The following is a 60,948-nucleotide window of genomic DNA, read 5'->3' as shown; positions in this document are numbered from 1 at the left end:
ATTGATTAAAATTCCGCGTACAGGCTAGCTTATAGGCACAGTATTACATGCTGTAGAAAGCAATCGTGAGTTAGTGGTGGACAAATTTGCTGCTTATCGAGTAGAATTACATGGACATGTTATATAGTCGTCATCATGGTTTTGATGCTAATGAGCTTCACCTCACTGTAAACTGTGGATGTTAAGGAGATTTGTCTCATCAAGTGTTGCTGTGAGGTTGAGGTGACCAGCACTTAGTGCACACCTGTAGAGAGAGTCTGTGTGGAAAGTGTCCTGATACTGAGTCAGATCGTCTGTAAGTTGGTGGACACAGGACACCATGGATTTGGATTATGACCAACTGCGGGATATTCGTCAACGATTTTTCTCCTGTTACCAGGTGTGTAATGGTAGATAATGAGGAGGGTTTGGAATGTTAATCATCAGGATCATGATGTATTACAAAGTTTATTTACCAGACTGATGCATGTTACCACCTGTTTGATACTTAAAATGTAGAATTCTCTATATAGGGGTAATCGCATGTGTACAGGGATGTTGGTAGTCAAGGTGGGATTTTGCAGCATATATAAATCGTATGAATACATTGCAAAGTAACCTGTATAAACTTAAACCTGAATAACCAAAATCTGTATAAAACAGAGCATTACCTAAGTATGCTATTTCTAGACAACCATGAAATTTGGTCTTCAGAAGATTTGAACCTAGGTCTTTTGTTGTAACAGTGTTTATTTAGAGTTGAACTGCTATTGAAAATAAGCAGTTCCTCCATTCTGTGGAATACATACATGCTGCGAAATTTGTAAACAAAATTTCGTCTGTGTTGGACTCGGGTGACAAGGGATTTGAGTGTAGAACTTAATGACATGGTATTCTATGTCCTGTTAATATCATAATTACAGGTTATATGGTGTTACCTACATCCTGTTAATATCACGATTGTAGGTTTATATGGTGTTACAGGACTGCCTTCATACAAACTGATGTCCTGTAGATGTTCTAAAATATGTCATTTGATTTTAGTTTAGTTACCTATAGTCTTGTCTTACATCACACTCATTTTTATTTATAAAGAATGTTCTATATAGTTTTGATAGACATAAGTATTGCCTTATCCCCACAGTATTGCCATGAATTGATGTGTACGTGTTGTGGTGGTCCTGTCACTATTATACCAGGTATTTAAAACAATTCAGTACAGGGGAAGCTGATATTACTAATTCATCATCCCAGGGAGAGCCTAATTGATATAATTCATCAGTAAATTGGGGAGAAATCAATAATCTTTAAATAGTTTAACAGACCATTGGTTTAAATTGTACAATATTACTTAATTTATGGTTGATATGGAAACTCACGCTGACATTATCTTTTGAACTTTTCTTCATCAATGCATGGTAGCTGGATAACCTGATTGATGGAAATCAAAATAAAAAATGATCATTGTAGCGAGACTATAGGTTTAACCACTCAATGGTCAGGTAGCTTAATTTATTAAAACATTTGTAAAGGTAAACAATTATTGCAATTTCCTCTTCTGTTTCATTTGACACCTTCCTTTCTGTACAGATGTAAGAGCTGGGTCTCATGTTTTTATGGTGTTGAAGTCCTAGAATAAGTCAATTCCTGGTTATCAGCTAACTTTGTTTCTGTTTCTGCCTTATATGTGAAACCCTGAAGTTGTACACCAACAAAAGGTTCTATAAGGTTTAATGTGAATAATTCATACTACCATACCCACAAAAGGTTCTAAAATATTGAATATGAATAATGGAATAATGCATGGTTGGAAGTCTTCACTGATGGAACAACAAATGCATGAATTTTTAAAAACTATCAACTATTCCATATAGCTCTGCTGGTTAGATGTTTGTCTAGTCATCCCTAACCAGTACCTCAGCTGGTCAGAGCTTTTGTCTGGTTGTCTGTTACCTGTAGCTCAGCTGGTCAGAGCTTTTGTCTGGTTGTCTGTTACCTTTAGCTCAGCTGATCACAGCTTTTGTCTGGTCATCTGTTACTGTAGCTCAGCTGGTCAGAGCTTTGTCTGGTCATCTGTTACCTGTAGCTCAGCTGGTCAGAGCTTTTGTCTGGTCATCTGTTACCTGCAGCTCAGCTGGTCAGAGCTTTGTCTGGTCATCTGTTACCTGTAGCTCAGCTGGTCAGAGCTTTTGTCTGGTCATCTGTTACCTGTAGCTCAGCTGGTCAGAGCTTTGTCTGGTCATCTGTTACCTATAGCTCAGCTGGTTTGAGCATAGTCTGGTCATCTGTTACCTGTACCTCAGCTGGTTTGAGCATTGTCTGGTCATCTGTTACCTGTACCTCAGCTGGTTTGAGCATTGTCTGGTCATCTGTTACCTGTACCTCAGCTAGTTTGAGCATTGATTTGTCGTCCCTAACCTGTTCCTCAGCTGGTTTGAGCTTTGTCTGGTTGTCCCTAACCTGTACCTCAGCTGGTTTGAGCATTGTCTGGTTGTCTGTTACCTGTAGTTCAGCTGGTCAGAGCTTTTGTCTGGTTGTCTGTTACCTGTACCTCAGCTGGTCAGAGCTTTTGTCTGGTCATCTGTTACCTGTAGCTCAGCTGGTCAGAGCTTTGTCTGGTCATCTGTTACCTATAGCTCAGCTGGTTTGAGCATAGTCTGGTCATCTGTTACCTGTACCTCAGCTGGTTTGAGCATTGTCTGGTCATCTGTTACCTGTACCTCAGCTGGTTTGAGCATTGTCTGGTCATCTGTTACCTGTACCTCAGCTAGTTTGAGCATTGTCTTGTCGTCCCTAACCTGTTCCTCAGCTGGTTTGAGCTTTGTCTGGTTGTCCCTAACCTGTACCTCAGCTGGTTTGAGCATTGTCTGGTTGTCTGTTACCTGTAGCTCAGCTGGTCAGAGCTTTTGTCTGGTTGTCTGTTACCTGTACCTCAGCTGGTCAGAGCTTTTGTCTGGTCATCTGTTACTGTGCCTCAGCTTGTCAGAGCTTTTGTCTGGTTATCTGTTACTGTACCTCAGCTTGTCAGAGCTTTTGTCTGGTTGTCTGTTACCTGTAGCTTAGCTCGTTAGAGCTTTTGTCCGGTCATCTGTTACCTGTAGCTCAGCTGGTCAGAGCTTTGTCTGGTTGTCACTAACCTGTAGCTCAGCTGGTTTGAGCATGGTTGTCCCTAATCTGTGGATACTTGTAATACATGTATCTAGATTTACAGGTGGTCCGAAATTTAAAATCCAATAAAGTCTCCTCCTTTTTCATATCTTGTTGTATAATGGTTTCACAATTGATATAAAAATTCCTACTGAAAGCATTATTAGTTATTTGATACCTTAAACAAATCGTCCCCTTTAATTTCACCATTTGTGAGCTCAGAGATTTATTGATAAATTATGTAAAGACTGTGTAGCCAAGTCTTGTCAGTGTGAAAACATAACACTTTTAAGATCAAATTAAAATTTTTGATATTGTTCCTGTTAAGTCTGGCCAGATAAAAGTAAGAAGATTGATGAGAAATAAACATACAAAAAATATCCAATTAATTCAGAGAGATGGTTTAAGTGACACAAGAAGAGGCTATGCAGCAGTGTCCAGATTTAGTATTCCATGGCTATCAGTCTTCTGTCATTTTCTGTCATTTTCGATGTCAATTTTCTCTGATGTTTCTTGATGTCCGTATTCTCTGATGTCATCCCTATTTTTATCACCTTGTAGTAAGGTGTAATATTTTGTCATTCACTGTTGATTCACAATCAGAAGAACTTAAGCCCTTACTTATATAATGTATAGATAGAAAGTCTTTTAACTGCATGTTGTTGACAATGGATGTTTTATGAGAAACTCTTGAAACTGAATTACAAAGACAAGAACCAATGTTTTATAATTTACTAGTCATATATCTAGGTACTCCAAATCTCAGTTCTGTTGTTATAAAGTCTTAGATCCAATCCTACAGCATCAGCACTTTCAATGCCTTGTTAACTTGAAGACTTTGTAAAATTTATTTCTGTGATTTATTACATAATATTTTTCAAATTAAAAAACTGAAGAAGCAGGTAGTGGAATATATTGTCCTCACACAAAGATGGAAATTGAAACGATATTTCATCTTGATAAAATTTTATTATTCCTTGGTACATGGTGTTTTATTTAATGTTAAGCTGTGAGTACTGTGATATAATGTTGAGTGTTTGTGGAGAGAGATAAGGTTGCCAGGGAATCATGGTCAGATATCATTAGTCTGTTCTTCCCACCTTGTATTCATATAAATTTTATTGTTTTACAATATTTATTGTTTATTTATTTGAAATATTTCACAGGGTTGGGTAAGGAATGGGAAATAAGATCAACACATAGGCAGCCATGTTAAAATGATAGCCAAAATATACCCTAATTATTTCACACTGTTGTCACTATCACTTGAATGTGTGCCATAGTGTTTGACATTACACTTGATATATGAAAACCTGTACATACAGCACATTATTTTTCTTGTTAGAGTCTATAGTCTCTGACTTGGATGATCTGTGTAACAGGTATTACCTTGGTAAATTAATTGATAATCCTTATCAAGTGGGGTGGGGGTTGGTTGGTTGCCGACAGTGGGGGAGAGAGGAAGGGGGGGGTGGGGGGGGGGAGCAGGCAATGTTTATTGGTGAACAGTATTCATTTATAATTCAAAATATAGTTCAATTTTGAGGATGTTTCATGTTATGTGAGTATTTCATGGTCAGAAATCAATGTGCCTGTGTTTGTGTTTCACTTAGGACTTGTCATGTTTATGACCCATAGGTAATTTAATACTGAAAGCCATCTTATATCAATCCAGCTGTATTGATAACAGACCAGTTTAGGTGTTTTGTGATGGAGATGAAAAGAAACAGGGATGTTTTTGTATTAATTTTTATCAGAGAAAAGGATATCAGTCACCCTTTTAATTTATGGGTTTAAAGGTCCTGAGTAAGTTAGGTTCGATGATTATTACAGTAGAAATAGTCCTATTGTTGTGTGACGTTTACTTGTCCTAGCCTGTCTGACATGTCAGAGGCACAGTGTATGGAAACTGGTGCAAGATTGAGAGGGTTGGGGTTAGGGTTAGGTGGATAAGGAAAATGTAAGGGTAAGTTTTGAAATAAGAAATGAGATTCAGAGGGCAGGGGTTAGGGATGGAGTAAGGTGGGGGGGAGGTAAGGGTTGATATTGAAATAAGAAATACGATTGAGAGGGCAGGGGTTATTGGTGGAGTAAGCTAGGGGGAGGTAATGGTTGATTTTGAAATAAGAAATGAGATTGAGAGGGCAGGGGTTAGCAGTAGAGTAAGATGGGGGGGAGGTAATGGTTGATATTGAAATAAGAAATGAGATTCAGAGGTTTAGGGTTTGGCTGGGGTGGGATGGGGAGAGGTAAGGGATAGTTTCAAAATTAGAAATGAAATTGAACATATAGGGGTTATGGTGAGGTGGTGTAGGGAAATCACTCTTATTATGGAATAAAAGAAAAAATACATAAATATATCAAGAAAGATGGCATTATTTTTGTGCTTAATTGTCCTTTTGAACATACCCATGTTAAAAAGATGTATTTTAATCCATTAAAAACAATAGAGGGTTGATATCTAAATTGCTTTACATTCCTGATAGGTAATTATATACATTTTAATTACTTTCTTATCTTTATACAAGCCTGTACATGACTGTGATCAGGCAAAGCTTTTTAGAGATACAGATTATAGTGAAGCCTCTAATCAGTGTTTGTATGGATTTTATCAATACTTAGAGTACTTCTTTTATTGAACACAACACAACACAATTTAACTGTTTAAAACAAAATGATAATAATTTGTATGACTCAATGTCTTTAAATCTCCAATCTTTCTCACTGTATTGGATTATCAGCATTGTTCTCACCACACATACAATATCTGTTTACTTTCATTAGTTCTTTGTTTACCCAATCTAACATACACAAATTGGTCACACTGTAATTTGAATGACTTTTTGACACACAAAGACTTCAGGTGATTTAAAAGTTAAGGTCATGTTTATAACAAATATTATCCTTTCAGTGTTATAATTGGAAATATTTTGAAATTACTTGATGTTTCAAGCATTTGTTGTACTGTGATTTTGATTTTTGGTGTGATTTGTTGAAATTGACCAGATTTGTTCAGATAGTCATTCTTTAAGGATATATGTTAACCATACAAAAGATGTTTAAGTATTCTTTTAAACAAAAAAATTCTTCCTGTGATGGACCTGTCTACATAAAGGCTACAATTAGTCAGAAACTCTACCTGGTATATCCCCTAAACTCTAAACTCTACCTGGTATATCCCCTAAACTCTACCTGGTATATCCCCTAAACTCTACCTGGTATATCCCCTAAACTCTACCTGGTATATCCCCTAAACTCTACCTGGTATATCCCCTAAACTCTACCTGGTATATCCCCCAAACTCTACCTGGTATATCCCCCAAACTCTACCTGGTATATCCCCCAAACTCTACCTGGTATATCCCCTAAACTCTACCTGGTATATCCCCCAAACTCTACCTGGTATATCCCCTAAACTCTACCTGGTATATCCCCTAAACTCTACCTGGTATATCCCCTAAACTCTACCTGGTATATCCCCTAAACTCTACCTGGTATATCCCCTAAACTCTACCTGGTATATCCCCTAAACTCTACCTGGTATATCCCCTAACTCTACCTGGTATATCCCCTAAACTCTACCTGGTATATCCCCTAAACTCTACCTGGTATATCCCCTAAACTCTACCTGGTATATCCCCTAAACTCTACCTGGTATATCCCCCTAACTCTACCTGGTATATCCCCTAAACTCTACCTGGTATATCCCCTAAACTCTACCTGGTATATCCCCTAACTCTACCTGGTATATCCCCTAAACTCTACCTGGTATATCCCCTAAACTCTACCTGGTATATCCCCCAAACTCTACCTGGTATATCCCCTAAACTCTACCTGGTATATCCCCTAAACTCTACCTGGTATATCCCCTAAACTCTACCTGGTATATCCCCTAAACTCTACCTGGTATATCCCCCAAACTCTACCTGGTATATCCCCTAACTCTACCTGGTATATCCCCCAAACTCTACCTGGTATATGTATATCCCCTAAACTCTACCTGGTATATCCTCTTAACTCTACCTGGTATATCCCCCAAACGCTACCTGGTATATGTATATCCCCTAAACTCTACCTGGTATATGTATATCCCCTTAACTCTACCTGGTATATCCCCTAAACTCTAAACTCTACCTAGTATATCCCATAAACTCAACCTAGTATATCCCTAACTCTACCTGGTCATAAGGTCCATTTGTTTAACCAATTCATCACCATGGGTGCTTAATTTCAGAAAATGATAACTGAGAACCTTTCATAATTAAGAAGATTCTATTCTAAATCACTTTGTGATTTTACAGGGATCTTGAGACGTAACAAATATGTTATTCAAGCTTTATAAGCCAATTTAATCTTTAAAACTGGCATGGAAACTGAGTCTGACCATGATTGTTTTTCTTACAGGATTTAGAGGAGGGCAAACAGCAGAATAAACAAGCCATGCATGATAAAATGGTGGCTGTAGCAAAAGCAAAGGATAATGTCCGCAATGAAATGCAAGCAGAGTTTGACAAAGCCAAGGACAAAATGACGCAGGTCAGTTAATATGTAAATTATCAAGGATGAAATGACACAGGTCAGTTCATATGTAAATTAACAAGGACAAAATGACGCAGGTCAGTTAATATGTAAATTATCAAGGATGAAATGACACAGGTCAGTTTATATGTAAATTATCAAGGACAAAATGTCACAGGTCAGTTAATATGTAAATTAACATAATCACCGTAGTCATTTATTACAGTTTATTTCAAATATCATTACGACCAAATTTCTACTTTTTTATCTTAAGGATTACCAACGTGAAATTGACAAACTCACAGAGATTGTCAGACAACAGGAAGAAGAGTTACGGAAATTGAAGACAGAGCGTATCCAATGGATACACCAGGACAGACAGAACTCTACGGTGTTAGACAAGTTGGAACGCACTGTTGTTAATGAAGTCAATGAAGAATGTCGCAGAACTTCCAATGTCCTCGGTGTAGGTCCACGCAAGGTCAACATAGCAAGGTAGGTCTCTGTTATTAACAGGAGTAAGTCATCGCACGGTCGACATATCAAGGTAGGTCTCTGTTATTAACAGGAGTAAGTCATCGCACGGTCAACATATCAAGGTAGGTCTCTGTTATTAACAGGAGTAAGTCATCGCACGGTCAACATATCAAGGTAGGTCAATGTTATTAACTGGTGTAGGTCCTTGCAAGGTCAACATATTAAGGTGATCAATGTTGTCACTAGATGTAGGTCAACTTAAGGTCCCATGCATGACGAAATCAGGTCAATGTTGTCACTGAATGTTGGTTGATGTAAGGCCAACTTATTAAGGTAGGTCCAATTGGATAATAGAGAAACATTATACAGGCAGTTCACTGAAGTTTGCGCTTGTCTTATATTCAATAGAAGATAGTCAAATAATAGTTTAATTTTATTCATTTATTTATAAAGAAATTATTTCGTAACCTGATAAAAGCTAAAGTTGTAAGTAACTTTTCTGTCCTTTTCAGTTTCCAAGGTGATAGTCAAATAAGAACACCAACAACGTCAGCCTTGGTAAGTAGTCGTATATTACATGGTATCAATGTTTACTACCGTAACAATTATACACTGTTAAGTATACATCAGTCACACATTGTAAAGCTAGAATTGCTCAAGTCAGCTTTCATTGATAACAATGGTGAATTATTTGCTTTTCATTTATCATTATTTATTCCCTTCTTTGGTGCTTAATTACCTCCCCTTATCATAGAGGAATTACCTCCCTTCCCTCGCATTTTAACTGATAAATAACTCCCTGATCCCTTTCCTGATTATGAATAATTTTCCATTTCTTATTTATTCTTCAGTATAACTGATACATTTATATTGTTTCTGTAGTCAGATGATATATTATATATATCAGACATGTTCTATTCCTCACTAAGAAGTGTCACCCTTTGAGATAAAATACTACATACTTTGATTTTATACTGCAAATACAAACTATTACAAACTTGAGCAAGTCTAGATCAGTCTTTGTATACATATCACATTCATCAATTGGCACCAATATATATTTCACATACTTAATTTTTGTAGTACTTAGGCATATATGTAGTTACTTGAAATATAGACCATATTGTTGTCTTGTCAATATTGATTTCTTATTCCTAACATGGTTAAAAACAGGAGAGACAAATACTATGGCAAATATAATTCTCAATTTCGAAATAGTCGGGGTTTGATATTTTAGCTTTAGTCTCATTGCTAAGGTGACAGAGAACACAACCCTCTGTGATTTTGGTGCTTAATATCAAAGCCTTAGTGTCGATGTCTAGGGAGTGGAGGGCACCATGTTCTGTGATTCTGGTGCCATGCATTGTAGCTTTAGCCCTGTTGTCTAGGTAACGGAGGGCACGACCGTCTGTGATCCTGGTGCTCTGTATTGTGGCCTAAGCCCGGTTGTCTAGGTAACGGAGGGACCCACCCTCTGTGATCCTGGTGCTCTGTATTGTGGCCTAAGCCCAGTTGTCTAGGTAATGGAGGGCACCACCCTCTGTTATCCTGGTGCCTTGTATTGTGGCCTAAGCCCAGTTGTCTAGGTACCGGAGGGCACCACCCTCTGTTATCCTGGTGCCTTGTATTGTGGCCTAAGCCCAGTTGTCTAGGTACCGGAGGGCACCACCCTCTGTGATTCTGGTGCCTTGTATTGTGGCCTAAGCCCCCTTGTCGTAGTAATGGAGGGCACCACCCTCTGTTATCCTGGTGCCTTGTATTGTGGCCTAAGCCCAGTTGTCTAGGTACCGGAGGGCACCACCCTCTGTGATTCTGGTGCCTTGTATTGTGGCCTAAGCCCCCTTGTCGTAGTAATGGAGGGCACCACCCTCTGTGATTCTGGTGCTTTATATCAAAGCATTAGTGTCATTGTCTGGGAAACAGAGGGCACCACCCTCTGTGATCCTGGTGCCTTGTATTGTGGCCTAAGCCCGGTTGTCTAGGTAACGGAGGGTACCACCCTCTGTGATCCTGGTGCCTTGTATTGTGGCCTAAGCCCGGTTGTCTAGGTAACGGAAGGAACCACCCTCTGTAATCCTGGTGCTTTATATCAAAGCATTAGTATCGTTGTCTAGGTAATGGAGGGACCCACCCTCTGTGATCCTGGTGCTTTATATCAAAGCATTAGTGTCATTGTCTGGGAAGCAGAGGGCACCACCTCTGTTATCCTGGTGCCTTGTATTGTGGCCTAAGCCCAGTTGTCTAGGTAACGGAGGGTACCACCCTCTGTGATTCTGGTGCTTTATATCAAAGCATTAGTGTCATTGTCTGGGAAACAGAGGGCACCACCCTCTGTTATCCTGGTGCCTTGTATTGTGGCCTAAGCCCAGTTGTCTAGGTACCGGAGGGCACCACCCTCTGTGATTCTGGTGCCTTGTATTGTGGCCTAAGCCCAGTTGTCTAGGTAACGGAGGGTACCACCCTCTGTGATTCTGGTGCTTTATATCAAAGCATTAGTGTCATTGTCTGGGAAACAGAGGGCACCACCCTCTGTTATCCTGGTGCCTTGTATTGTGGCCTAAGTCCCGTTGTCTAGGTAATGGAGGGCACCACCCTCTGTGATCCTGGTGCCTTGTATTGTGGCCTAAGTCCCGTTGTCTAGGTAACGGAGGGCACCACCCTCTGTGATCCTGGTGCCTTATGATACATTTTCTATACCAGGTCCAACAGGAAGGATGGTATAACAATGGATATACTGAGGTTTGTTTAATACTCACAGGGCCTTAAAACCACCACACAAAAAAACTTCATGTTTAAAGTTCAGTCTTCATAAACACTTACAGCAAGTATGTTTTCTTGTTCTTGATTAAATGGTTAAACTTACCTGGTACTGATTCTACCTTGAGTCAAAGCATCAAATTGATGTCGTCAAGGTTTAAGGTCCCTTTGAAATTCCAAGATAAAAGTTGTACCCAAAATAGAGGAAATAATTCAGATTATCAGAAAATACACATTTGCAAATAAATTTGTTCTTGTTAGATGATCAATGAAAATTGACATATCTAGGTTGATAATCAATAATTTTCTAGTGAGTTACTAATTCTGACTAGATACAGGATGAATTGACAAGTCCTGCTGGGCTGTATAATATAGTGTGGTGGTTTTATTGGTCCTGGTACCTGTCGCTGTATGTGTCGCTTCATCTGTAGTCTGAACCGCTGTATGTTAATAGTGCTCGGTACATCATCTATATTAATGTACTGTGTTCAGAATTTAATTTTTCTTTCATTTTATAGACAAAATTGAAGGAGCATGCTGAACATTCATGCCAAAACTGTATTGGAATGTTTTGTAGCAAAGCTGGAATTGATTTCAAAATGCATGACATTACACTAGAAAACATCCTTTTTCTTTTTATCATACAGATTTGATGTAATTTTCATTTATTGCTAAATTGCATGATTAATAGATGTGAATATTAAATAAATCAGAACAAAACTGTTTACTACAAATCAAGTTTTAAGAAGCAATGCTTTCACAGGCATTTACATCTAACAATAGTGTCTTTGAAAACAGGTAGAGGCTTAAGAACTGTCCAGGAGTTCTCAAAAAAAAAAAAAAAAAAAGAGACAAAAATTAAATTCCAATAGGTACTAGGATTTTAAGGTGTTGTTACTGTCTTCTGAAACATAAAACAGTTCAGTATTTGTATGTAGGTAAATCTTTTAAATTTTATTCTTTTTTTATAATAATTTCATGTCAGTTTGTGCTTTTATTCAATCTAGTTTATTAACATGACTAATATTAAAACAAGTACCTGTTATAATTTACAAACCATGGCAAATATTTTTTGAGAAATTAGGACCTAATATAGAACTGTAGTCTAATCCTTTTATTGTAGATAATGAGTAGTTATTCAATTACATTACTTTTTAAACTTCTGTTTCCTTATCTAACCATTCCAGTGATGATGTAGAAGCTTATCACTTTCAGATAAGGAATGAGTCTGGTTGCTAGAAGTATTTTTAATCAAATTTGATACTTGATATATTTTTAAGTGTGGAGGATAACATCTACATTCAAACATACAAAGACTCCCTGAATCATGTTAACGAATGTTTTACAAAAAAATTCAAAGCAAAAGTTTTACAAAACATTGACTTTAGTTGTAACAGACTTCATGTCTCTGTTTTGTTCCTGGAATAAGTTCATATTTGGTGAAAACACTCTTACCAATCCAAAGTCCTACCATAAATTTCTGTTCAAAGAAAAAATTTAATCTTAAATTTGTGAAGCAGAACGGTACTGAAAATTCTCTCCAAATGTCACATTTTACAGTGAGATATTTTAAAATTTTTAATTTAATTGCCTGATGTTGAAGATTTTATTAATAAAATCTTTCAGCATGAGAATAACAACTAATATTCTGATATTATAGCAATGTGCTTTGATATCTAGATGTCAGTCTTTCTGTTTGGTGATCTCATAACTTTGTATAATGATCTCGTTCATTTTTGTACTGATTTCAACAATTTTGTGTGAGTTATGTCATAATTTTGTGTGAATGATGTCATAATTTTGTGCGATTTGATGTCATGGCTTTGCGTGTTGTGTAACAGGCTAACTTGCGGGCATGTAATGAGGAACTGCGTAACCTTGTGCAAGAACTCAAACAAGAACTAAAACGTCAAAAGTCCTCCATTATGAGGACAGAGCGTGACAAGGTAGGACTGATCTGAGAAAAATAGTCTGTTGGGTTGGATAATTGATTAATTTCCAATTAATTGATTTTGATTTGATATACATTAGTACTGCTGTTTCTGCAAATTTAATTTCTCAGGAATCAATTATGTATTCATATGCTGAAATTTCCATTGGTTCATGTCAGTTTAGTTCTGTGTCAATTAAAGGAGAAACCTAAGATAAACTACAGCATGTAAAACATTAACTTTCTCTGCATGGATTGATACATATGGTTTGATAGCAATTTTATTGCATGATGATAATTGGTAGCATACTTATGTTATTTTTGGATAACATTATACTTTAATCTGCATGAAATAATATATTTTTCAACAATAATTTATTTTACCGAGTGCTTTGAATTACAGATTGTTTCAATAAATATGAATTTAACTTTCAGAGTTTTTAAACTTGACTTGTTGAATAATTTTCTGTGATACGACAATGACTGTAGGCCTGTACATTCAGGCAGGACCCATGGAAAAGCGAACAGGTTTAATTCCAATATATAACACTGATTATCTGGATGTATTACAGGAGGAAATGGTGCAGAAGATTAAAGAACAACTGGAAAAGGAGAAAAATATGGAACTGGAAAGACTGAAGGCAAAATTAGCAAAGGTATGTACTAGGATTTTGTCCTTGATCATCACTACAATATTTACATATATGATACAGGAAAGTGTAAAACAATGTAACAATCCTACAAGGCATTCAAATCTCATGATTGCAGTTGTTACCCAGCCAACAATATTTTTATATCTTGATGAACCTTGAAATGAAATGTTTACAGACATGAATAGAAAATAATTGTTGTTTTATGTGTAAATGAAATTTTATTTGTATTTTGTCTTTGAATTTGACTTCATTATCTACCATTCCTACAGGGATCTCAGAATGAACTTCGTGAAACGTTCATTCAGAACATGCCCAACAACGATTTGGCAGCAAGCATGTAAGAACTCTGACCAACAGGAACATTTGATGCTGTTCTGTGACTAATTATCTCCCCTGTTTCTGCTACAGCATGCTTTATTTAACCATTATTGACAAAATGTTATGGTAGAACTTGTCTTATCTGACACCTGATGCAGTTTTTAACACAGTTTGATCTGATTCATGTGAATTCATCAGTTATTTATTGTAAAAAAGTTGACAACAATTAAAAACACAACACCATTTTTAAAAGGATCATGACTTTCAGAACATTTTTCTACATACTTTCTTATTTATCACAGAAAAAAATACTGTCACGAGTTTGTGAATTAATTCATAATACAAAAATTGATAAAGATAAATACATAATCATAATATTTCTGAAGTTAAACAATTTAACCAGCTCTCAAAAACGTTTTTTCACCTGTAATGTTGAAGGTGTATCTACCGTAGACAGGTTCTACTTATAATGTACCTAGACACTGCAGGTCTTGTTAGAATGTTTCATAACCTGAATACATGGAAAGTTAGGACTTTATTCAGTAGATCTAGACTGACAGATGCTTGCTGCTAATTTTACTTATTTTTTTTACCTTTTTTACCAGACATAAACATATACTTTATACTTGTAAAAACATGTTATATTGGAATGGGTTTGGAGTGGGTTGTAAAGTTATGTATGTATTATACAAAACTGCATTATTCAAATTGGGGAACCTTGCTTGTTGCCTACATATAGAACCAACAAAATTTTAGTTGAGAAATTTGGAAGCTTCAATTTCAAATCAGGATATTTTGATGATTAGGTCTTTAAGTGTGAAGCTTGAAAAAATCCCTCGTAAAATGATATGATTTTGGGTCATACAGCAAAGCCCATAGGGGCATCTGATTAGAGGTAGAAAATGGCACACCTGGATACGATGATCATTGGGTTAGGGAAATGGACCCTCAGTCCATCGTACAGGTGTAAAGGCTGTTGTTTATGTCTGCTATAGTAAGACTAACACCTTGCTGATTGATATTAACCAGAGAAATTTGTTATGATTGTACAAAATCATCAATAAATCAACCTGTAAGTTTAGCCAATTAACAATGAATTAGATATCAATTATAGATCATGTACATTCAGTAAATTAAGTTAAAACATTCATCTACATAGTTGTAAAGAAGTTAGCTAAAGCTTGATGGTTTTTGAGAAAAGGAGCCCACTTTGTTAACTCGTAAAATGTATCTTATCTGAAATTTTACAATCATATGACTGTGAAAGCAATTTGTAGTTTACATATTCAACTTTTCTTATTGTGGTGGTATGCAAGATGATTAATTTACACAAATTTTACTATTTCTTGCATTAAAAGAAAGTAAATTTTGGAATAGGGAATAACAGTTGTCAAATAGATTTAATTGGTTTATTGGTATTAGAACATTCAGTTAAGGGTTTTGATATTTAAATAATTAAAGAAGTATTACAAAATAAGGTTGATTCATTGGTGATATTCTTGTTTTTTTTTAATGCCACTATTTTGCATCAGAGTGTTTGCTAATTACTAATTAATTAGGAGCATGCTTTGGAGAAGAACAGACTGAACAGGACTTACATGGAGAGAGACAGAAACCACCTCCATTCTCTACGTAAAAAGGATGAAGAACTAAGTTGTCTGAAGAAAAACTTTGATACATGGAAATCACAAACAGATGCCCTGTTTAACATACGGGAAGAAAATGAAAAGTTGGAAAATGAAATGTAAACACTAAGTGTTAAGTGTTTGGCACTGTGTGTGGTGTGTCATTTAATTTGGCACTGTTTGTGGTGTGTCATTCTGCACGTCCATTTTTCTCACCCAATACTAAAAACTAGTGTGATTTAAAATTATAAATTCATTTGAATTTTATTCATCTTATCACACTTCATCACATGATTCAAACCAAACATTTTGAAATTATGATATTGTTAATGTATTCTATAAGAGTAAGATGCTAGTTTGGCTACCACAGGTGTGGTTTTAGAAGTAAAAGTAGGGAGGAGGCTGGGGGCACAGTTATTGACACTATACAACTATATTAACTTAACAAAATGTTTAGTTCAGATAGATAAAAAGTGAGATGTTTTTGTCACAGTAGGTATTTTCTTATTCTTTGGTAATTTTGTTTATCTTGTCCCAACAGGCTACAAAGAGGTTTCAATCATTACTGATAAATATTTTAAAAACCTATAAAATCTTTAAAAGATGACATGGAATCATAAATGTGGTAGTTATGTTGTATTTCTGGTCCCTTGTTTCAATCCAAAGTCCTGATTTCCTGTTCTGTCTAGTTCTCTTTTCCTAAGTTTGTCTTCTCACACATTTAAATCTGTGTTTTTGTTGACAACTCTTGATATAATATTTTGTTTATAATTTGTATATAATTTGATGTTTTCGTGGTTATCTATTAGCATTAATAGGACCAATTTAAATGATAATTGTTTTGATTTGATAAAAAGATTTGTAAGTTTGATTTAAAAACCAATCACCAATCACAAACAAAATTACAGGTTTGAACGTGTGAACGCCTGCTGGTGATTAGACCTGTTAATGATCTTTGCTTCTCTATAAATCTGGTGGCTAGTGTGTGAGATAACTAAATGTTGAACTGTACAACATGGCTATCATTTCATTGTTGCTGTCGTACATAACCATACTTGTAAACAATATTCTTAAAACTGGTAAGATGTTCCACATTCTTTAAACATCGGCGTTTTTATTTCAGGTCATGTTTATAACTATTTATTTATTATAAAACTTGTCAATATCATTTCCTACCTATTGGAGATTTGTAGATAATCATATTGTTAAAAATCAATCTTAGAAAAAACCTGTCATGATGAAACAATGTTTTTTCCCCTCCTTTTGTTTTTTATATTCTGATAATTTCTTTTGTTAGAAACTTTTAGCCTAATGTAAATCTGAGCTGATAATTAAGTTATCAAGTTAAACTTCAGTTTATAATTGGTGGAGTTTCACAAGCTTCCAGATTTCTCTAAACTTTTGTTGGTTCTATTTGTAGGCAATACAGCAAGCCCCCAAAGGTTCCTCAATATGAGTTTAAACCCAGGAGTGATCTCCAACAGCAAGAAGTGGATCGACTGGAGCGGGAAATTAAACGATTAGCAATGGTATGTCAGAGTTACCTCCCTTCATCTAATTGGATGTTTAGATGTTGTGTTTTCATTGTTCTTCGTTCGTGTGGCATCATTTATTAGGCACAATATTATTGGTGTGAGCTTATTGTATGTATAGATTTTTTTTCCTTCGGGTGAAATCCTTTGATTTTTAGACAGGACATTAATAATGACAGTTTTAGTAACTCAATCACTGGGTTAGGCATGTCAGTAGCTGGTGCATGATTTCTTAGTCATAACATTTTCTTCATTATATACATATAAATATGCATGACGAGTTATCCAAATAATGACCTCTTTTGTGTACATCTTAATTTAAACCTTTTATTTATAAAGACTACAAATAAATAGTCACAATATACTGCCTAGCTATAGAGAACTTCCTTTTAGCTCAATTGATTTAGTCTAAGATTAGGAAACCAGAGGTCCTGGGTTCAAATCTAAGTGAAGACATGGAAATAAATAATGACCTCTGTTACGCTATCAATTATACAGTTAACGTGTTTATAGTTAACACCTATAGAATGGTGATTTAATCTTTATTGCTACCTATATAAAAAAACATATACAAATGTAAATTACTTTGGTGTGCCAATTTTGATTCTGTTAGATATCTGAATGGTAGGATAACTTATAGAAGCTTATATGTTTTTATATATATTGTATTATCTGTGTGGTATATACGACTGTATTTGTGTGGTGAATCTCTGCTTGTTGATAAAACGTTCACAAGTGTGTTAATACTGTCTACGTAATTAACAATGCTACTACGCTGTCCTATATGTCTTTAGTTAACAGTTTCTGCACTTATTCACAAAAGAGTTTAACAACTCTTATTAAAATAGTTGTATTTATTATGGAAAATATAGTGAATGATCGGCATATCCAGCAGTTCTGTGAAAGTTGTGAGCTGATGGTGAAAACTTCAAAAATGGTGATGGAATTTAAACACAAGAGAAAACCTTAAGTGGTGTTTATCAGCTTCGGTACTGATAACTCTTACATATAATTTATCATTTTTTTAGCTGGTTCCAACTTTAGCAGTTTTACCAAAAGCTTGAAGTGACTATTTTTAGGAAGCCATAAGACTATTGTTTAATTGTCTTATTATGTATCGTATTATATCTTATTTACAAGAATTTTTTTGTGGTTTTGTTCCAACCTCAAAAATAACTTTAAAAGATTAAAAAAAACCCAAAATAATGACATTTACTAAATTGTGTATCTTACCTGTGAAACACTTACAGACATTAGCACACTTATGGATTGTGTCCTTCAATCTGTCTGCATGACCTATATTAATGTGTACTTCTTTCTCTCTCTATCTCATTCTTCTGAGTGTAGCACCAAAAACGACTGTTGGGTCAGACGCCCTCTAATCGCCAGACTAATGACGATATTAACGCATCCAAAATGATACAACACCTGCAGATGCAGGTGGCACAGCTTAACGCAGAAAATAGTTCACTACGTGGAGAACGACTTGCATCCTATTCTGTACCTGATCTCAGCAACCCCTCATATTATCAGCCAGGGGTCCGAGTAAGTACTGGGTTGTGGACATTGCTCCTGATCATGACCATGTGTGATGTGCATTAATTTGTTGGTGCACTGATTTGTGTAAAGTGTGTCTGATTGATACATATGGGTGTAAGTCCAATGATATGATTTTTTCATAGATTTAGCATTCAAAATATTATTACATTAAAAGTGAGTGGAGTTTTAAGAAATTCTGAAGGCAGAGTTCAAGAAAGATTATTAAAAGATTTTTTTCTATAACTATAATCAGGAGATATATGGAGAGAGTTGAAAATATTTCTGACCTGTAGATTATTGGGAGATATAAATGGTCTGGATTACAACAGCTGGCCCTGCTTTATTTGTAATGTGTTACAATTGATAAGGTGTATAGTAACACCTTGAAAGTGATATTTTGGTGGTTGTTTTTCTGTTTGGTAATGTGGTATGTGCTATGTCCCTTCTTATCTGAGGGTATGTCAGGAGATTGTCTCCGCTTTGTTTTATCCATGTAAGTAAAATATTTCTAAATGTTTTATATACACATGATATATATATACATATACCATACTGAAGAAATAATAAACTAACTTCCAGAAGGAAACTTAAAAAAAATCATTACGACTTGTTAAAATTAACAATAAACTCACAACTATTCTAACTTTTAATGCCTATAAAGTATGTGTTTATTTACAAATATTATATCAACTATAGTAACATCTATTTGATTGTGAAATCATGTCTTCAGTGAATTTGATACAAATATCTTATGAATGATTTTGTTCCCCAACTTTAATTTCATTTCAAAAGAAGAGTACAGATGACCAGATTGTATCTTCTCTATTTAAATTTTTTTATTATTCTGTTGTTTTTGTCAAGCTCAAGTTGAGACTAGCAGCTTTAAGTATGGTGATTTCTGAAGTTATATAATGGTAGTTACTGATAGGTTTTTTCCCTAGCAAGCAATTACAGCATAACCTATATTTGACAGACAATGGGAAGGTCCCCTTCACCTACACCTCACCAAGAGCGTATGATCAACTTCCTGGCCCATCGCACTAAGGCAGCAGAGTTAGAGTCGGATATGGCTGCAGAACAGCAGGAGAGGAGTCGCAATATGATGTCGCAGAAGATGGGAGACATGACAAAACTACAGAACACACTAACAAACCAAGCAAAGGTCAGTTTATAGATTTCACTTACAAACCAAGAAAAGGTCAGCTTATAGATTTCACTTACAAACCAAGAAAAGGTCAGGTTATAGATTTCACTAACAAACCAAGCAAAGGTCAGGTTATAGATTTCACTTACAAACCAAGAAAAGGTCAGTTTATAGATTTCACTTACAAACCAAGAAAAGGTCAGGTTATAGATTTCACTTACGAACCAAGCAAAGGTCAGGTTATAGATTTCACTTACGAACCAAGAAAAGGTCAGTTTATAGATTTCACTAACAAACCAAGCAAAGGTCAGTTTATAGATTTCACTTAAAAACCAAGCAAAGGTCAGCTTATTTATTTCACTTTTAGACCAAACAAAGGTCAGTTTATAGATTTCACTTACAAACCAAGAAAAGGTCAGTAATTTATTTCACTTACAAACCAAGCAAAGGTCAGCTTATAGATTTCACTTACAAACCAAACAAAAGTAAGTTAAAATATTACAGTTAAAAACCAAGCATTGTCAGCTTATAAATTACACTTACTAAGCAGAAAATTTAACTTTCTTATGACACTAATACATGATCAGCTGATAATTTGATTGATTTAATAAGGTCATTGTTTGAATGAAGTTTTCACCAAACAAATTTTGAAATATTTCTGAATTTGTTTATTTCAGGACCTGATACAGCTCAGTAGAGCCTACTCCAACCTGAACACTAATTATCCAGTAGCAAGGTAGCAGTGGTCATTAACACTAGGACCTTTCAACTTTGTTGGATCTTCCCACTTCCATGGATCTTTTCTGTGAGAGACTTTATGTGATGTTGTGAATTGATAGATTGAATGAACTCAACTTGAAGTTTTAAAATGTTCATGCAATCTCTACAGTATGCCAGTTCTTGGCTCAGTGATATTTATGAGACACTAGGTTCAGTTTTCGTGATTCATGATTCAAATTGATTCTCTACAGTTTGAAACGCTCCAAAACTTTTCAGAATACCATTAACAAAGCATCTATATAGGATAGCTTCAGATCTACTAGCCAACTTGCATTACATACATTGCTGGTATCAACTCTGCCATTTATATCAATGACGCCTATCTATGATCAGTATTAATTATCACTGATGTCTAGACCTAAGGACAAACTGTTTTCATGTGATCGCAGCCTTTATTAATACATAACAACATAATGTCAGCTCTTAACAGAGAAGGGGTGAAAAATGGAACAGACTAGCCAAATATAGTTTCCTTGTAATGTCTTTTCAAATAACAAACTTTCAACACAGTATTTCAGTTTATGATAAAATGGCGTTACCAATATCTATATAAGGTTAATTGTTATCAGCAATTTATTACTGAACTTAAAAGCTCCATCAACCAATATCCTATAATTTCATTAATTGAAGGATTATTTCATATTGGACCAACATTTTTGAGGAAAACAATGGTTGGTACTAAAAGTTTTCATGTGTGAATGTGATTTAGGAGTTCAGGAACTGAGAGATGTGAAAGAAAAAGGGAAATTGTAAGAGCCTGCATTAATGTGAAAACCTGCAGGGGAGATAACTTTGGAAGAGCGTGCTACTGTAAATGTGATATTTCATTGTGTATTTAGTAGTATTTCCTTGTCTTATGATTCATAAATACCAGGTACATTTAATTGTTTTCAAATGTTCATATATTTCATTTTGGGAGATGATCTCCCTTTAGTAATATAGAAGCAGGTATACAACTAGTATTACTTATTTGTATCTATATATTTATAGTTGTATTGTACCATTACTCAGTATACACTATATATGTACATGCTGGAATAAGGATCTGACTAAAATTTATTATATTATCAATCTGTGTACATAGAAATTTAGTCATAAAATATATGAAGTGTGTGATAAAACCAATTTTACCAATGTGGATGCATTAAGTAATAATGAAACGGTTGTGTTTACAGGTCCTCTCTACATGTATAGGGCAGTTTCATTAAGTAATAATGAAATGGTTGTGTTTACAGGTCCTCTCTACATGTATAGGGCAGTTTCATGAAGTAATAATGAAATGGTTGTGTTTACAGGTCCTCTCTACATATATAGGACAGTTTCATGCTGTGATCTTTCTTGTCTGTGATAATTTCCTTACATAAATCTATGGAAAGGAAGCTTTGAGTAAAAGCAGATTCACTTTATTATAAAAGTAAATGAAAATAATGCCGTCCATCTCCGGTATTTCACAAGTAGTTAAGAAACTGTATATCAAAACATTTATTTGCTTATACATACAAACTATTTACTATGAGTAATTCTGAAACATTGTTCCAGTGATTCTTTAATATCAAAATAGTCATATTTTTATCAAGTTTCTACATTTAATGTATGTGTGCACTCTCCGTCCTCATATATTTTTTTATCTTATAAATATATATCTATTTCTACATTTTTTGTCCATAGTTTTTGTCATGTGATGTTAACTGTTTTCTGTGTTTTTCTCCTCTTATTAAGTATTTGTGCCAATTATAGCCACTTTTGGCAGGAATACTTCTTGTATCACCTACCTTAAAATTGTGACAATTGGTATCAATGAGTACAATTAATCTGAAGCTGCCATGTAAAGAGTTTTCATCTGAAGCTGCCAAGGAAAGTGTTTATATCAATGTGCATTTGACCCTCCATTTTGAAGAGGAAGGTTTACTATGGGATAGTGAGTAGCCTCCCCTAGGCCAAGATATTGCCTTTAGTTTTGGTGAAAGTGGTTGGCATCAATGTGAAATAAACACGTTTAAAGAGAAAAAAAATCTTCACAAAACTGATGTTGGAGGGAGAGTTAAAGCTGGGTACAAGTCTCAACAATCTGTATTTTTACTCTTGATTGCTGGCCTTGTTAGGTGTAAATTTTCAATAAATGTTTATACTAGTTTTACAGTGTTTCCGTTAGAGTTGTTTATTATAAGAATAGTCTATAAGGTGTAAGGTTAATTGTTGTGTAGTTATACTATCGTATCCAGACTAATCATTTCTATGTCTTTGGTTGGACGTGATTTCCTTGGTACTCTACCAAAAAGCTACTGAAATGAAGATTTTTTTCTTGTAAAATGATAGTTTTTCTTGTGAAGTACAAGTATTGGTTTTTAGATAAACATAGACATTCCAGTTCTTCAAGTGACATGTCTCAATGACACCAAAATACAGACTGTTATCTACCAGGATTGTGCCTTCCTGATTATAGTATACTGTGAAAATTTGAAAAATACGACAGATATGTAGAAATGTCACTTTAGTTAAGGATGTATAATTTCATTGTACATCCCTGCTTTAATTTAGGTAAAAGCATCTCTTTCTTTGTGAAATTAGCTTTAAAGTTTATATCAAAATGAAAAAGAAACATATTTCTATATTAATTAAACAAGGTATGTACACTGTAGGTAATGACTCTCAGGCTATTTACCTCTACAAATATTTCTATTTAAGGTTATTTGTGAAGTTGTGAATGCATGCAGGAGTGCGAGTGCATGGTGGTGAGCATTTTAAACAATCAAATATACAACTGTAAACCAAACTTTATAACAATGTCTAGATGTCTATTATTCTGGAAATATTTTATTTCATGGATAGAAAATATAATAAAATTTTTAAGCAATTTATATGAAATGTATCAAGTGTTTTTGTTATTGGGTAATACCGATTTCTAACAATTTATGTTACATGATTTCAATATACAAATTTAAAAATGACATTTGTATACATTTTCTAACACATGGATTATATTCTACAAAATTCATTTCTAGCTTGAGAAGCACTTTGTCTGTAACACATAGATGGGAGTGTATTTATAACATATCATGACTTGTTGTTAACATCCTACTGACAGAACCATGACAAAACAGATTGAATTGAATTTTTACCAACCCAGCTAGCTAGAAAATGCTGTAACATTATATAACCTGGCACAGGGAGCTTTTAAAATGCAACAATACACATATAATTACTGGAATATGAATTCAATCAAAAGGAGGTTACTTGTTTTAGGTTTTCCCAAAATGTCAATAGTCAGGACCAATTTAAAACCTCCAATTACAACCAGAAATATCTCTGAGTCGGCTATCACAGCACCATCATAATTTTAAAAGTTTTATGAAACATTTAAATATCACAGTATGTAAAAAAATCATCAATCCTGTTGGGCTAACTTTTTTTCTTGTGAAAGGTCTTGAATATGGCGTTTTAGTTATTAGGTCTTCTCAGCATGATTAATCCAGCCTGTCGGATAGCACTCTCAGTCCGTAGGGATTTACCAGCCTATTGTAATTATTCAGTTCACTATTGTAAGTATGAATCCTTAGATATGGTCATAGGGAACTGCCAGCCTTATGTTGTAATTATAGGCCTCCGGTTCATCGTAAGTCGAGTGACAGATCTGGGGTAGGTCCTGTGTAGTTAGGTCAGCTGAGAAATCACAAACACTCAGAGACCCGCGAAACCTGTGTAAAGAAAAGTTAGAAAAGAACATGCATCAGAATATGAAATGTGATGACAGCCAAAAATACACAGTCATATATCATAATTTTACATGTGACAACAGCCCAAAATAAAAAAAGTGATAAATAAGAATGTGTAAAAATTATGAGCATATATTGCATCCAGTGATGTGAATATCCAGATAAAGTCCTGATGAAACCAAGGTGTTTACCTTTTTACTTCAATAAAGGACCAAAATGATCAGGAAAGTTTATCATTACAGGTGTCTGGATGCCAGATAGAGACCAATTATAGTTTACATGATGCTTACCTTCTATGAGCTAAATGGTCATCCCCAAGCACTTTTGTTGTGGCAGGAACGTTTCCAGAAATGAGTCGCTGCTTGTAGAAGTGGCAATATTGGACTGGGTGTCTGTAGATAAATAAAAGGAAGACTAAATCCTCATACTCCTGTATAATATAGGTCATCAATCTGTCACTTCTCACGATCACTATATGTTCAATGTGACTCTAACCACAGACCTTTGAACCCTGGACAGACACTATTAGAAACTAAGTTATATTGTAACATTTCTGTAATCAACATCAGACCATCAACAACTCTCCATAATTTTACACTTTGCTAGTTAAAGCCAGACCAATGCTTCACAAAATACAATACTAACTAAAATTTATTCAGAGATGCAAACCATGGCATTATTTGCTGCTCTATGTTGTTGGAATGAAGGTAAAATATGTGTAAGTACATGGAAGTAGAAATGCTTGTATTTCAATGTTCTAATAGCTTGATGGGTATATAGTGTTACATTTACTTATTGATAGATTGAATGAACTGTAAACGCTGATAAACAAAACCATCTGAACCCTGATAAATCAGCATCACCTTTTACATTATCTTTCAAACCTGAGGTTTTAGGTTAGTATTCAGTAGGAGGGCAATGTTTAGTTCATCAGTGGGAATTACATAGTTCACCTGTTGTGCCACTCCCAAAGCTTGGTGGACATGCGCCGGTCCCACACACAAACAAATCCCCCACCGTCCCCAGACACCACTTTCCAGTCATCCATCTGTACCGTTGTTATGTAGTTTGTATGACCAGATAACACTGTAGCAGCCTGATCTGTCCTCAAGTCAAATATCCGTACCCTACAACAAGAATGAACATAAATACATATAACCTTCAATGAGGGTGTAACTAGCCAAATAGGCTGGACCAACAAACCAAGATATACACAGCTACCGGTCACTATTTACAATTGCCAACTGCCATCACATTACAATAGTACTATAAACAGCCATGGTAATTATAAGACTATAAATGTACCTGGTACTGCTGTATTTTGACAGACATTATGTACATCACTACCACTAATCTTGTCAGCTATTCCATGTTTTAGCGATTCCCACTAGAAGGTTTTCAAAGTTGAACAAGAAGATGCTTTTCCCTCAGTATAACTTCTCCAAATCTAACCAATATTGCCAAAAACATTGTTGGTAATGCAATTATAAATGATAAAATTTGCACGATGCCCTCTTGGCAAATCTCTCATGAATCTTTAGTGGGTTCAAGAGACTTGTCAGAAGGGCTCTTTTAATTACATTGTCTATAACAATATACCATTCAGAAAACACTTTATTGTTTAGCTGCTATTAGGCAAATAAATTGTGACCCATACTTGCGGATATTGCCAGTTTTAATGACTACAACTTTAAGTCAAGGTCAAAAATCTGTAGCAACAACTATCTTGTAAAATATTCACAATTTATTAAATGGATGGAAATAAGGGAAATGAAAATAACAAAAACAACCTTTCATACAAATATATCTTATAACCACATAATGAGAAATCCTTTCTTCACCTTTCAGGAAGACTTTCAAGTAATCCTCATTCCCATTATCTAACTTTTCTAGTGTACTTCCTGTCACAACCTGGTAAGGAGGACTGTCTAGTGATCCTCTATTCTTTCAACTTACTTTATGTCCATACTTCCTGTCACTACCTGGTAAGGAGGACTGTCTAGTGATCCTCTTTTCTATCAACTTACTTTCTGTCCATACTTCCTGTCACCACCTGGTAAGGAGGACTGTCTAGTTATCCTCTTTTCATCAACTTACTTTCTTTCCATACTTCCTGTCACCACCTTGTAAGGAGGACTGTCTAGTGATCCTCCTTTCTATCAACTTACTTTCTGTCCATACTTCCTGTCACCACCTGGTAAGGAGGACTGTCTAGTGATCCTCTTTTCTATCAACTTACTTTCTGTCCATACTTCCTGTCACCATCTGGTAAGGAGGACTGTCTAGTGATCCTCTTTTCTATCAACTTACTTTCTGTCCATACTTCCTGTCACCACCTGGTAAGGAGGACTGTCTAGTGATCCTCTTTTCTATCAACTTACTTTCTGTCCATACTTCCTGTCACCACCTGGTAAGGAGGACTGTCTAGTGATCCTCCTTTCTATCAACTTACTTTCTGTCCATACTTTCTGTCACCACCTGGTAAGGAGGACTGTCTAGTGATCCTCTTTCATCAACTTACTTTCTGTCCATACTTCCTGTCATCACCTGGTAAGAAGGACTGTCTAGTGTTCCTCTTTTCTATCAACTTACTTTCTGTCCATACTTCCTGTCACCACCTGGTAAGGAGGACTGTCTAGTGATCCTCCTTTCTATCAACTTACTTTCTGTCCATACTTCCTGTCACCACCTTGTAAGGAGGACTGTCTAGTGATCCTCCTTTCTATCAACTTACTTTCTGTCCATACTTCCTGTCACCACCTGGTAAGGAGGACTGTCTAGTGTTCCTCTTTTCTATCAACTTACTTTCTGTCCATACTTCCTGTCACCACCTGGTAAGGAGGACTGTCTAGTGTTCCTCTTTTCTATCAACTTACTTTCTGTCCATACTTCCTGTCACCACCTGGTAAGGAGGACTGTCTTCAAGATTTAAACAATCGATGATGTGCATATGACCTGACAGCAATCTGATTGTCTTTGCTGTTTCAATGTCGTAGACAGTGCCCTAGAAATTAAAAATATGAATGTAATACTACAGTCTGTGGATTGAATTGTTTAAATTTTTGCAGTTAACTATGACAGCAGATTTATCTGAATTGATCAATTACTACATAAGAGAATAATTAATGAATCACAATATACAGGTAGCATTACCTTTCTATTTTGGTTGATGTAGATCAAATACACCTCTATTTGGCTTAACCCAAATGTTCTTGTATAATATCATATTTTGTTTTTGAATCAATATAATGTATATCTTTGTAAAACCTGGCATTTAAACTGGTAGAGCTTACGTGCTGTTTTGAGGTGGATATTTTAACTCCTGTGCCAATAGAACTGATAAGACCATATGCAATATTGGGTTTTACCTTAAAATGAGGCGTTTTAATATCTTCTTTTTTTATCTTACCTGATCTTTAAATGATCAATTCAAGGTCATTTTCATTTACTGTCAACAGCAAATAGCAACTGGCCATATTTTGTTAATTTCTTTGTCTATCCTGTGTGTACATCATCACAATCCTCTATATGAGTAGAATAGATGTTCTTGTAACACTACCAGTAGAAGTGTGACATTTTGATGACTACACGGCCACCTTCATCAGACGAATGACCAGTGTGAAGTGTACTAGCACTGACCAACGTAGTGTACCAGATGGTAAGGAGTTTACCAATTTTTTTGGCTGTACTGAGTTGGTCAATTCCTTACCATCTGTTACACTACAGTCATCAGATCTAAAGTGCTTTACACGGGTCATTTGTCTGATAAAGGTGACTGTGTAGTCATCGAAATGTCACCCTCTAATTTTCTACTGGTTACGCTAAATGAATCTCTATTCTATTCTCAAGAAAATGTTCAGAAATATCCTCTGTATGACTTACTATGGTAGCATGTCCAACAGCTATCATGGCTGGGTTTAGTCGCACATCCACACAGCTAACAGTCCCACTAGTAAGGAAGTGATCCTGAGGGGTGGCGTATTCTCTCATCTCCTCTGCTGTTCCCCCCGGGCAATGCAGGTACACCTCTCCCTGCTCAGTGGTAATGAATACCTGAGGCTCCTCTATGCCATCCTCTAACATGTTCAGATGTGACACCTAACAGTGTTAATGTAGAAACTTTTTATTTCACAAGATGAATCAGGAAAATAAAAAGTTTTACAAAACTAAATTGTAAACAGCCAAACTGGAGCCTATATTAATTTGGGTAAGAAGATTGATTTTGATGAGTCATTGAGTTTTATAGATGTTTGTTTCTGCAAGTTACAAGTTTAATAATGTAATACAAAAAAGTAGACAAGGGGTTTTTGAATTGCCATTGATATTCATAACATTTATAGAAAATTGTTCTAAAGATTAAAAATACAAGAGACCAAGGTGGCTTGTATCACAACCAATAACCTGGTATTAGATACTTTTTATAAACATATTAACATTCTCCACCTTTAAAGTGGATTCATATTAAATTTATTCAAACCAACTTTGAACACTAGCATGCTATCACTCAAAACTAAACATGTATTTGTGTACAACTGATGGAAATTCTATTCTGGAACAACAAATTCAATGAATGGGTCAAATGTATTTCTTATTTTTTTCCCCAAACTTTGGCTTGATTTTAGAAACCTACTTACCAAATTCTGGGCATATTGGTTGAGAATATAAAGTATAAATGAAGTTGTTCTTTCCAGGAATTAAAATATAATAAATATAAGCCTTCTTGTTAATCAGAGAAAAATGTTTGATTGTACATGTGTAACTAACTTGAGCCATGTAACCTTGAATATGCGTCAAGAATATTTCTTTTTCACATATGGCTGGGGTTGATCTCCAAATTATTTTTGGCCACATATCAGGACTCTATGCCTCTAGGTTAGTTATCTTAACAAATGTGATGACCTTGAATAGATGTCAATCTAGATTACTGTCATATCATAATCCAAGGTTTCTTCCTAAATCTATCCCCAGATTTAGAGATCATGATAAGGAATGTGTATGCACATGACTCTATCTGATTGTCCTGTGAAAACTTTTCATTGTTGTCTTTTTGCTGCATTCTCCACAATGAGAACTGCCATCCTGAGTACAAAAGAACACCTCCACCCCTAACAGATTAACAGATTATATACATCACTTTCCTACTATCCATAACTAAATTTTCAATGAAACCCACTGATGTGGAAATGTGCATGCACATTTACATATGGTTCCCAATATTCACATGTAGTTTCAGTGAATCTGATTCACAACTTACAAGGTCAGGGATAGCAATTATGATTTTTTCCCAATCATAGATTAAGATGGGGCATATTAAACAAATAAAAGTATCTGATTTAAATTGATAAAAGTGTAATATGTTTCTCAAGAAACATTGAACACCTCATATTTATTAACAACATGACCAAACTGAACATCAGAGTATCTATAGCAGGTAAATGAGGTATATCACACAACTGTCGTGAAGGTTTGTATATATACTCCCTTAACACTGTAATAAGTTTTATCAGATTTACCTGTTTCCCTGAGTATCGGTTCAACATGCTGTGGAGTTGGAAGCCAGTGTCTGTGTATGTGTATACGCTGATATCCATGCCGCTACCTGTAACAACCATGTCACATGACCTGGCGACACAGAATTTGTTGGCTCCTCGTGGTATTGTAAAGGCTGGATTCACATTATTGTTGTCCTTCAACCTCCAAATGTCAATGTGACCTGCATAACAAAAAAGGTATAAATAAACACACAAACATGATCAATGATAAATTTTGATCGTTAATCAAATACCAAAAAGGAAAAGATGTGTGTTTTGATTCGATTATAAGGTAAAGTTGGTGAAGTTTGGATAATTTTGATACAGTCAGTGCTGGAATGTCATACCTGGACTATACCTGGCTACAGTCAGTGTTGGAATGTCATACCTGGACTATACCTGGCTACAGTCAGTGTTAGAATGTCATACCTGGACTATACCTGGCTACAGTCAGTGTTAGAATGTCATACCTGGACTATACCTGGCTACAGTCAGTGTTGGAATGTCATACCTGGACTATACCTGGCTACAGTCAGTGTTGGAATGTCATACCTGGACTATACCTGGCTACAGTCAGTGTTGGAATGTCATACCTGGACTATACCTGGCTACAGTCAGTGTTGGAATGTCATACCTGGACTATACCTGGCTACAGTCAGTGTTGGAATGTCATACCTGGACTATACCTGGCTACAGTCAGTGTTGGAATGTCATACCTGGACTATACCTGGCTACAGTCAGTGTTGGAATGTCATACCTGGACTATACCTGGCTACAGTCAGTGTTGGAATGTCATACCTGGACTATACCTGGCTACAGTCAGTGTTGGAATGTCATACCTGGACTATACCTGGCTACAGTCAGTGTTGGAATGTCATACCTGGACTATACCTGGCTACAGTCAGTGTTGGAATGTCATACCTGGACTATACCTGGCTACAGTCAGTGTTGGAATGTCATACCTGGACTATACCTGGCTACAGTCAGTGTTGGAATGTCATACCTGGACTATACCTGGCTACAGTCAGTGTTGGAATGTCATACCTGGACTATACCTGGCTACAGTCAGTGTTGGAATGTCATACCTGGACTATACCTGGCTACAGTCAGTGTTGGAATGTCATACCTGGACTATACCTGGCTACAGTCAGTGTTGGAATGTCATACCTGGACTATACCTGGCTACAGTCAGTGTTGGAATGTCATACCTGGACTATACCTGGCTACAGTCAGTGTTAGAATGTCATACCTGGACTATACCAGGCTACAGTCAGTGTTGGAATGTCATACCTGGACTATACCTGGCTACAGTCAGTGTTGGAATGTCATACCTGGACTATACCAGGCTACAGTCAGTGTTGGAATGTCATGCCTGGACTATACCTGGCTACAGTCAGTGTTGGAATGTCATACCTGGACTATACCTGGCTACAGCCAGTGTTGGAATGTCATACCTGGACTATACCTGGCTACAGTCAGTGTTAGAATGTCATACCTGGACTATACCTGGCTACAGTCAGTGTTAGAATGTCATACCTGGACTATACCTGGCTACAGTCAGTGTTAGAATGTCATACCTGGACTATACCTGGCTACAGTCAGTGCTGGAATGTCATACCTGGACATTATCTGGCTACAGTCAGTGTTGGAATGTCATACCTGGACTATGTCTGGCTACAGTCAGTGCTGGAATGTCATACCTGGACTATACCTGGCTACAGTCAGTGTTAGAATGTCATACCTGGACTATACCTGGCTACAGTCAGTGTTGGAATGTCATACCTGGACTATACCTGGCTACAGTCAGTGTTGGAATGTCATACCTGGACTATACCTGGCTACAGTCAGTGTTGGAATGTCATACCTGGACTATACCTGGCTACAGTCAGTGTTAGAATGTCATACCTGGACTATACCTGGCTACAGTCAGTGTTAGAATGTCATACCTGGACTATGTCTGGCTACAGTCAGTGTTAGAATGTCATACCTGGACTATACCTGGCTACAGTCAGTGTTAGAATGTCATACCTGGACTATACCTGGCTACAGTCAGTGCTGGAATGTCATACCTGGATTATACCTGGCTACAGTCAGTGTTAGAATGTCATACCTGGACTATACCTGGCTACAGTCAGTGTTAGAATGTCACACCTGGATTATATCTGGCTACAGTCAGTGTTAGAATGTCATACCTGGACTATACCTGGCTACAGTCAGTGTTGGAATGTCATACCTGGACTATACCTGGCTACAGTCAGTGTTGGAATGTCATACCTGGACTATACCTGGCTACAGTCAGTGTTGGAATGTCATACCTGGACTATACCTGGCTACAGTCAGTGTTGGAATGTCATACCTGGACTATACCTGGCTACAGTCAGTGTTAGAATGTCATACCTGGACTATACCTGGCTACAGTCAGTGTTGGAATGTCATACCTGGACTATACCTGGCTACAGTCAGTGTTAGAATGTCATACCTGGACTATACCTGGCTACAGTCAGTGTTGGAATGTCATACCTGGACTATACCTGGCTACAGTCAGTGTTGGAATGTCATACCTGGACTATACCTGGCTACAGTCAGTGTTAGAATGTCATACCTGGACTATGTCTGGCTACAGACAGTGTTGGAATGTCATACCTGGACTATACCTGGCTACAGTCAGTGTTGGAATGTCATACCTGGACTATACCTGGCTACAGTCAGTGTTAGAATGTCATACCTGGACTATACCTGGCTACAGTCAGTGTTAGAATGTCATACCTGGACTATACCTGGCTACAGTCAGTGTTGGAATGTCATACCTGGACTATACCTGGCTACAGTCAGTGTTAGAATGTCATACCTGGACTATACCTGGCTACAGTCAGTGTTGGAATGTCATACCTGGACTATACCTCGCTACAGTCAGTGTTGGAATGTCATACCTGGACTATACCTGGCTACAGTCAGTGTTGGAATGTCATACCTGGATTATATCTGGCTACAGTCAGTGTTGGAATGTCATACCTGGATTATATCTGGCTACAGTCAGTGTTAGAATGTCATACCTGGACTATACCTGGCTACAGTCAGTGTTGGAATGTCATATCTGGATTATACCTGGCTACAGTCAGTGTTGGAATGTCATACCTGGACTATACCTGGCTACAGTCAGTGTTCGATGTCATGCCTGGACTGTATCTGGCTACAGTCAGTATCTGGCTACAGTCAGTGTTGGAATGTCATACCTGGACTATACCTGGCTACAGTCAGTGTTGGAATGTCATACCTGGACTATACCTGGCTACAGTCAGTGTTGGAATGTCATACCTGGACTATACCTGGCTACAGTCAGTGTTGGAATGTCATACCTGGACTATACCTGGCTACAGTCAGTGTTGGAATGTCATACCTGGACTATACCTGGCTACAGTCAGTGTTAGAATGTCATACCTGGACTATACCTGGCTACAGTCAGTGTTAGAATGTCATACCTGGACTATACCTGGCTACAGTCAGTGTTGGAATGTCATATCTGGATTATACCTGGCTACAGTCAGTGTTGGAATGTCATACCTGGACTATACCTGGCTACAGTCAGTGTTCGATGTCATGCCTGGACTGTATCTGGCTACAGTCAGTGTTAGAATGCCATACCTGGACTATACCAGGCAACAGTCAGTGTTGGAATGTCATACCTGGACTATACCTGGCTACAGTCAGTGTTGGAATGTCATACCTGGACTATACCTGGCTACAGTCAGTGTTGGAATGTCATACCTGGACTATACCTGGCTACAGTCAGTGTTGGAATGTCATACCTGGACTATACCTGGCTACAGTCAGTGTTGGAATGTCATACCTGGACTATACCTGGCTACAGTCAGTGTTAGAATGTCATACCTGGACTATACCTGGCTACAGTCAGTGTTAGAATGTCATACCTGGACTATACCTGGCTACAGTCAGTGTTGGAATGTCATACCTGGACTATACCTGGCTACAGTCAGTGTTAGAATGTCATACCTGGACTATACCTGGCTACAGTCAGTGTTAGAATGCCATACCTTGCTGATACCTGGCAACAGCTAGTGTTGGGGTGACTGCTAGCTGTGACACATCTATAGATATCATGCCTTCCTCTTCTCTTTCGTTAATGATTAGAGATGTGTTGGACGGCTTCAGAGTACAACTTTCCTCAAGGTCAAGGTCCCACATCTTAACCTCCCCATTAGAGTACCTACACAACAGGACATTTTTTGTGTGAATACTAAATAAATGTTATATATCAGGTGACCCTGGAAACCCTGAAACATCACTGATCACAAAATAGTATCGTTCTTTGTGTAAATGTGTGTAGTTAGGTCAAATACCACCAAAGAATGAAGCTGCTGATTTAAGCATTACACACATACATTATAATCCCTATATCCCCTTCACAAGCAGTTGCAAGGGCATATTTTTCCATTTAATTTTCAAGGCAAGTATGTGGCCAGTTAATGCCTTCAACTGAATTCCAGACTTCAAGTATCAGTTTATTAATCTAATTAAATTGGATACTGCTGACATCAGTAAGCTATCATTATCCTACATTTGAACTTCAATAAAATCCAGACCTCAGGTAATTACCTGAATTAAAATCTGGTATAATAAAACTCACCCAGCTACCACAGTGTTATTGTGCGAGTTAACAGAACACAGAATTCCTCCTTGAACATACTGTAGTGAAGTCTGGTTTCCTGTACGGTTCTGTCATGCAAACAAAATCATTATATACAGACATTCGTGTTTATCTGGTATAACGCAAACATAAAGATTCTGTTCTATGATCTATTAACATTACAGACTTTCAGACTTTGTCTTGTGACACTTAAAACATTATAAAAGTTACATGTATATTGTAGATGGTAAAACCTTTGTCTTTGGGTTTTGTGGAATATTTCAAACAGAAAGAAGGTCGACAAAATGATTTCTATTTTACTTAGTTATAGATACAGATACCTTCCAATTTGAGATGATCTGCTGGTCTTTAGTGATGTTTTCCCGGACAATAGCTTTCCATTGGCCAAGGTCCCTTGTCACATGATTTTGTTCATATCCCAGACTGTGACAGAGGTTACACCAGAGGAGTTCATCTTCAGCTAGACTTCGCCAACTACGACTCACCTGTATTAGCAAATTTATTGGATAGATTTACTACATTATTACACAGGGAAATTTAAAAAAAAAAAAAAAAGACAAAATTATCTATTCTACAAAATCTGTCATTTTTCAGTGCAGTGGTAATATATGAAATACAAAATCATCACATAATTTCTATTTGGTACATTCTAAGCTGTGTCCGTGACAGCTCAGTTGGTTAGAGCATTGGACTACAAAACCTCAAATTCTAGGCCATTGTTTTTACGTATCTAAGCTGATCTTAACCCAGCAATTGTAGATCCAGACAAAAAACATCTTTCTCTATATAGTAATCCTATTGTACTCAATTTTTATCATCTCAGATTAAAATTCAGCTCTGAATTTATTTAACAATGCTAGTAAAATGTTACCTGAGAACATCTACATAAATCTTTCAAACCAAGATGCTGAAAGATTTTCAGGGCAACTTCTCTGGGAAGAGATATGTCAAAGAAAGGTATTTCATCTATCTCATTCTGAAAGAAAATAAAACACATTGAATTTGTATATAATAGAAACAGTTTTTCTTTTCATGAAAATACGACTACAGTTTTATAATTCAAAGTGATCTATAAAATATATCTACTACGTTGATCGAGAGTCACAACAAGTTCACAACAGGAAATCACATTGCCCAGACCACATTTTACTGCACCATTCATTTATGAGTTTACATTGCCATCTGTTTATGAGTGTTTTAATTTCCTTGTGTGGAAGTTAGTATTCTGTTCTTCTTCTGTATCCTGTGATACTTCCTTAGCTTATCACATCCAGTTTATTTTTTCCTTACAACTTATGATCAAAGCCCAAAGCTGTTTTCTTGATTATTCAAAGGTTCCCTTAGTGGTAGGGAGCAAGGCTGCTAAGAGAAGAGGTCGCTAGTTAAAGCCCTAGCTGGGGCAGGGTATTATTCATTACAGTACTTCTTTTATACTATTCCTTTATTTTGTGAATATAAGGCTAAGAATATCAAATCAAAAGAAAATATAAATATGTTTGTCGCATCTTCCTTATTCTTCTTTATGTGCATTCTTTTAACTTTCTTGGCAATTTTCAGGAGGGCACTGTCATTTAAGTATTTATTTTATCTTGCACAAAATGTAAAACATAAGCACTACATGGGGAGAAGTATATCTAAATCATACATGTGGATGACCACAAAAAGCATAATATTGACAATTAATAAAGCCAATAGTTTAAAACTTGGTTACTTTCACAAGATCTCATGAAAATTTTCGTTAAAGACTTTCCAAAAAGTGAACTAGTACTCTTGCTTTATGACAGTTATTTTAAAAATGTAGGAAGTAGTGTTAAAAATATGATTATTTTAGCATCCTCCTCTTTATTAAGAGCAAATTGTCTGATTAGAATAATGTTGTAGTTCCTTGTGATTAACTTACTAAGTCTAGTAAAAACTGATCTAACAGGTGTCCCTTTGTAAAATTGTCAATTTTGGTTCTTTTTCTTTTGAAAACGTCTTCAATGCGTTCTTTCCCATAACTTTTAGACTCTTTTTGTGAACTTCGTGACCTCTTCAATCCACGTGCATCATTGACTGTCCCTCCACACATATAACATGATTCCGCACTGAATTTAACCTCATCTGCACATCCTTCTTCATTCCCTGAGCTTTTAGACGTGTGTGATCTATGCAATAAATTATGTACAATGTTAAATGGATAATATGTTATTGTTCTCTTAGTGGTTTCATTAAAATCTAAATAATTCAGAATCCCAGTTGGTTCTCCCTTAGCTTGTCCTTGATTTTGTAAGCATTTGTTGCATAAGATTTTGTCGTTATGTCCATTTTTCTCGCGACCACTTGATGAACCTGCTGTCGGCCCGTCATCAAACGTAGGCACGAACGATTTTCCTTCATGATCCGACTGGAGAGACTGCTTTCTGTTTGCGGGAGCAGACGACTCATTGCTGGATGATGACAGTGGTCTTTTCTCCGAGGTTTTCTTATTTAGCTCCTGCTTCCATTCGTCGCGGAAACTATCCAGAGATTTGTTTGGTTCCATGTCCTTTTCCACATCGAGTTATAGAAGTTCGAAACGTCTGACATAGGTTTTGTTTACCCAAAACTTCACACCTCCACTGTGAAGAGTTCGACAAAGGTGTAAAGCAAAAACCAAAACGGGTTGTCACAGTCGTAACGTTTAACCCGGTTGAAACGGTTCAGGCGGTCTGGTTTATTCCACGAACGCACTTGTTCAGGATATTGGACCTCATATGTGTAAAGCTCAAAATGCAGAGTTTCAGAATTTCCTGTCAAACATAAATCAATTAAGATTAAATGAATACTACGAGCAAGGCCTATGGGTCCGTTTTGTATACTTGATGGCAATCAGTACACCAATCGAATGAAAACTGAAGAGCATTGATGGTGATGGATAATTATAAACAATTCTTAAGATAGTAAAAGCAGGGACGTATAATAGGTATTATACGTCCCTGGTAAAAGTAAAGAATTTGTCACTGAAATTACACGCCGGTGACATCATTCTTTATCAAACGGTAAAAGCAAAACAGACAAAAATATAACTCACAGATTTAATAGAAAGCCAGAGGTTTTTTTGTTTGTAGTGCGCACACATTAGTTATTAGATTATAATACTTACGTCTAGATTGCTGGCAACACTTTGGTAATTGTAAAAATATAACGACGGATAATGATAGAATTATATGGGAATGTCTTTGATTTCCAATGAGTATCTAACTTGTTCTAGAAACTGTTTGAGTGACTAAGCGTTTACTTAGAGAAAGTTCCTACAGCCAATTAACTACCCGATTGCCGAAAATATTAACTATGTAACAATGCAACTTGTTTTATTCTAGTGACACAACAAACTTGGCGAAAATAAATAAACAAATGAAAAATTTCAGCATCACTAGCGGAACACATAAGATGGTTAAAATAATGTCGCGTTGCCATGGAATGCTGTCGCATGGTCGAATTACATTTGTTGCATTGTAGCGTTAAATGTCCATACTGTCGCGAAATTGCCCACATCAACCACCATATTAACTATCAAATATATTTTTAGATAAAGCTTTCCTCAGCTCAAATACTTGGCTTGATGAAAATATGAGTGTTAGGGAGTCGAGTCATCTAAGTAGCAATGGTTAAGCAGAATTGTCTTTTGTAAAATCTCGTGAAGAACCTAGATATTTTAAATACATGTGATACCCTGGTATCCATGGCAGCAGGGATAAATATTTTGTGCTCTGATAATTTAAACGATAGTTTATATAGGACAATATAAAGTCGAAGAGTGTTATCATTAACCTGGATTTTCTGTGATACCTGGTACGGTATTCAATATCGCATTTTCAAACGTGCATTTGTATGATTTTTACAGTAAGATAAATGAAACAAAATACATCTTTATTTCTTATTTCTCCTTTGATGTGATGTTGCTACACTTACCTGGGACGTACATGTACGTATAATAATGACAGATATCACAGCACACCTGTAAATACACATAATTGATTAAGTAATTAAATTGATTTCGGTTATTTTTATTTAATTGCTCATTAATCGGACCAGTGTTTACTGAATTATAATCGATTTTTTTTTTGTAAAAAAAATCCCTATCCGGAGATGGTCTCTCCGTCTTCCGTTTTTTTACTTAGACAAATCAAGATGGCTGAGGAGTACAGCCTTACGGCCGATGACAGGTACTGTAATAGAAGTTTATGTAATCTGCTCGTCAATTGTTGTAGATCGCATAAAAAATTCGGTTGTATATATTAATTGATGTTTGATAAATATATTTATACAATAGCATGGGTGACATTCAGTTATATTGATCAACATATTACGACTTTATTATGCAAGATTCTCGGCCACGTCAGTTATAGTACCCTTATAACACATTAAACTAGCTGACTTATACACGTATCAAGAATTACACATGTATTACATAAAATCACCATTTGAACGGAAACGACATTCTGATGACAGAAAAAAAGTCAAAATAAAATGATGATGCGAAAATGGTGTATATCTCTTGCTGTGTGCATTTTTTCTGAAGAGATAGATTTCAGTTTTTATTTTTTAGCTGTTCAAATCTGTATTAAGAAAAAATACACAAATTTGCCAATGAAATACTAACAAAAAATATTTTATGGTGAATAGTTTTAATCACTATTTTTGTATTATTTCTGGAGGCATGGCATGTTTAAGCAACAACAATTATCCTGGTGCAAGGTCACACAGGTAAATTGTGCATGTGATGTCCTTGACAAAATGGCCATTCCAAAACACATAATAGTCAGGAACTGATGTCCAGAAGATATGTGAAATATATAGTAATATACATTACGAATGTGTTATACCCCTGAAATATCAGGAGTTGTATGTAAACATTAGTCCTACTTTGTTAGTAGTATGATAGCTATATTTCTGTGATTACGGCCTAGGTTTCAATCTCCATCATCAGATCCTTATATAATAATCAACATCGACAGCTCTTCAGATCCTCATTATATATAAATTAACATTAACAGCTAAATCATGATCACCAATGATAAGAATCAGGATGGGAAATGAAATGAGAGGATTCTTTGGAGTACCAGTTCATCGTCTTACACCAAGGATGTTTACACATTCTCAGTTGTAGCATGGTGAAATTTAATGTTGTGCACTGTAACTGTTTTCAGTATTAAGAGTATGTTAATATTCAACTATATACTACATGGAAATTTCTAATGATGGGTATAAATCTGTAATGAAATAAAAAACTGAGGAAACAAAATTCAAAGAATTAGAATATGTTTTGTAGTTTGGTATTTGTAATTTGAATATGTATGCTGCTCATGTCTCAGTTAAAGTGATGTATTTGTGTTTTTGTTAGGTTCATTGTAACATAATACACTGTTCCTTATTTTGTAGTATCATTCATGAAGAGCTGGAGGTCCTTGAGTCTATATACATTGATGAACTTGAAGTCGACCATGATCACAAGTAATACAAATATTCCTTTTTTCCTGTTTAGTTGACCTAGTGTCAACCTGAATGATAGTAGAAAACTCTTTCTATGTTCTGGATTCCTGTGTTTATGATTGAGGAGAATCAAAAAGAAAAAGAAATGTTTAGAATTATATATACAATTAAATGTACCTTAAATAAAGAAACTTGTGTATTTTCCTTTCTGGTTGACTGATTATAGATTTCTAAAATGAGAGAATTCATAACTGAAAATTAAGTCAAATATATGAATCCTCCTTTTAACAGGCTGCTTTACAATGTATTTTAAATAAAGCTTATGACTTCTTTTTACATTCTGATGGCATTACAAGATGAAATGAATCAAGCATGTAAATGATAGAGAAAGTAATTTCATTTATAGTGAATATAAGACCATACAAATTATAGATCTGTGGGTAACAGCACCATCGAATACAAGTTTGCATTTGTCAAATTTTTAGTTCAGCAGGCCTGAAGAGCCAGGTGAGCTTATGACCGCAGTCGTAGGTCTGTTCATCACTTTAACTTCAAGTTGCTACTAGTTATGAATGACAGAGCCGATTTCAACTAAATTTGATCAGAAGCATCCCTGGAGGGAGAGGAATCATTTCTTTGTTGGGCCTAATAGAAGAAATAGAGCAAATCATTTGAATCCTACTCCTCTGGTAGAAATAATTTTATCCAAAGCATTTTTAACTGAAGAGGAATCAGTTTTGTGTAAACAATGGGTCTTGACCCCTTGGGATGGGATGGGACAGGTCACAATAGGGGAGATACAACAAATTTAATAAAATTGTTCTTATTCTACAAGAATTATTGAATTTTGCCCCAATTTGGGTCTGAAGCATCCTTATAAGAAGAGAACTTAATTTCATGTAATTGGTACATCTGGCCCCCATAAGGCAGAGGAGAAATCGCATATAAATCATTTACATGATTTTCATTCAGTTAAGTTGAAGCAATTTCAGATAGCTTAACCAGGTGAGCAAGGCAGGCCCTATTGGCCACTTGTTATTGAGTTAACTCCCCTTATTCAATGTGTGACTTCTTTGTACTGCAGAGGTCATCCATCCAGTATTAGCCTCCAGCTGCATCCATCAACAGGCGAGGATGTACATAAGAAGTTTGTCTGTATGACACTGACACTCAATGTGCCTATCAAGGTATGTGTTTCGTAGTTGGTAATAGCTCTGACATCCTTAAGGCCTGAATCTCTCCTTCAGACCTCAATCTGTCTAAATAATATGACTTGCTTTGGGACTGAAATTCAAATGGCAAGAGAAATAATAGTAATGCAGAATTTTTGTCTTTTTGCTTAAAGATAACTCCTTATATCAGACCCTACTTTTATTCAGTTGAATTTCAATCTTTTGTGTAGGAGGTATTTATTCATTCCAGAAAATGGATTTGATAATTCTTCTTGAATCATAATTGGATGCAAATGTCAAATGTCAACATCAAAAAATCTTCATCACGTTGAAAAACTTTGTTGTTATGAAAATGAATAGTATAGAGGTTTCATTAGTGGATGTCAGTGACATGGAAATTATACTTAGGGATGGGATTTTATGTCCTGTCCTTTACACGCTTATAGGATTTTCTTATTTCAATAAATCTTACAATTTGGCTTGTTTCCTAGAAATCAGTTCAATAAGTTTGAAAATTGAGGTCAGTTTCACAATTTCTTGCAGTATCCTGTTGAGCTACCAGAAGTCCTCATTAGGAATCCACGAGGCATAGGGGAGGAGGAGTTGGAGAGGTGAGTTCTTTCAGGAATATCATTGGATAGGTCAGGGGGAGGGGGACAAGTGAGTTTTATAAGGAACGTCATTGGATAGGTGTAGGGGAAGATGTATCTTTGGTCTGGATTATTGACACGGTTAAAAGTATTTCAAAAATTTGTAAAAAATATGATTGATATGCCTGATACCTTGGTTTTCTCTTTGATCAATGAATAATTTCCCTCTATTCTCTTACAGCTTACATGAAGCTATGAACCAGCTGGCTGTTGAAAGAAGAGGTGGACATATGTTGTACGATATTATTGAGGTGAGAAACAGTGAAATATTGCTATAATTGTATGTAAATGCTATGATTTATCGACCTTATTCTTTTTTGTGAAAGCATGTGTTGAAAAAAATATATGATGACTTTACTGATTTTTCCCCAACTAGAAATAGATTTCTGATATGTCCCCCAGAAGAAATAGTTTTACTGACATGTTCCCTACCAGAAATAGTTTTTCTGACATGTACCCTACCAGAAATAGTTTTTCTGACATGTTTCCTACCAGAAATAGTTTCAGTGATATGTTCTCTATCAGGAATAGTTTTAGTGATATGTTCCCCTCCAGAAAATTTATAGTTATACCGTGTAGCATAAACCAGATGTTTGGCAGTATATGTGAGCTATAAATCCATGTGTTTATAAATTCCACTTTTTAATAATGAAGAATTATGTCTCTTTCTCACAAATTTTCAGCCCACAATCTGGTAGCAGTCTTGTATTTTAACAGTAAAAGATTGTTATTACAATTTCTCAAGACATGCTGGATGGATCATCCACAAATTACATTTGTAGGTTTCTCTTTGTATCTAGTTGTGCATGGTCTGATTTTGGATCTGATCTGAAAATGATATGGCCAACAGGCAGCCATCTTGTATTTTGACAATTACAGTTTGTTATTGCAATTTCTTGAGAAGTGCTACACTGCTCTTTCTCAAATTTAATGTGTAGGTTCCCCTTGACTTCTTTGATTTTGAGACTGATCAGAAAAAACAAAATGTCTCACAGGTAACCATCATGGATTTGACAAAGATTATTAACGGGTTTGAAGGGATATTTTCTAATTTAATATGATTAAGAGCAAGAACAGAGAAAAAAATAGAAAAAGGGAAAAAGATCCAATTTTAAAGAACAAATAAAGATGAAACAGTGATGTAAACCAAGACCCCTCTGGGATCTTTAGTTAGGTTAGTTGCAAACAAATGACTCAAGTATCAATTTCTGGTCTCCAGAGCAGTAACTACAGTACAAAGCGATGGAATATGTGAGAGCTGAACTGAGAGAAATGAAGTCTATTTACTTTATACTGAATTTACATTAGAGATAAATTTGCTGTTTTGTTTTAAAGCTTGCCAAGGAAAGTCTGACAGAGGGAAATGTACCCCACTGTCCCTGTATGATTTGTCTGGAGCACTTTTGTGAAGGAGAAGAGTTCACACGTACTGACTGCTATCACTATTTCCACCGACACTGTCTGTACCGCTATGTATCTCACTGTATTGAGGCACAGAAGAATGAGGAAAACCAGCGCCCAAAACATGGAGAACAGGAGGAAAAGAACGAGGTTTAAATACTGTTAAACAGTCAACCTTATAATAATGTGTATTGTAAAATCCCAACACTGCAACTAATTGTAGCATGAAATGTCTTCATAGGGTAAAGTATAAAACACTGTCCAGAGTCCCTAGGTAAGTGCTTACAAGGTCGCATCAGGCACCCGACACAATACCCATGTTTAGATAAAGTTAGGGTGAGTCGTTGAGAAATACAATTCAACACCAATCCTCAGTTTTAGACTTCTGTATTCAGAGTCATCAACATGCATGAAGTGTGCTCATAACTGTTCACATGAACAGCATGCACCATCACTCTCGTTGATGTAGGGTAAAATCTGACTATTACTACACAGTACAATCCAACAAAGCTACAGCTAGTAATGAAATTCCCTGGACTAAACATTCACTCTCTTCTTGTACTAAACCATAGTCAAGCAGACTTTGCCAAATCTGGTAAACAGGAAGTCAAGCAGATTGACCTAAATACATCGGGATACACATAAACATATAGAAAACAAATGGAACTAATCAATATTTTAGCATTTTAAAACTAAAACAGAATTCAGTTGTTCAGCATGTTATGTTTTATTTCTTACCATAAAGAAGTAGTGGTTATGAAATACTTTTTTTAACTTGATCATTTTCATGATCTAGTCTCCAATATACTCATGAATTCATTTTTCAACTTGATGCAGATTTCCAACATCAGCATTGGAGAAATTTGTTTTAACAATTTGCTTAAGTGTGTCATTGAAATGTGAAGCGGAGAGTATAATAATGATGATCTTTGTGATATATTCCAATTTGTCTTTTCTTTGCTTCAAGTAAGTTTGTCGTTTGTCGGCAGTTTTAGAATGTGGGCAATGACAATAACACTTAAGTGATATTCTCAATCCAGAGATCAACTTCAGTAAATAATATCACAGCTAAATGAAATTATATCTCATGGTATTGTCCTTTGCCTTCACTGGATAAATCTGTAGAGAATGATATATAAATCCCAACCTTCATTTGAAAGAAACATATCAGCAACTTTGGAAGAGTCTCCCATCGTGATCTCTCCACAGTGTCTGTTACATTAGCGAATAAAAAGACATTTACAATTCTGAAATAGATATAACAAATTTTGTTTATTTACACTAGGAATCAATATCAACAACAATTTAGACTATCTAATGTATTGAGCTTCAACCTACAACCCAAGCCCAATCTGTTGACAACTTGACTGGAATGTGGGCGGAGCTTCTCAATCATCAGTGGTTGAAAGAGGTGTTTTGATTGGCAAAGAACATGTGAGAGACTGTTTCAGACAAAGTTGTACAGATCTTTGTTTTTCTTGAATTTTGCTGGTATTGCAATAATTACATCTCTTTTAGACTCAAATTATCTTAGAATGGGGATAGCATGTTTGTTTTTATGCATATACAGAAGACTAGATTCATGAATTTTGTTGTTTTAACACTTGCCTGCATCTCATGTTGAAACCAGAGTTCATGATCTCATCTCCAATATATGCATAAAACAAGCGTACTATCCCCTAATTGAAATACAGAGAAATTTCAAATTGGTAATAGTAATTTTTCCATGGCATACTTGCACAAATGAAAACAGAGAATGCCAATCATTTAAAATTGAATTGACTGATTATTGATACAAAAAACCTGAAACCTATTTTTTAACCTTTAACCATTGAGCATAACAAAATTATCAAACAGACATTACTCAGTTATTTTCCCCTTTGTAGGTATTATGTCCAGTTTGCAGAGAGATCATTTACTACGACATTGACCTCCTATCCTTATCCCAAGGTCAAGTGAAGGAAGATGATTGTCAGTACACACCCTCAGCAGATATCCTAAAATGGCAAGTAGAAATGGCAGCCATTTTGGAAGCCCAGAGACAGAAAGGAGGAGTTATTGACTTAGAGGCAGAGAAAAACAAGTTTCTAGTAACAGCTGAGGTAGGTTTACTGCTATGTCTATCTTACAATAACGCATTAGTTGGTAATAAGTTCTCAAATACATAGTATTGTTTCATAAAATTGCAAACAAATATTGTATACAAAGTCAGGGGGATGGAGGGCTTATTACAGGACAAATACAAAGACAAATATGGTACACAAAGTAAGGAGGGTGGGGGCTTATTACAAGGATAAATATGGAACCTACAGTAAGGAGAGTGGAGGCTTATTACAGGACAAATATGGTACCCAAAGTAAGGAGGGTGGAGGCTTATTACAGGACAAATATGGTACCCAAAGTAAGGAGGGTGGAGGCTTATTACAGGACAATTATGGTACCCAAAGTAAGGAGGGTGGAGACTTATTACAGGACGTATATAGCACCCAAAGTAAGGAGGGTGGAGGCTTATTACAGGACAAATATGGTACCCACAGTAAGGAGGGTTGAGGCTTATTACAAGGATAAATATGGTACTCAAAGTAAGGCGAGAGGGGGCTTATTACAAGAACAAATATGGTACCTAAAGTAAGGAGAATGGAGGCTTATTACAAGGATAAATATGGTACCCACAGTAAGGAGGGTTGAGGCTTATTACAAGGATAAATATGGTACCCAAAGTAAGGAGAATAGACCCTTATTTCAAGAACAAATATGGTACCTAAAGTAAGGAGAATCGAGGCTTATTACAAAGATAAATATGGTACCTAAAGTAAGGAGAATGGAGGCTTATTACAAGGATAAATATGGTACCCACAGTAAGTAGGGTTGAGGCTTATTACAAGGATAAATATGGTACCCAAAGTAAGGAGAATAGACCCTTATTACAAGAACAAATATGGTACCTAAAGTAAGGAGAATGGAGGCTTATTACAAGGATAAATATGGTACCCAAAGTAAGGAGAGTGGGGCCTTATTACAAGAACAAATATGGTACCTAAAGTAAGGAGAATGGAGGCTTATTACAAGGATATGGTACCCAAAGTAAGGAGAATTGAGGCTTATTACAAGGATAAATATAAACCCTTATTACAAGAACAAATATGGTACCTAAAGTAAGGAGAATGGAGGCTTATTACAAGGATAAATATGGACCCAAAGTATGGAATACCCTTATTTCAAGAACAAATATGGTACCTAAAGTAAGGAGAATGGAGGCTTATTACAAGGATAAATGTGGTACACAAAGTAAGGAGGGTTGAGGCTTATTACAAGGATAAATATGGTACCCAAAGTAAGGAGAGTGGGGCCTTATTACAAGAACAAATATGGTACCCAAAGTAAGGAGAATAGACCCTTATTTCAAGAACAAATATGGTACCTAAAGTAAGGAGAATGGAGACTTATTACAGGATAAATATAAAGACAAATATGGTACCCAAAGTAAGGAGAATGGAGACTTATTACAGGATAAATATAAAGACAAATATGGTACCTAAAGTAAGGAGGGTGGGGGCTTATTACAGGATAAATATAAAGACAAATATGGTACCTAAAGTAAGGAGGGTGGGGGCTTATTACAGGATAAATATAAAGACAAATATGGTACCCAAAGTAAGGAGGGTGGGGGCTTATTACAAGAACAAATATGGTACCCAAAGTAAGGAGGGTGGGGGCTTATTACAAGGATAAATATGGTACCCAACATAAGGAGAGTGGTGAGGGCTTATTACAGGACAAGGAAATCACACTTGTTTTTATTATTAATACCAATGGGTCAATATATCACATCATGTGTTACTTGTCAATAGATCAGGGTAAAAGTTTCTATGTTCAAATATTTGGGTTTAGTTAATCTAAGTGTCTGAATTTCTGTTTACTGGAGACACATTACAGAATTGATAAGATATGTCTCCATCAATTATACTGATTATATTTTCATTGTGCTACTCAGGACACTGTTCAACTACCACGGCAAGGCCCAAGTTCTGAGCTGGAGGACATTACAAAGACAAATACAGAAGCAAAGGAGAACAAACTGGTGTTAGAAAATAAGGCAGTCCAGAATTGTCAAAGTAGGACACAGTTTAAAAATGATCGACATAACAGAGCAGATCGACCAAGGCCAGGCTCTGGTCAGAGAAGTCACAGATACAGAGGTCCTAGAAACTACAGTCAAGATGGACATTGGTCATCTGATGGGAGGAATAGAGGGCATAAAACCCCCAACAATTACCACCAAGGTCAAGGTAGTAAAAGAAAAGAAGACTACAGTTACAAACAATCCTGGCGTAGATCTGACCAGACAGATGTCAACCATGGAACTATTTCGCCCAAAAATGAAGATGTGGATATAAACAAAAATTGTGAATCTACTTCTGAAATAGAAGTTGAAAGTGTGTTAAGGTCTGAAAGTAGAACTGTAGCAAAAGATGATGATTCCAAAGACAAACAGGTGCACAACAATAAGACTGAAATCTGTGATAAAGACTTGAAAAAAGAAAACCCAAACCATGATCAGAAAGACCTAGACGGCGCTGTGATTTCTCCCCGGAAATATACAGACAATCAGACAGAGCAAGTTCATGTGGATTCTGTTAAAAGAAAAGGATTTCCAGTGTCAGAAAGCAAAAGTAGTGCAAAGTTTTCTAACAATGCAAATTACAGGGATAATGAAAGTAGAAAGTCTGAGAATGAAAATAGCCATTATTATCAAGGTAGAAATAAGGAAAGAGGACATTCAAGTCATGGCAGAGGTCAAGGTCGTTCAGAAAGAGGTCGTGGACGTGGTTCAAGGCGAAGTGCAAACCAAGAAGACCATAGAGTGTCCAATGGTAAATACGATAGAACACAAGACAAAAAGGAAAGAGTTGGGATGAATAGCAAAGCTAACAGAACAGAGATCCAGGGCAATAATGACAAAGGATTGGTCTATGAGGAAATTGGTGGTAGAGAAGTAAGCTGTGATCACAAACAAACAAATAGATACTCAGGAAATGGGGAGTCGGAATACAACATTGAAAATCACACAGAGTCACATAACTCAAGGGGAGACATGAGGAGAAGTGTTGAGACTTCCTCAGAAAAGTATGGTGGCAGATTTACTAAGGCTCGGAAACATTTGAACAAGGATACACATGAACGTGTATTTGAAAGTGATCAAAAGACATATGATAAAGCTAAAAATAATCTGCCAAGTTCAGGGTTTAAGCGACCACCACCAGGATTTTCTCAGGTCAAAAATGTAAAAAGTCACGTCAAAATTCCACCTGGGTTTGAGAAACTTGAAACATCTAGTTAAATGAAGTTGTGGCTGTTATAGCAATGGTAGGTTATGATTACTGTTAAATCAAATACTGTGATGGAGATCAGTGTTTGTAATAACTAATAGCAATGGTAGGTTATGATTACTGTTAAATCAAATACTGTGATGGAGATCAGTGTTTGTAATAACTATTTCACGGACATTTGATTTTGTGGAACATTATGGTAAAACAATTGTATTCACTGATTTTTTTTATTATTGCCCATATCTATCAGGTGCATCACTTCATGAACAATGACAGCTGGGATTTTTTGGAAATATGTGAAAAAGGATAATTTTGAAAAGGAAATCCTTATCTGTTGATCAACAGTCTGGATATGTAAATTTTTGCGTCATGATAACGCATGCACACAATACACTGTCGCCTGTAAACAAAAACGGCTTCCCAGCTGAATCTATTGGGATAATGTTGGCGATTAATGCCACTTATTTTGTGATTCTGAATTTACTGAAGAGTTATCAAACAACATTTGCCACACCCACAACAAGATCAGGTGCTGAAAAACAGGATTTTACTTACTATGTCTCTATTGTCACTGTCATCTTTGCTGGCCATCGTGTGTTCATGTTTACAGAATTAACTGCCTCGTTTTCAAAACTTTTTTGCAATGTTATTAGTGCTAAATTTGAGAAGGGTTTCCTGAGCCAAAGAAATGGTCAAGCTGAATATTGGAAATTGACTCTGAATATCAGGATAACCTAGAAATGGGAATGTATAAAACAGGTGTAATCTGTAACAAAATTATTGTTTTCACCCTGATGTCCCTTTAAGTCTACATATATTTATTGTACCAGGGTAACAGGGACATATGAATTGGTCTTTTATAATTCATTACCCATGAAATCAATAAAAATAAATTCCCCGCAGGAATTTGTGATTTAACAATACATCATGTTTAAGTGTAATGCTTACACTATTTTTACCCGAGTGTTAGAGAAAGTAAAATTTATAACAAGGAAAGATTATATGTTGGTTTGTAAGAACAGGAAATCATTGAATAGTTGTTTAATTATTTTGCAAATAAAGCAATGTGGATTTTTTTTATAAATGCTATGTAGATTATAGGCCTAGAGTTATCACATATTTCTGCAGATTGTAACCATGGCTACTAACATATACATGTATGTTTCTCTGTATACTTCTCATTGATCAAATTACTGGGTGATTTAGTGTAACATACACAGACTACAATATTTCTTAAAATCATTTTTCATTATTTATTGATATTACTTTATATGGAATTGATGTACTTGATTCAAGTAATCTTATTGTGTTATGTTTGTCAGACTGAAAGATGAAAATACCAATTATTATTGATAACAATAAATGAGATATGTGTTTTTGAATGGGATGCAAACCAGGCTCACTTAACAGGATGCCTCTTTTAACACTTGGAAAGGCATGAATGCCAGAATTGGCCTAATTTGGCCTCAAGCATCTTTGGATGAACAGGAGTTAAATCGAATAAACAGTAAGCCCCCTTGGGGCTGGAGAAGCAAGGTAAAATAGGCCTCTGTCCCCGTGGGGCTGGAGGAGCAGGGCCAAATAGGCTACTGTCCCCTTCGGGTTGGAGAAGCAGGGCCAAATAGGCCTCTGTCCCCTTAGAGCTGGAGAAGCAGGGCCAAATAGGCCACTGTCTCCTTGGGGCTGGAGAAGCAGGGCCAAATAGGTCTCTGTCCCCTAGGGGCTGGAGAAGCAGGGCCAAATAGGCCACTGTCTCCTTGGGGCTGGAGAAGCAGGGCCAAATAGGCCTCTGTCCTCTTGGGGCTGGAGGAGATAGGCCAAATAGGCCTCTGTCCCCTTGGGGCTGGAGAAGCTAGGCCAAATAGGCCTCTGTCCCCTTGGGGCTGGAGAAGCTAGGCCAGATAGGCCTCTGTCCCCTTGGGGCTGGAGAAGCAGGGCCAAATAGGCCTCTGTCCCCTTGGGGCTGGAGAAGCAGGGCCAAATAGGCCTCTGTCCCCTTTTCTTCTTCTGTAAGAATGCCAAGATTCTGTCCCAGTTTAGTCTGCAGCATCCTCGAGAGAAAGGGATTCAATTTTGTGTAGACAGTATTTTCTGCCCCCTGGGATTGGAAGAAGGAGGCCAAATAGGGGAAACAGAGCAAATCATTAGAAATGCTTTTCCTTTAGTCTAGATGAAGCAATTGTATTGAACTAAACCATGTGATACAGGCCCTATTTTACTCTTGATTTTTTAATGCAATCAATTTTGTTGGACAATATTTATTATTACATTGTTAATGTCCTTAATGCAGTTCAACATAACAAAACAAAAAAAATGACACATTAAATGTGTTAAAATAGGTGACTACATTTCTGGACAAAGTAGAAGGGGGAAGAAGTATTGAGAATGATTTTTAATCTAATTTCTGAAGACTTCTGTTATAAAACAGTTACCCACTGAAACTCCAAGATTTCTCAAGGAGATCTATTAGGACAGGTCCTATGGTTGTTTTTCCTCTGTTGTGTTACATTGCTGGGATTTGTGATGAGACCCCACCCTGCAATGTATCTTTAACTTGTCTCAGTGATGTTTTGAACCAAACGTATACAAAGAAGAGAGCTATTTACATTTGTAATGTAGTCCTGTTGTATACCAGTTTGATTTGTATACATACCAACATAGTAATGAAAAACACATCCAGTATCAGGCATTTGGAAATTATAGTATATGATTACAATATTTAATAGTTTTTTGCTGTGCATCTCCAGCCTCTAGGCATTATGTCCTTTGATTATGTGGTAAATTTGTTAATGCCTCTGACTTTTGAATGTCTGTCAGGTCCTGTAATTTAGGATCTAAACATTGGATTAATGTAACTTGGGGTGATAATCTAAGGTGTGTGGTTTGATCCAGCCCGGTCCCTGCCTCGGTGGTTGGATTAATGTAACTTGGGGTGATAATCTAAGGTGTGTGGTTTGATCCAGCCCGGTCCCTGCCTCGGTGGTTGGATTAATGTAACTTGGGGTGATAATCTAAGGTGTGTGGTTTGATCCAGCCCGGTCCCTGCCTCGGTGGTTGGATTAATGTAACTTGGGGTGATAATCTAAGGTGTGTGGTTTGATCCAGCCCGGTCCCTGCCTCGGTGGTTGGATTAATGTAACTTGGGGTGATAATCCAAGGTGTGTGGTTTGATCCAGCCCGGTCCCTGCCTCGGTGGTTGGATTAATGTAACTTGGGGTGATAATCCAAGGCGTGTGGTTTGATCCAGCCCATTCCCTGCCTCGGTGGTTGATGTCTCTCAAGAAACAGGGAACTAACTACTTGAGATACCTTTCCAAATTTGTTGTGTTGCTACCTCATAGCGAGATGTCCTAGAATAGCACAGATTGTTCTTGGAGCAATAAATCTGTTAGGTAATTAGAGTATTCAAAAAATTGTGAATGTATGATGTTGCCAGTTTTTTAGGTAGCAATGTAAATTATTAAACAGAAGATCCTGTTATCAATTGCATTTGAACAGAAATCAATTTATGCATCATCATTTACGTGGTCAAGAAAAGCCACCAATTAAGGAATCTGATGGTGCGAGACACAATAGATGTTATAACCTGATACAGGATTTACATCAGTTATATAATACGTGTGTATTAGATGTATTTTATGATAATGTACTAGTTATTATTTCACATATGTGATTTTCTCAATCAAGTGACCATTTACATCGAAACAAAATGAAGTTATCTTTAATAAAGATAGAAACAAGTGTTGAAATATTTATTTGGTTACATGAATTGATGAAAAGGGGCTGCCATGGCTGAGTTGTTAAGGCATCTGAGTGTCAATGCCAATATGGAGCAGTCACCAGGTAATGGTCGTGGGTTGGTGGGTTTTATTCTGGAAGTCAGGCTTTCCTTCATCATCCAAACCAGAATTTAATTTTTTCATAGCTTACCCAGGTAAGCTTATGCTACACCTTGCACGAGACATCCAGTGTCTGTCAACAGTTTCTTCTCAACCACCGACTAGATTTCAATTGATTTTGTCAGGAAATGTCAGGAGGTGGCATTGATTGAAATAGGGGGCCGATGGGGGAGCCAAAAGGGGAAATGTGGATATAACGACTACTTCTTCCCTAGAACTAAGTACTGAATATCAATCATATTTATTATGAAATTTTCAGGGAGGTGGATTCCAAACTGCACAAATGGAGGGGCTGATCATACTGGTGAATAAATGGCAGGGTTCAAAAGGGGATATATCATACTGGTGAATAAAGGGCAGGGCCAAAAAAGGGATATGTACTGGTGAATAAAGGGCAGGGCCCAAAAGGGGATATGTACTGGTTAATAAAGGGCAGGGCCCAAAAGGGGATATATCATACTGGTGAATAAAGGGCAGGGCTCAATAGGGGATATATCATACTGGTGAATGAAGCGCAGGGCCAATAGGGGATATATCATACTGGGGAATAAAAGGCACAGCCCAAAAGGGGATATATACTGGTGAATAAAGGGCAGGGCCCAAAAGGGGATATATCATACTGGTGAATAAAGGGCAGGACCCAAAAGGGGATATATCATACTGGTGAATAAAGGGCAGGGCTCAGTAGGGGATATATCATACTGATGAATAAATGGCAGGGCTCAATAGGGGATATATCATACTGGTGAATAAAGGACATGGCCTAAAAGGGGATATATCATACTGGTGAATAAAGGACAGGGCCTAAAAGGGGATATATCATACTGGTGAATAAAGGGCAGGACCCAAAAGGGGATATATCATACTGGTGAATGAAGGGCAGGGCCAATAGGGGATATATCATACTGGTGAATAAAGGGCAGGAACCAAAAGGGGATATATCATACTGGTGAATAAAGGGCAGGGGCCAAAAGGGGATATATCATACTGGTGAATAAAGGGCAGGGCCAAAAAAGGGATATGTACTGGTGAATAAAGGGCAGGGCCCAAAAGGGGATATATACTGGTGAATAACGGGCAGGGCCCAAAAGGGGATATATCATACTGGTGAATAAAGGGCACAGCCCAAAAGGGGATATATCATACTGGTGAATAAAGGGCAGGGCCCAAAAGGTGATATATCATACTGGTGAATAAAGGGCAGGGCTCAATAGGGGATATATCATACTGGTGAATAAAGGGCAGGACCCAAAAGGGGATATATCATACTGGTGAATGAAGGGCAGGGCCAATAGGGGATATATCATACTGGTGAATAAAGGGCAGGGCTCAATAGGGGATATATCATACTGGTGAATAAAGGGCACAGCCCAAAAGGGGATATATACTGGTGAATAAAGGGCAGGAACCAAAAGGGGATATATACTGGTGAATAAAGGGCAGGGCCCAATAGGGGATATATACTGGTGAATAAAGGGCAGGGCCCAAAAGGGGATATATCATACTGATGAATAAATGGCAGGGCTCAATAGGGGATATATCATACTGGTGAATAAAGGACAGGGCCTAAAAGGGGATATATCATACTGGTGAATAAAGGGCAGGGCTCAATAGGGGATATATCATACTGGTGAATAAAGGGCAGGGCCCAAAAGGGGATATATCATACTGGTGAATAAAGGGCAGGACCCAAAAGGGGATATATCATACTGGTGAATAAAGGGCAGGGCTCAATAGGGGATATATCATACTGGTGAATAAAGGGCAGGGCTCAATAGGGGATATATCATACTGGTGAATAAAGGGCAGGGGCCAAAAGGGGATATATCATACTGGTGAATAAAGGGCAGGACCCAAATGGGGATATATCATACTGGTGAATAAAGGGCAGGACCCAAAAGGTGATATATCATACTGGTGAATAAAGGGCAGGACTCAATAGGGGATATATCATACTGGTGAATAAAGGGCAGGACCCAAAAGGGGATATATCATACTGGTGAATAAAGGGCAGGGGCCAAAAGGGGATATATCATACTGGTGAATAAAGGGCAGGGCCAAAAGGGGATATATCATACTGGTGAATAAAGGGCAGGGGCCAAAAGGGGATATATCATACTGGTGAATAAAGGGCAGGGCCCAAAAGGGGATATATCATACTGGTGAATAAAGGGCAGGGCTCATACTGGTGAATAAAGGGCAGGACCCAAAAGGGGATATATCATACTGGTGAATGAAGCGCAGGGCCAATAGGGGATATATCATACTGGTGAATAAAGGGCAGGAACCAAAAGGGGATATATCATACTGGTGAATAAAGGGCAGGGGCCAAAAGGGGATATATCATACTGGTGAATAAAGGGCAGGGGCCAAAAGGGGATATATCATACTGGTGAATAAAGGGCAGGGCTCAATAGGGGATATATCATACTGGTGAATAAAGGGCAGGGCCCAAAAGGGGATATATACTGGTGAATAACGGGCAGGTCCCAAAAGGGGATATATCATACTGGTGAATAAAGGGCAGGACCCAATAGGGGATATATCATACTGGTGAATAAAGGGCAGGGCCAAAAAAGGGGATATATCATACTGGTGAATAAAGGACAGGACCCAAAAGGGGATATATCATACTGGTGAATAAAGGGCAGGGGCCAAAAGGGGATATATCATACTGGTGAATAAAGGGCAGGGCTCAATTGGGGATATATCATACTGGTGAATAAGGGGCAGGGCCCAGAAGGGGATATGCCATACTGGTGAATAAAGGACATGGCCTGAAAGGGGATATATCATACTGGTGAATAAAGGACAGGGCCTAAAAGGGGATATATCATACTGGTGAATAAAAGGCACAGCCCAAAAAGGGATATATCATACTGGTGAATAAAGGGCAGGGCTCAATAGGGGATATATCATACTGGTGAATAAAGGGCAGGGGCCAAAAGGGGATATATCATACTGGTGAATAAAGGGCAGGGGCCAAAAGGGGATATATCATACTGGTGAATAAAGGGCAGGGGCCAAAAGGGGATATATCATACTGGTGAATAAAGGGCAGGGGCCAAAAGGGGATATATCATACTGGTGAATAAAGGGCAGGGGCCAAAAGGGGATATATCATACTGGTGAATAAAGGGCAGGACCCAAAAGGGGATATATCATACTGGTGAATAAAGGGCAGGGCTCAATAGGGGATATATCATACTGGTGAATGAAGGGCAGGGCCCAGAAGGGGATATGCCATACTGGTGAATAAAGGGCAGGGCCCAGAAGAGGATATATCATACTGGTGAATAAAGGACATGGCCTAAAAGGGGATATATCATACTGGTGAATAAAGGACAGGGCCTAAAAGGGGATATATCATACTGGTGAATAAAAGGCACAGCCCAGAAAGGGATATATCATACTGGTGAATAAAGGGCAGGGCTCAATAGGGGATATATCATACTGGTGAATGAAGGGCAGGGGCCAAAAGGGGATATATCATACTGGTGAATAAAGGGCAGGTACCAAAAGGGGATATATCATACTGGTGAATAAAGGGCAGGGGCCAAAAGGGGATATATCATACTGGTGAATAAAGGGCAGGGGCCAAAAGGGGATATATCATACTGGTGAATAAAGGGCAGGGGCCAAAAGGGGATATATCATACTGGTGAATAAAGGGCAGGACCCAAAAGGGGATATATCATACTGGTGAATAAAGGGCAGGGCTCAATAGGGGATATATCATACTGGTGAATGAAGGGCAGGGCCCAGAAGGGGATATGCCATACTGGTGAATAAAGGGCAGGGCCCAGAAGAGGATATATCATACTGGTGAATAAAGGGCAGGGCCTGAAAGGGGATATCTACCAAATACGTAAAAATCCTTCTTCAGTAGCTACATAGGAATGACAGGATTTTGTCCAAATTTGTCTGAAGCATCCATTTGGTAAAGTGAACTTAATTTCGTATAAACTTTCAGTCTGTCCCTCCTCATTCTTTTTCTTTGTCCATTAAGGGTTTTTTGTGAAAATTAAGTTTGAAGCTTTAAAATTCCTAAATTCTTAAGGGAACTGTAACAATGTATTGATGAATTGAAATGTTTAGAAGTGAAAGACGAGATACACGTACCTAGGCGGGTGATACAGGCCCCATTGGTCACTTGTATTCATTAGTGATGCCAATTGTGTGGCATAATCAAATCTCGATAAAAGTGTTTCTTGGAGTAGCTTATTAAACCAATAAAGATGTTGAACAGAGGATATAAAAGGGCATTGCGCTTCTCCCCCCCCCTCCCGCCATCCCTTTCTGCTCCCCCCACCCCCCAAAAAAAGCATCCCCCACCGCGCCACCACCCTACAAACCCACACCCACTAAATAAAATAAATCCGGAAATTATATAAATTGAGACCACCATTCTACCAATTCCAGAAGTTACAGAGATGTTTCAGGTTGCGTTTTACTTATGCAATAATGGTGTAGATCCTACGTAAGGGAATTGTTACTGTTAGGTAAAACGCCAAACCGATTATATATCCATAACCTTCATAATCGCCCTTGACAGTTATATAAGTTGTCATTTTATTATATGTACTACCTTTCAAATGCTAAACAGTGCATTAATAAAAATCAGTGAGGAAATGTAAACCGACAGTAAGAACTGTTTGTCGCTGTTTAAAAATTTATTCAAGTCCAATATTCTAAGTCCATTGTGGAAGATATCATCGTTGTAAACAACCAATTTGACAGAGCAAAAAAATTAATTCTAAGACATTTTGACTTGCTTGGACCCAAAGCATTCAGAAAATTCTGTAATAAGAGATAAAACAGATTGATGTATTTTCAGTTTATACAATGATAAACACCATTAAATGATTCAGCCATCAAGTGTCAGTATTACTGAGAACATGGAAGGATTGTGAAGTAGAAAGTGTCATTATCACTACATGTATATCCCATTGTTTAGACAGTACATCTGACATAAACATGATCCATTTTACTAAAGCTAACAGGCATTTATTGTGTTGCTATCTATCAACGTTACATCACACGTATATTCCCATCATTCACAGATTTCTCTCTCATTTCACCCGTTCAAGATTTTTCTGTCACCTCTAGGGTATGACTACGAAAACTAATAGTTCATTATGAAAAATAAAAAAAACATCTTGTTAGAACGAGTTGTGTTATCTAGATATATCAACTTAAATTATCTCGTTATTACGACTTACGCCATCACGTTATTATGAGTTAGCTAGATATATTTTTTCAGTATACAAAGTATACCATGAAAGCTGATTAGTACCACAAGAAAAATTCCAAATCCATGATCCATACATATATTATTATTAAAGTGACTATAACACCAAGTTAGTAATCTAGTAATGACTTTTGCTATGGAGAAGATATCTATTTAAATACTTTTCTGTTACCATGGAAACAGTTAGGCCAAATTACAAATTTTCGTTGTGTTGAGTTTGACTACAAAGCCTTTGTACAACTTCCAAGCCAGCATTCTGGTGGTGCCGTTTGTCCTGCAAGTGTTCTCACATTTTCTTTCATAATTTTTACTTAGTTATCATGGAGACAGGGAAAACCACCAGTTTTACTGATAATTTCAAACTGTGTGAAACTTGGTTCTCTTGTCGTGAGCGCTTTCTTTTCTAAGAAAGGTGAATGATGGTACATACATATTTTTTGTGAACTATACTGAAGTATATTTCTGTTGTTGTGTACCTGTTTTCATTTGAAAATGTGACATAACTTACTTAGAATGGCCACTGATGAAGCAGCATATGCTTACTCTTCTGGAACACCTGGTCTTATTCTCGTTGTACTATTTCCAGGAGTCAGTATTTTCTTGTTGCTTCTTTCCCAGTGTATTAAAAGCTCTACTAGAGTACTAGTTTGATTACTATACACAGGTTTGAGTAGCTATCTTTAAAGGTTTCAGAGCTTTGTTATGGAAAATGCCCATACATGGATGGACGGTCGCTTCTGATATCTCCCTCAAAAGCGTTTTGCAAGGATAATAAAAATATGGCATTTACTTAACGTTTAGCAATATATGGAATTATGAATAGAATGATATCATACTATTGTTTTATATATCATCATATGATGTAAACACTCTGTACATTGTAATACTCGTGCTATAAGTGTGACATCGTTAGCCTGTGTCGGTGATATGGTTGAAACATATGACTTAAACGCCGTTTATAGAAGTTGTTGTCTGATGGACACGGAACATTAAATTTTACACATAATTCTGTCAGGCATTAGTCAATACGTTAATTAGATACCAGACGATTCCATATACATTGGACAAAAGACTTTACTACCTTGTATCATACACATAATTATATTGGACACAATCAGGTAACATTATATTGACACTTTATCATATTATAGCATAATTCTGTAGGACACTTAGTGTCATCATCAACACTATGTGTCATGATTATCACATAATACTATTGGACACTTAGTGTCACCATCAACACTAAGTGTCATGATTAACACATAATTCTGTAGGACACTTAGTGTCATCATCAACACTAAGTGTCATGATTAACACATAATTCTGTTGGACACTTAGTGTCACCATCAACACTAAGTGTCATGATTAACACATAATTCTGTTGGACACTTAGTGTCACCATCAACACTAAGTGTCATGATTATCACATAATTCTGTTAACACATAATTCTGTTGGACACTTAGTGTCACCATCAACCCTAAGTGTCATGATTAACACATAATTCTGTTGGACACTTAGTGTCACCATCAACCCTAAGTGTCATTATTATCACATAATTCTGTTGGACACAAGGCATTATTTTGACGCTTGATTTTATTATAACATAATTCTATTAGACACTAAGCGTCATTATATTACATAACACATACTTCTGTTAGCATTTCATTAACACAATTTTGTAAGTCATTTGGTATTTTTTTACACACACTACTGTTTAACACGAAACAATTATTTACACCCATTGCTTGTTGGACAATCAATGACGGCTGTGCACCCAGCAGATAGTATACGCTCTTCCACCCGTGTTTCTCCGTTCTCTGTCAGCGCAACCACAGCAGTCGTGTAAAGTAACGGCTTACATCGGATGGCAGGTCCACCATTGATATGAATAACGTTGTGATCACATGTCGCATTAATTAAATCGTTGGGAACAGACATATGACCTCCAACGATCTCTGTACGCCAGGAACAAACTGATCGCTGATTGAGGTCTGGTCTTGCTGGCACATTTAACTGTGTGTATGTAGTAGAGCCGATAATACCGACCGTTGACAGGAGGAGAAGAGTGATAATCTGCACAGGGACGTCCTGTAATGATAAAGACACTGAGCTACAAGTACCACAATACTTAAATGAAGTGATTTTGTCTCAGGTTAAGTCTAGAATGATACTATTGCAACAAGGTTGTATCAATAAAGATACACGAGAAAGACATAGAGAAAAAAGGACTTATACCTAAGGTACATGTATTATCTCGACATGTGTCAAAAGTATTTTCAGAACGTTGATATATGAAGTATCCTTTATAGCTGCTCTTATTTCAAATGAAATAAATAATCATATCCTTATTCCGATATTGTATAGTACCCATCTTAGCATCAGTGATACGTAATATCTTCATCGCAATAATATCTTTCAGGGGCCTCGGAGTAAATCCTTCATACTTTGCTCTTGATTAATCGAATTTGGGTTGGAATTTGGAAGAAAAAATAAATATCTGGGATTTCAGAGCTGATAAGGGTTTCATGTGTGGAAAGGTTATGTATTTTTTACGAAAACAATCTCAATACCAAAATTGCTAAATTTCAATAAGGGATTTCGAGGTAGGGCTTCATAATTTTGTAAGTCACCTTAATTTTCAGTATGAGTTAATTTCGAAAGAACGTAGAGGCTCGTTACTTTTGTCTTTCTTCACCCTCGCCAAATACAGTTTGTATTATGAGCATTGTTTGAAAATAAAACTATTGAAACAGTTTTGTTGAATTTTGCCTAATGACGAACGCGAAAATAATTGCTCCGCGCCCCAAGATTTCCTCAGAATTTAGGAACTTAGTGTCACTGACGAAACAGATGTATGGTTAAATAATTATTTGTCTCTAGGCTTGCTCTATATAAGTGTGTCATTAATACAATAATAGCGCCATTCAATACAGAAATGGTACTGAAAACACAATAATAGCACCATTCAATACATAAATAGGATTACAATGAGTATGCATAAGGCACCAATCAATACAAATATCAAAATTAGATGCAGTTTAGGTTAATCATAAGTCGTGTACCCTATGAGGCTTCTTAGGAAATCCAAACTGATCGAGAAAAAAAAAACAATTTAAAAAAAAAGTCATCTAGTCTGTTAACATTCCTTCTAAACTTACCTTACATCTCGATAAGTGACTATATAATGGCGGATAGAGCAAAATTAACAAAACTTCTAAATTTCAAACGGCAGGTGCTAGGTTGTTATTACACTAGTACTTATACTGGTTCAGATTATATACTACAAAACTATAGGTATTTCTAGGGAGACTTACCATCTCTGACTGCTACAGTATATTACACTGATGTTTACTGTAAGTTATGTTATGACTGTAAACTAGAAAGATATATATATATACCGCTTGTCCGACGTTATCGGGTATGACGGAGTTATAGTAAGTTCCGCATCTCGAAAACTTGATAAGCTATGTTAACTTCGTGT

General features: G+C 36.7%; 3 protein-coding genes across 3 annotated transcripts; 2 read left to right on the top strand and 1 right to left on the bottom strand.

Moving 5' to 3' along the window:
- The first annotated feature begins 5,234 nt into the window (after positions 1–5,234).
- Positions 5,235–20,463, top strand: LOC132560648 (uncharacterized). Its single transcript, XM_060225312.1, has 9 exons — positions 5,235–5,288; positions 7,531–7,662; positions 7,919–8,139; positions 8,634–8,679; positions 13,381–13,464; positions 13,731–13,798; positions 16,825–16,933; positions 19,449–19,637; positions 20,297–20,463. The coding sequence occupies exons 1-9, from the start codon at positions 5,235–5,237 to the stop codon at positions 20,357–20,359; spliced, it is 966 nt and encodes a 321-aa protein (XP_060081295.1). The 3' UTR covers positions 20,360–20,463.
- Positions 20,464–23,195: 2,732 nt separating this feature from the next.
- On the bottom strand, positions 23,196–36,851 carry LOC132560652 (F-box/WD repeat-containing protein 8-like). The gene is made up of 11 exons (XM_060225317.1): positions 36,210–36,851; positions 35,181–35,285; positions 34,630–34,794; positions 34,289–34,377; positions 33,696–33,868; positions 29,626–29,825; positions 27,995–28,210; positions 26,989–27,116; positions 25,066–25,239; positions 24,403–24,504; positions 23,196–24,094 (listed from the first exon to the last, which is right to left on the bottom strand). Exons 1-11 carry the CDS (start codon positions 36,831–36,833, stop codon positions 23,953–23,955), a joined length of 2,118 nt encoding a protein of 705 aa, XP_060081300.1. The 5' UTR covers positions 36,834–36,851; the 3' UTR covers positions 23,196–23,952.
- Positions 36,852–38,461: 1,610 nt separating this feature from the next.
- Positions 38,462–49,611, top strand: LOC132560647 (E3 ubiquitin-protein ligase RNF25-like). The gene is made up of 8 exons (XM_060225311.1): positions 38,462–38,496; positions 39,713–39,784; positions 40,848–40,950; positions 41,479–41,546; positions 41,767–41,836; positions 42,921–43,136; positions 44,873–45,088; positions 46,981–49,611. Exons 1-8 carry the CDS (start codon positions 38,462–38,464, stop codon positions 48,325–48,327), a joined length of 2,127 nt encoding a protein of 708 aa, XP_060081294.1. The 3' UTR covers positions 48,328–49,611.
- Positions 49,612–60,948: the final 11,337 nt, after the last annotated feature.

Source organism: Ylistrum balloti, unplaced genomic scaffold, assembly GCF_031769215.1.
Source record: "Ylistrum balloti isolate Yb309-2 unplaced genomic scaffold, AGI_CSIRO_Ybal_v1 Utg371090, whole genome shotgun sequence".
In the NCBI taxonomy this organism is placed as follows: Eukaryota; Metazoa; Mollusca; class Bivalvia; order Pectinida; family Pectinidae; genus Ylistrum; species Ylistrum balloti.
Note: the sequence above shows the minus strand (reverse complement) of the source record. Positions and strands in the feature narration are given on the sequence as shown.

Bases quoted from the DNA above. Each gene is read 5' to 3' on its own strand.
- LOC132560648 (XM_060225312.1), top strand. From the start codon at position 5,235: ATGGTTGATTTTGAAATAAGAAATGAGATTGAGAGGGCAGGGGTTAGC. The intron at 7,663-7,918 runs GTCAGTTAATAT...TTTTATCTTAAG, and splicing joins CCAAGGACAAAATGACGCAG to GATTACCAACGTGAAATTGA. The intron at 8,680-13,380 runs GTAAGTAGTCGT...GATGTATTACAG, and splicing joins CACCAACAACGTCAGCCTTG to GAGGAAATGGTGCAGAAGAT.
- LOC132560652 (XM_060225317.1), bottom strand. From the start codon at position 36,833: ATGGAACCAAACAAATCTCTGGATAGTTTCCGCGACGAATGGAAGCAG. The intron at 34,795-35,180 runs GTAACATTTTAC...TTGCTAATACAG, and splicing joins ATTTATGTAGATGTTCTCAG to GTGAGTCGTAGTTGGCGAAG. The intron at 24,505-25,065 runs GTGAACTATGTA...ATTTATCTACAG, and splicing joins CTTTGGGAGTGGCACAACAG to ACACCCAGTCCAATATTGCC.
- LOC132560647 (XM_060225311.1), top strand. From the start codon at position 38,462: ATGGCTGAGGAGTACAGCCTTACGGCCGATGACAG. The intron at 40,951-41,478 runs GTATGTGTTTCG...AATTTCTTGCAG, and splicing joins CACTCAATGTGCCTATCAAG to TATCCTGTTGAGCTACCAGA. The intron at 43,137-44,872 runs GTTTAAATACTG...TCCCCTTTGTAG, and splicing joins AACAGGAGGAAAAGAACGAG to GTATTATGTCCAGTTTGCAG.